Source organism: Thamnophis sirtalis, unplaced genomic scaffold, assembly GCF_051295495.1.
Source record: "Thamnophis sirtalis isolate CommonGarterSnake01/CBP01778 unplaced genomic scaffold, rThaSir2_p1.2 scaffold_12, whole genome shotgun sequence".
Taxonomy (NCBI): Eukaryota; Metazoa; Chordata; class Lepidosauria; order Squamata; family Natricidae; genus Thamnophis; species Thamnophis sirtalis.
Window position 1 is genome coordinate 42641174 of NW_028261392.1, and position 72089 is coordinate 42713262.

The window sequence follows — 72089 nt, forward strand, 5'->3', positions numbered from 1 at the left end:
ATTTTGTGATCTGATGTTTCCCTGGGGAGTTACACCAAAGTATATCTTAGAATTTGCAGAAAAACTCAATTGAACCAGAACGTGTTACTTTTGAACCAAAGCTCAGATTCGAAAAACATACACATATTAGTAGTGTCCTGAGTCGGGAATTCTAAAAACCCAACCCATTTTGTGATCTGATGTTTCCCTGGGGAGTTACACCAAAGTATATCTTAGAATTTGCAGAAAAACTCAATTGAACCAGAACGTGTTACTTTTGAACCAAAGCTCAGATTCGAAAAACAAACACATATTAGTAGTGTCCTGAGTCGGGAATTCTAAAAAACCAACCCATTTTGTGATCTGATGTTTCCCTGGGGAGTTACACCCAAGTATATCTTAGAATTTGCAGAAAAACTCAATTCAACCAGAATGTGTTAGTTTTCAACCAAAGCTCAGATTCGAAAAACAAACGTATATTAGTAGTGTCCTGAGTCAGGAATGCTAAAAAACCAACCCATTTTGTGATCTGATGTTTCCCTGGGGAGTTACACCCAAGTATATCTTAGAATTTGCAGAAAAACTCAAATGAACCAGAACGTGTAACTTTTGAACCAAAGCTCAGATTTGAAAAACAAACGTATATTAGTAGTGTCCTGAGTCGGGAATTCTAAAAAACCAACCCATTTTGTGATCTGATGTTTCCCTGGGGAGTTACACCAAAGTATATCTTAGAATTTGCAGAAAAACTCAATTCAACCAGAATGTGTTAGTTTTCAACCAAAGCTCAGATTCGAAAAACAAACATATATTAGTAGTGTCCTGAGTCAGGAATGCTAAAAAACCAACCCATTTTGTGATCTGATGTTTCCCTGGGGAGTTACACCCAAGTATATCTTAGAATTTGCAGAAAAACTCAATTGAACCAGAAAGTGTTACTTTTGAACCAAAGCTCAGATTTGAAAAACATACACATATTAGTAGTGTCCTGAGTCGGGAATTCTAAAAACCCAACCCATTTTGTGATCTGATGTTTCCCTGGGGAGTTACACCAAAGTATATCTTAGAATTTGCAGAAAAACTCAATTCAACCAGAATGTGTTAGTTTTCAACCAAAGCTCAGATTCATAAAACAAAGGTATATTAGTAGTGTCCTGAGTCGGGAATTCTAAAAAACCAACCCATTTTGTGATCTGATGTTTCCCTGGGGAGTTACACCAAAGTATATCTTAGAATTTGCAGAAAAACTCAATTGAACCAGAACGTGTTACTTTTGAACCAAAGCTCAGATTCGAAAAACAAACACATATTAGTAGTGTCCTGAGTCGGGAATTCTAAAAACTCAACCCATTTTGTGATCTGATGTTTCCCTGGGGAGTTACACCAAAGTATATCTTAGAATTTGCAGAAAAACTCAATTCAACCAGAATGTGTTAGTTTTCAACCAAAGCTCAGATTCGAAAAACATAGACATATTAGTAGTGTCCTGAGTCGGGAATGCTAAAAAACCAACCCATTTTGTGACCTGATGTTTCCCTGGGGAGTTACACCAAAGTATATCTTAGAATTTGCAGAAAAACTCAATTGAACCAGAACGTGTTACTTTTGAACCAAAGCTCAGATTCGAAAAACAAACACACATTAATAGTGTCCGGAGTCGGGAATTCTAAAAAACCAACACATTTTGTGATCTGATGTTTCCCTGGGGAGTTACACCAAAGTATATCTTAGAATTTGCAGAAAAACTCAATTCAACCAGAATGTGTTAGTTTTCAACCAAAGCTCAGATTCGAAAAACAAACGTATATTAGTAGTGTCCTGAGTCAGGAATGCTAAAAAACCAACCCATTTTGTGATCTGATGTTTCCCTGGGGAGTTACACCCAAGTATATCTTAGAATTTGCAGAAAAACTCAATTGAACCAGAACGTGTTACTTTTGAACCAAAGCTCAGATTCGAAAAACATACACATATTAGTAGTGTCCTGAGTCGGGAATTCTAAAAACCCAACCCATTTTGTGATCTGATGTTTCCCTGGGGAGTTACATCAAAGTATATCTTAGAATTTGCAGAAAAACTCAATTCAACCAGAATGTGTTAGTTTTCAACCAAAGCTCAGATTCGAAAAACAAACATATATTAGTAGTGTCCTGAGTCAGGAATGCTAAAAAACCAACCCATTTTGTGATCTGATGTTTCCCTGGGGAGTTACACCCAAGTATATCTTAGAATTTGCAGAAAAACTCAATTGAACCAGAACGTGTTACTTTTGAACCAAAGCTCAGATTCGAAAAACATACACATATTAGTAGTGTCCTGAGTCGGGAATTCTAAAAACCCAACCCATTTTGTGATCTGATGTTTCCCTGGGGAGTTACACCAAAGTATATCTTAGAATTTGCAGAAAAACTCAATTCAACCAGAATGTGTTAGTTTTCAACCAAAGCTCAGATTCATAAAACAAAGGTATATTAGTAGTGTCCTGAGTCGGGAATTCTAAAAAACCAACCCATTTTGTGATCTGATGTTTCCCTGGGGAGTTACACCAAAGTATATCTTAGAATTTGCAGAAAAACTCAATTGAACCAGAACGTGTTACTTTTGAACCAAAGCTCAGATTCGAAAACCAAACACATATTAGTAGTGTCCTGAGTCGGGAATTCTAAAAACCCAACCCATTTTGTGATCTGATGTTTCCCTGGGGAGTTACACCAAAGTATATCTTAGAATTTGCAGAAAAACTCAATTCAACCAGAATCTGTTAGTTTTCAACCAAAGCTCAGATTCATAAAACAAAGGTATATTAGTAGTGTCCTGAGTCGGGAATTCTAAAAAACCAACCCATTTTGTGATCTGATGTTTCCCTGGGGAGTTACACCAAAGTATATCTTAGAATTTGCACAAAAACTCAATTGAACCAGAACGTGTTACTTTTGAACCAAAGCTCAGATTCGAAAAACAAACACATATTAGTAGTGTCCTGAGTCGGGAATTCTAAAAAACCAACCCATTTTGTGATCTGATGTTTCCCTGGGGAGTTACACCAAAGTATATCTTAGAATTTGCAGAAAAACTCAATTCAACCAGAAACTGTTAGTTTTCAACCAAAGCTCAGATTCATAAAACAAAGGTATATTAGTAGTGTCCTGAGTCGGGAATTCTAAAAAACCAACCCATTTTGTGATCTGATGTTTCCCTGGGGAGTTACACCAAAGTATATCTTAGAATTTGCAGAAAAACTCAATTGAACCAGAATGTGTTAGTTTTCAACCAAAGCTCAGATTTGAAAAACAAACGTATATTAGTAGTGTCCTGAGTCAGGAATGCTAAAAAACCAACCCATTTTGTGATCTGATGTTTCCCTGGGGAGTTACACCAAAGTATATCTTAGAATTTGCAGAAAAACTCAATTGAACCAGAACGTGTTACTTTTGAACCAAAGCTCAGATTCGAAAAACAAACACATATTAGTAGTGTCCTGAGTCGGGAATTCTAAAAAACCAACCCATTTTGTGATCTGATGTTTCCCTGGGGAGTTACACCCAAGTATATCTTAGAATTTGCAGAAAAACTCAATTCAACCAGAATGTGTTAGTTTTCAACCAAAGCTCAGATTCGAAAAACATAGACATATTAGTAGTGTCCTGAGTCGGGAATGCTAAAAAACCAACCCATTTTGTGACCTGATGTTTCCCTGGGGAGTTACACCAAAGTATATCTTAGAATTTGCAGAAAAACTCAATTGAACCAGAACGTGTTACTTTTGAACCAAAGCTCAGATTCGAAAAACAAACACACATTAATAGTGTCCGGAGTCGGGAATTCTAAAAAACCAACACATTTTGTGATCTGATGTTTCCCTGGGGAGTTACACCAAAGTATATCTTAGAATTTGCAGAAAAACTCAATTCAACCAGAATGTGTTAGTTTTCAACCAAAGCTCAGATTCGAAAAACAAACGTATATTAGTAGTGTCCTGAGTCAGGAATGCTAAAAAACCAACCCATTTTGTGATCTGATGTTTCCCTGGGGAGTTACACCCAAGTATATCTTAGAATTTGCAGAAAAACTCAATTGAACCAGAACGTGTTACTTTTGAACCAAAGCTCAGATTCGAAAAACATACACATATTAGTAGTGTCCTGAGTCGGGAATTCTAAAAACCCAACCCATTTTGTGATCTGATGTTTCCCTGGGGAGTTACATCAAAGTATATCTTAGAATTTGCAGAAAAACTCAATTCAACCAGAATGTGTTAGTTTTCAACCAAAGCTCAGATTCGAAAAACAAACATATATTAGTAGTGTCCTGAGTCAGGAATGCTAAAAAACCAACCCATTTTGTGATCTGATGTTTCCCTGGGGAGTTACACCCAAGTATATCTTAGAATTTGCAGAAAAACTCAATTGAACCAGAACGTGTTACTTTTGAACCAAAGCTCAGATTCGAAAAACATACACATATTAGTAGTGTCCTGAGTCGGGAATTCTAAAAACCCAACCCATTTTGTGATCTGATGTTTCCCTGGGGAGTTACACCAAAGTATATCTTAGAATTTGCAGAAAAACTCAATTCAACCAGAATGTGTTAGTTTTCAACCAAAGCTCAGATTCATAAAACAAAGGTATATTAGTAGTGTCCTGAGTCGGGAATTCTAAAAAACCAACCCATTTTGTGATCTGATGTTTCCCTGGGGAGTTACACCAAAGTATATCTTAGAATTTGCAGAAAAACTCAATTGAACCAGAACGTGTTACTTTTGAACCAAAGCTCAGATTCGAAAACCAAACACATATTAGTAGTGTCCTGAGTCGGGAATTCTAAAAACCCAACCCATTTTGTGATCTGATGTTTCCCTGGGGAGTTACACCAAAGTATATCTTAGAATTTGCAGAAAAACTCAATTCAACCAGAATCTGTTAGTTTTCAACCAAAGCTCAGATTCATAAAACAAAGGTATATTAGTAGTGTCCTGAGTCGGGAATTCTAAAAAACCAACCCATTTTGTGATCTGATGTTTCCCTGGGGAGTTACACCAAAGTATATCTTAGAATTTGCACAAAAACTCAATTGAACCAGAACGTGTTACTTTTGAACCAAAGCTCAGATTCGAAAAACAAACACATATTAGTAGTGTCCTGAGTCGGGAATTCTAAAAAACCAACCCATTTTGTGATCTGATGTTTCCCTGGGGAGTTACACCAAAGTATATCTTAGAATTTGCAGAAAAACTCAATTCAACCAGAAACTGTTAGTTTTCAACCAAAGCTCAGATTCATAAAACAAAGGTATATTAGTAGTGTCCTGAGTCGGGAATTCTAAAAAACCAACCCATTTTGTGATCTGATGTTTCCCTGGGGAGTTACACCAAAGTATATCTTAGAATTTGCAGAAAAACTCAATTGAACCAGAATGTGTTAGTTTTCAACCAAAGCTCAGATTTGAAAAACAAACGTATATTAGTAGTGTCCTGAGTCAGGAATGCTAAAAAACCAACCCATTTTGTGATCTGATGTTTCCCTGGGGAGTTACACCAAAGTATATCTTAGAATTTGCAGAAAAACTCAATTGAACCAGAACGTGTTACTTTTGAACCAAAGCTCAGATTCGAAAAACAAACACATATTAGTAGTGTCCTGAGTCGGGAATTCTAAAAAACCAACCCATTTTGTGATCTGATGTTTCCCTGGGGAGTTACACCCAAGTATATCTTAGAATTTGCAGAAAAACTCAATTCAACCAGAATCTGTTAGTTTTCAACCAAAGCTCAGATTCATAAAACAAAGGTATATTAGTAGTGTCCTGAGTCGGGAATTCTAAAAAACCAACCCATTTTGTGATCTGATGTTTCCCTGGGGAGTTACACCAAAGTATATCTTAGAATTTGCAGAAAAACTCAATTGAACCAGAACGTGTTACTTTTGAACCAAAGCTCAGATTCGAAAAACAAACACATATTAGTAGTGTCCTGAGTCGGGAATTCTAAAAAACCATCCCATTTTGTGATCTGATGTTTCCCTGGGGAGTTACACCAAAGTATATCTTAGAATTTGCAGAAAAACTCAATTCAACCAGAATGTGTTAGTTTTCAACCAAAGCTCAGATTCGAAAAACAAACACATATTAGTAGTGTCCTGAGTCAGGAATGCTAAAAAACCAACCCATTTTGTGATCTGATGTTTCCCTGGGGAGTTACACCAAAGTATATCTTAGAATTTGCAGAAAAACTCAATTGAACCAGAACGTGTTACTTTTGAACCAAAGCTCAGATTCGAAAAACATAGACATATTAGTAGTGTCCTGAGTCGGGAATTCTAAAAAACCAACCCATTTTGTGACCTCATGTTTCCCTGGGGAGTTACACCCAAGTATATCTTAGAATTTGCAGAAAAACTCAATTGAACCAGAACGTGTTACTTTTGAACCAAAGCTCAGATTCGAAAAACAAACACACATTAGTAGTGTCCGGCGTCGGGAAGTCTAAAAAACCAACACATTTTGTGATCTGATGTTTCCCTGGGGAGTTACACCAAAGTATATCTTAGAATTTGCAGAAAAACTCAATTCAACCAGAATCTGTTAGTTTTCAACCAAAGCTCAGATTCATAAAACAAACGTATATTAGTAGTGTCCTGAGTCAGGAATGCTAAAAAACCAACCCATTTTGTGATCTGATGTTTCCCTGGGGAGTTACACCCAAGTATATCTTAGAATTTGCAGAAAAACGCAAATGAACCAGAACGTGTAACTTTTGAACCAAAGCTCAGATTTGAAAAACAAACGTATATTAGTAGTGTCCTGAGTCGGGAATTCTAAAAAACCAACCCATTTTGTGATCTGATGTTTCCCTGGGGAGTTACACCCAAGTATATCTTAGAATTTGCAGAAAAACTCAATTCAACCAGAATCTGTTAGTTTTCAACCAAAGCTCAGATTCATAAAACAAAGGTATATTAGTAGTGTCATGAGTCGGGAATTCTAAAAAACCAACCCATTTTGTGATCTGATGTTTCCCTGGGGAGTTACACCAAAGTATATCTTAGAATTTGCAGAAAAACTCAATTGAACCAGAACGTGTTACTTTTGAACCAAAGCTCAGATTCGAAAAACAAACACATATTAGTAGTGTCCTGAGTCGGGAATTCTAAAAAACCAACCCATTTTGTGATCTGATGTTTCCCTGGGGAGTTACACCAAAGTATATCTTAGAATTTGCAGAAACACTCAATTCAACCAGAATCTGTTAGTTTTCAACCAAAGCTCAGATTCATAAAACAAACGTATATTAGTAGTGTCCTGAGTCAGGAATGCTAAAAAACCAACCCATTTTGTGATCTGATGTTTCCCTGGGGAGTTACACCCAAGTATATCTTAGAATTTGCAGAAAAACGCAAATGAACCAGAACGTGTAACTTTTGAACCAAAGCTCAGATTTGAAAAACAAACGTATATTAGTAGTGTCCTGAGTCGGGAATTCTAAAAAACCAACCCATTTTGTGATCTGATGTTTCCCTGGGGAGTTACACCCAAGTATATCTTAGAATTTGCAGAAAAACTCAATTCAACCAGAATCTGTTAGTTTTCAACCAAAGCTCAGATTCATAAAACAAAGGTATATTAGTAGTGTCATGAGTCGGGAATTCTAAAAAACCAACCCATTTTGTGATCTGATGTTTCCCTGGGGAGTTACACCAAAGTATATCTTAGAATTTGCACAAAAACTCAATTGAACCAGAACGTGTTACTTTTGAACCAAAGCTCAGATTCGAAAAACAAACACATATTAGTAGTGTCCTGAGTCGGGAATTCTAAAAAACCAACCCATTTTGTGATCTGATGTTTCCCTGGGGAGTTACACCAAAGTATATCTTAGAATTTGCAGAAACACTCAATTCAACCAGAATCTGTTAGTTTTCAACCAAAGCTCAGATTCATAAAACAAACGTATATTAGTAGTGTCCTGAGTCAGGAATGCTAAAAAACCAACCCATTTTGTGATCTGATGTTTCCCTGGGGAGTTACACCCAAGTATATCTTAGAATTTGCAGAAAAACTCAAATGAACCAGAACGTGTAACTTTTGAACCAAAGCTCAGATTTGAAAAACAAACGTATATTAGTAGTGTCCTGAGTCGGGAATTCTAAAAAACCAACCCATTTTGTGATCTGATGTTTCCCTGGGGAGTTACACCAAAGTATATCTTAGAATTTGCAGAAAAACTCAATTCAACCAGAATCTGTTAGTTTTCAACCAAAGCTCAGATTCATAAAACAAAGGTATATTAGTAGTGTCCTGAGTCGGGAATTCTAAAAAACCAACCCATTTTGTGATCTGATGTTTCCCTGGGGAGTTACACCAAAGTATATCTTAGAATTTGCACAAAAACTCAATTGAACCAGAACGTGTTACTTTTGAACCAAAGCTCAGATTCGAAAAACAAACACATATTAGTAGTGTCCTGAGTCGGGAATTCTAAAAAACCAACCCATTTTGTGATCTGATGTTTCCCTGGGGAGTTACACCAAAGTATATCTTAGAATTTGCAGAAAAACTCAATTGAACCAGAATGTGTTAGTTTTCAACCAAAGCTCAGATTTGAAAAACAAACGTATATTAGTAGTGTCCTGAGTCAGGAATGCTAAAAAACCAACCCATTTTGTGATCTGATGTTTCCCTGGGGAGTTACACCAAAGTATATCTTAGAATTTGCAGAAAAACTCAATTGAACCAGAACGTGTTACTTTTGAACCAAAGCTCAGATTCGAAAAACAAACACATATTAGTAGTGTCCTGAGTCGGGAATTCTAAAAAACCAACCCATTTTGTGATCTGATGTTTCCCTGGGGAGTTACACCCAAGTATATCTTAGAATTTGCAGAAAAACTCAATTCAACCAGAATCTGTTAGTTTTCAACCAAAGCTCAGATTCATAAAACAAAGGTATATTAGTAGTGTCCTGAGTCGGGAATTCTAAAAAACCAACCCATTTTGTGATCTGATGTTTCCCTGGGGAGTTACACCAAAGTATATCTTAGAATTTGCAGAAAAAATCAATTGAACCAGAAACTGTTAGTTTTCAACCAAAGCTCAGATTCATAAAACAAAGGTATATTAGTAGTGTCCTGAGTCGGGAATTCTAAAAAACCAACCCATTTTGTGATCTGATGTTTCCCTGGGGAGTTACACCAAAGTATATCTTAGAATTTGCAGAAAAACTCAATTGAACCAGAATGTGTTAGTTTTCAACCAAAGCTCAGATTTGAAAAACAAACGTATATTAGTAGTGTCCTGAGTCAGGAATGCTAAAAAACCAACCCATTTTGTGATCTGATGTTTCCCTGGGGAGTTACACCAAAGTATATCTTAGAATTTGCAGAAAAACTCAATTGAACCAGAACGTGTTACTTTTGAACCAAAGCTCAGATTCGAAAAACAAACACATATTAGTAGTGTCCTGAGTCGGGAATTCTAAAAAACCAACCCATTTTGTGATCTGATGTTTCCCTGGGGAGTTACACCCAAGTATATCTTAGAATTTGCAGAAAAACTCAATTCAACCAGAATGTGTTAGTTTTCAACCAAAGCTCAGATTCGAAAAACATAGACATATTAGTAGTGTCCTGAGTCGGGAATGCTAAAAAACCAACCCATTTTGTGACCTGATGTTTCCCTGGGGAGTTACACCAAAGTATATCTTAGAATTTGCAGAAAAACTCAATTGAACCAGAACGTGTTACTTTTGAACCAAAGCTCAGATTCGAAAAACATACACATATTAGTAGTGTCCTGAGTCGGGAATTCTAAAAACCCAACCCATTTTGTGATCTGATGTTTCCCTGGGGAGTTACATCAAAGTATATCTTAGAATTTGCAGAAAAACTCAATTCAACCAGAATGTGTTAGTTTTCAACCAAAGCTCAGATTCGAAAAACAAACGTATATTAGTAGTGTCCTGAGTCAGGAATGCTAAAAAACCAACCCATTTTGTGATCTGATGTTTCCCTGGGGAGTTACACCCAAGTATATCTTAGAATTTGCAGAAAAACTCAATTGAACCAGAACGTGTTACTTTTGAACCAAAGCTCAGATTCGAAAAACATACACATATTAGTAGTGTCCTGAGTCGGGAATTCTAAAAACCCAACCCATTTTGTGATCTGATGTTTCCCTGGGGAGTTACATCAAAGTATATCTTAGAATTTGCAGAAAAACTCAATTCAACCAGAATGTGTTAGTTTTCAACCAAAGCTCAGATTCGAAAAACAAACATATATTAGTAGTGTCCTGAGTCAGGAATGCTAAAAAACCAACCCATTTTGTGATCTGATGTTTCCCTGGGGAGTTACACCCAAGTATATCTTAGAATTTGCAGAAAAACTCAATTGAACCAGAACGTGTTACTTTTGAACCAAAGCTCAGATTCGAAAAACATACACATATTAGTAGTGTCCTGAGTCGGGAATTCTAAAAACCCAACCCATTTTGTGATCTGATGTTTCCCTGGGGAGTTACACCAAAGTATATCTTAGAATTTGCAGAAAAACTCAATTGAACCAGAACGTGTTACTTTTGAACCAAAGCTCAGATTCGAAAACCAAACACATATTAGTAGTGTCCTGAGTCGGGAATTCTAAAAACCCAACCCATTTTGTGATCTGATGTTTCCCTGGGGAGTTACACCAAAGTATATCTTAGAATTTGCAGAAAAACTCAATTCAACCAGAATCTGTTAGTTTTCAACCAAAGCTCAGATTCATAAAACAAAGGTATATTAGTAGTGTCCTGAGTCGGGAATTCTAAAAAACCAACCCATTTTTTGATCTGATGTTTCCCTGGGGAGTTACACCAAAGTATATCTTAGAATTTGCACAAAAACTCAATTGAACCAGAACGTGTTACTTTTGAACCAAAGCTCAGATTCGAAAAACAAACACATATTAGTAGTGTCCTGAGTCGGGAATTCTAAAAAACCAACCCATTTTGTGATCTGATGTTTCCCTGGGGAGTTACACCAAAGTATATCTTAGAATTTGCAGAAAAACTCAATTCAACCAGAAACTGTTAGTTTTCAACCAAAGCTCAGATTCATAAAACAAAGGTATATTAGTAGTGTCCTGAGTCGGGAATTCTAAAAAACCAACCCATTTTGTGATCTGATGTTTCCCTGGGGAGTTACACCAAAGTATATCTTAGAATTTGCAGAAAAACTCAATTGAACCAGAATGTGTTAGTTTTCAACCAAAGCTCAGATTTGAAAAACAAACGTATATTAGTAGTGTCCTGAGTCAGGAATGCTAAAAAACCAACCCATTTTGTGATCTGATGTTTCCCTGGGGAGTTACACCAAAGTATATCTTAGAATTTGCAGAAAAACTCAATTGAACCAGAACGTGTTACTTTTGAACCAAAGCTCAGATTCGAAAAACAAACACATATTAGTAGTGTCCTGAGTCGGGAATTCTAAAAAACCAACCCATTTTGTGATCTGATGTTTCCCTGGGGAGTTACACCCAAGTATATCTTAGAATTTGCAGAAAAACTCAATTCAACCAGAATCTGTTAGTTTTCAACCAAAGCTCAGATGCATAAAACAAAGGTATATTAGTAGTGTCCTGAGTCGGGAATTCTAAAAAACCAACCCATTTTGTGATCTGATGTTTCCCTGGGGAGTTACACCAAAGTATATCTTAGAATTTGCAGAAAAACTCAATTGAACCAGAACGTGTTACTTTTGAACCAAAGCTCAGATTCGAAAAACAAACACATATTAGTAGTGTCCTGAGTCGGGAATTCTAAAAAACCATCCCATTTTGTGATCTGATGTTTCCCTGGGGAGTTACACCAAAGTATATCTTAGAATTTGCAGAAAAACTCAATTCAACCAGAATGTGTTAGTTTTCAACCAAAGCTCAGATTCGAAAAACAAACACATATTAGTAGTGTCCTGAGTCAGGAATGCTAAAAAACCAACCCATTTTGTGATCTGATGTTTCCCTGGGGAGTTACACCAAAGTATATCTTAGAATTTGCAGAAAAACTCAATTGAACCAGAACGTGTTACTTTTGAACCAAAGCTCAGATTCGAAAAACATAGACATATTAGTGGTGTCCTGAGTCGGGAATTCTAAAAAACCAACCCATTTTGTGACCTCATGTTTCCCTGGGGAGTTACACCCAAGTATATCTTAGAATTTGCAGAAAAACTCAATTGAACCAGAACGTGTTACTTTTGAACCAAAGCTCAGATTCGAAAAACAAACACACATTAGTAGTGTCCGGCGTCGGGAAGTCTAAAAAACCAACACATTTTGTGATCTGATGTTTCCCTGGGGAGTTACACCAAAGTATATCTTAGAATTTGCAGAAAAACTCAATTCAACCAGAATCTGTTAGTTTTCAACCAAAGCTCAGATTCATAAAACAAACGTATATTAGTAGTGTCCTGAGTCAGGAATGCTAAAAAACCAACCCATTTTGTGATCTGATGTTTCCCTGGGGAGTTACACCCAAGTATATCTTAGAATTTGCAGAAAAACGCAAATGAACCAGAACGTGTAACTTTTGAACCAAAGCTCAGATTTGAAAAACAAACGTATATTAGTAGTGTCCTGAGTCGGGAATTCTAAAAAACCAACCCATTTTGTGATCTGATGTTTCCCTGGGGAGTTACACCCAAGTATATCTTAGAATTTGCAGAAAAACTCAATTCAACCAGAATCTGTTAGTTTTCAACCAAAGCTCAGATTCATAAAACAAAGGTATATTAGTAGTGTCATGAGTCGGGAATTCTAAAAAACCAACCCATTTTGTGATCTGATGTTTCCCTGGGGAGTTACACCAAAGTATATCTTAGAATTTGCACAAAAACTCAATTGAACCAGAACGTGTTACTTTTGAACCAAAGCTCAGATTCGAAAAACAAACACATATTAGTAGTGTCCTGAGTCGGGAATTCTAAAAAACCAACCCATTTTGTGATCTGATGTTTCCCTGGGGAGTTACACCAAAGTATATCTTAGAATTTGCAGAAACACTCAATTCAACCAGAATCTGTTAGTTTTCAACCAAAGCTCAGATTCATAAAACAAACGTATATTAGTAGTGTCCTGAGTCAGGAATGCTAAAAAACCAACCCATTTTGTGATCTGATGTTTCCCTGGGGAGTTACACCCAAGTATATCTTAGAATTTGCAGAAAAACGCAAATGAACCAGAACGTGTAACTTTTGAACCAAAGCTCAGATTTGAAAAACAAACGTATATTAGTAGTGTCCTGAGTCGGGAATTCTAAAAAACCAACCCATTTTGTGATCTGATGTTTCCCTGGGGAGTTACACCCAAGTATATCTTAGAATTTGCAGAAAAACTCAATTCAACCAGAATCTGTTAGTTTTCAACCAAAGCTCAGATTCATAAAACAAAGGTATATTAGTAGTGTCATGAGTCGGGAATTCTAAAAAACCAACCCATTTTGTGATCTGATGTTTCCCTGGGGAGTTACACCAAAGTATATCTTAGAATTTGCACAAAAACTCAATTGAACCAGAACGTGTTACTTTTGAACCAAAGCTCAGATTCGAAAAACAAACACATATTAGTAGTGTCCTGAGTCGGGAATTCTAAAAAACCAACCCATTTTGTGATCTGATGTTTCCCTGGGGAGTTACACCAAAGTATATCTTAGAATTTGCAGAAACACTCAATTCAACCAGAATCTGTTAGTTTTCAACCAAAGCTCAGATTCATAAAACAAACGTATATTAGTAGTGTCCTGAGTCAGGAATGCTAAAAAACCAACCCATTTTGTGATCTGATGTTTCCCTGGGGAGTTACACCCAAGTATATCTTAGAATTTGCAGAAAAACTCAAATGAACCAGAACGTGTAACTTTTGAACCAAAGCTCAGATTTGAAAAACAAACGTATATTAGTAGTGTCCTGAGTCGGGAATTCTAAAAAACCAACCCATTTTGTGATCTGATGTTTCCCTGGGGAGTTACACCAAAGTATATCTTAGAATTTGCAGAAAAACTCAATTCAACCAGAATCTGTTAGTTTTCAACCAAAGCTCAGATTCATAAAACAAAGGTATATTAGTAGTGTCCTGAGTCGGGAATTCTAAAAAACCAACCCATTTTGTGATCTGATGTTTCCCTGGGGAGTTACACCAAAGTATATCTTAGAATTTGCACAAAAACTCAATTGAACCAGAACGTGTTACTTTTGAACCAAAGCTCAGATTCGAAAAACAAACACATATTAGTAGTGTCCTGAGTCGGGAATTCTAAAAAACCAACCCATTTTGTGATCTGATGTTTCCCTGGGGAGTTACACCAAAGTATATCTTAGAATTTGCAGAAAAACTCAATTGAACCAGAATGTGTTAGTTTTCAACCAAAGCTCAGATTTGAAAAACAAACGTATATTAGTAGTGTCCTGAGTCAGGAATGCTAAAAAACCAACCCATTTTGTGATCTGATGTTTCCCTGGGGAGTTACACCAAAGTATATCTTAGAATTTGCAGAAAAACTCAATTGAACCAGAACGTGTTACTTTTGAACCAAAGCTCAGATTCGAAAAACAAACACATATTAGTAGTGTCCTGAGTCGGGAATTCTAAAAAACCAACCCATTTTGTGATCTGATGTTTCCCTGGGGAGTTACACCCAAGTATATCTTAGAATTTGCAGAAAAACTCAATTCAACCAGAATCTGTTAGTTTTCAACCAAAGCTCAGATTCATAAAACAAAGGTATATTAGTAGTGTCCTGAGTCGGGAATTCTAAAAAACCAACCCATTTTGTGATCTGATGTTTCCCTGGGGAGTTACACCAAAGTATATCTTAGAATTTGCAGAAAAAATCAATTGAACCAGAACGTGTTACTTTTGAACCAAAGCTCAGATTCGAAAAACAAACACATATTAGTAGTGTCCTGAGTCGGGAATTCTAAAAAACCAACCCATTTTGTGATCTGATGTTTCCCTGGGGAGTTACACCAAAGTATATCTTAGAATTTGCAGAAAAACTCAATTCAACCAGAATGTGTTAGTTTTCAACCAAAGCTCAGATTCGAAAAACAAACACATATTAGTAGTGTCCTGAGTCAGGAATGCTAAAAAACCAACCCATTTTGTGATCTGATGTTTCCCTGGGGAGTTACACCAAAGTATATCTTAGAATTTGCAGAAAAACTCAATTGAACCAGAACGTGTTACTTTTGAACCAAAGCTCAGATTCGAAAAACATAGACATATTAGTAGTGTCCTGAGTCGGGAATTCTAAAAAACCAACCCATTTTGTGACCTGATGTTTCCCTGGGGAGTTACACCCAAGTATATCTTAGAATTTGCAGAAAAACTCAATTGAACCAGAACGTGTTACTTTTGAACCAAAGCTCAGATTCGAAAAACAAACACACATTAGTAGTGTCCGGAGTCGGGAATTCTAAAAAACCAACACATTTTGTGATCTGATGTTTCCCTGGGGAGTTACACCAAAGTATATCTTAGAATTTGCAGAAAAACTCAATTCAACCAGAATCTGTTAGTTTTCAACCAAAGCTCAGATTCATAAAACAAACGTATATTAGTAGTGTCCTGAGTCAGGAATGCTAAAAAACCAACCCATTTTGTGATCTGATGTTTCCCTGGGGAGTTACACCCAAGTATATCTTAGAATTTGCAGAAAAACTCAAATGAACCAGAACGTGTAACTTTTGAACCAAAGCTCAGATTTGAAAAACAAACGTATATTAGTAGTGTCCTGAGTCGGGAATTCTAAAAAACCAACCCATTTTGTGATCTGATGTTTCCCTGGGGAGTTACACCAAAGTATATCTTAGAATTTGCAGAAAAACTCAATTCAACCAGAATGTGTTAGTTTTCAACCAAAGCTCAGATTCGAAAAACAAACATATATTAGTAGTGTCCTGAGTCAGGAATGCTAAAAAACCAACCCATTTTGTGATCTGATGTTTCCCTGGGGAGTTACACCCAAGTATATCTTAGAATTTGCAGAAAAACTCAATTGAACCAGAACGTGTTACTTTTGAACCAAAGCTCAGATTCGAAAAACAAACACATATTAGTAGTGTCCTGAGTCGGGAATTCTAAAAAACCAACCCATTTTGTGATCTGATGTTTCCCTGGGGAGTTACACCAAAGTATATCTTAGAATTTGCAGAAAAACTCAATTGAACCAGAACGTGTTACTTTTGAACCAAAGCTCAGATTCGAAAAACAAACACACATTAATAGTGTCCGGAGTCGGGAATTCTAAAAAACCAACACATTTTGTGATCTGATGTTTCCCTGGGGAGTTACACCAAAGTATATCTTAGAATTTGCAGAAAAACTCAATTCAACCAGAATGTGTTAGTTTTCAACCAAAGCTCAGATTCGAAAAACAAACGTATATTAGTAGTGTCCTGAGTCAGGAATGCTAAAAAACCAACCCATTTTGTGATCTGATGTTTCCCTGGGGAGTTACACCCAAGTATATCTTAGAATTTGCAGAAAAACTCAAATGAACCAGAACGTGTAACTTTTGAACCAAAGCTCAGATTTGAAAAACAAACGTATATTAGTAGTGTCCTGAGTCGGGAATTCTAAAAAACCAACCCATTTTGTGATCTGATGTTTCCCTGGGGAGTTACACCAAAGTATATCTTAGAATTTGCAGAAACACTCAATTCAACCAGAATGTGTTAGTTTTCAACCAAAGCTCAGATTCGAAAAACAAACATATATTAGTAGTGTCCTGAGTCAGGAATGCTAAAAAACCAACCCATTTTGTGATCTGATGTTTCCCTGGGGAGTTACACCCAAGTATATCTTAGAATTTGCAGAAAAACTCAATTGAACCAGAACGTGTTACTTTTGAACCAAAGCTCAGATTCGAAAAACATACACATATTAGTAGTGTCCTGAGTCGGGAATTCTAAAAACCCAACCCATTTTGTGATCTGATGTTTCCCTGGGGAGTTACATCAAAGTATATCTTAGAATTTGCAGAAAAACTCAATTCAACCAGAATGTGTTAGTTTTCAACCAAAGCTCAGATTCGAAAAACAAACATATATTAGTAGTGTCCTGAGTCAGGAATGCTAAAAAACCAACCCATTTTGTGATCTGATGTTTCCCTGGGGAGTTACACCCAAGTATATCTTAGAATTTGCAGAAAAACTCAATTGAACCAGAACGTGTTACTTTTGAACCAAAGCTCAGATTCGAAAAACATACACATATTAGTAGTGTCCTGAGTCGGGAATTCTAAAAACCCAACCCATTTTGTTATCTGATGTTTCCCTGGGGAGTTACACCAAAGTATATCTTAGAATTTGCAGAAAAACTCAATTCAACCAGAATGTGTTAGTTTTCAACCAAAGCTCAGATTCATAAAACAAAGGTATATTAGTAGTGTCCTGAGTCGGGAATTCTAAAAAACCAACCCATTTTGTGATCTGATGTTTCCCTGGGGAGTTACACCAAAGTATATCTTAGAATTTGCAGAAAAACTCAATTGAACCAGAACGTGTTACTTTTGAACCAAAGCTCAGATTCGAAAACCAAACACATATTAGTAGTGTCCTGAGTCGGGAATTCTAAAAACCCAACCCATTTTGTGATCTGATGTTTCCCTGGGGAGTTACACCAAAGTATATCTTAGAATTTGCAGAAAAACTCAATTCAACCAGAATCTGTTAGTTTTCAACCAAAGCTCAGATTCATAAAACAAAGGTATATTAGTAGTGTCCTGAGTCGGGAATTCTAAAAAACCAACCCATTTTGTGATCTGATGTTTCCCTGGGGAGTTACACCAAAGTATATCTTAGAATTTGCACAAAAACTCAATTGAACCAGAACGTGTTACTTTTGAACCAAAGCTCAGATTCGAAAAACAAACACATATTAGTAGTGTCCTGAGTCGGGAATTCTAAAAAACCAACCCATTTTGTGATCTGATGTTTCCCTGGGGAGTTACACCAAAGTATATCTTAGAATTTGCAGAAAAACTCAATTCAACCAGAAACTGTTAGTTTTCAACCAAAGCTCAGATTCATAAAACAAAGGTATATTAGTAGTGTCCTGAGTCGGGAATTCTAAAAAACCAACCCATTTTGTGATCTGATGTTTCCCTGGGGAGTTACACCAAAGTATATCTTAGAATTTGCACAAAAACTCAATTGAACCAGAACGTGTTACTTTTGAACCAAAGCTCAGATTTGAAAAACAAACGTATATTAGTAGTGTCCTGAGTCGGGAATTCTAAAAAACCAACCCATTTTGTGATCTGATGTTTCCCTGGGGAGTTACACCAAAGTATATCTTAGAATTTGCAGAAAAACTCAATTGAACCAGAACGTGTTACTTTTGAACCAAAGCTCAGATTCGAAAAACAAACACATATTAGTAGTGTCCTGAGTCGGGAATTCTAAAAAACCATCCCATTTTGTGATCTGATGTTTCCCTGGGGAGTTACACCAAAGTATATCTTAGAATTTGCAGAAAAACTCAATTCAACCAGAATGTGTTAGTTTTCAACCAAAGCTCAGATTCGAAAAACAAACACATATTAGTAGTGTCCTGAGTCAGGAATGCTAAAAAACCAACCCATTTTGTGATCTGATGTTTCCCTGGGGAGTTACACCAAAGTATATCTTAGAATTTGCAGAAAAACTCAATTGAACCAGAACGTGTTACTTTTGAACCAAAGCTCAGATTCGAAAAACATAGACATATTAGTAGTGTCCTGAGTCGGGAATTCTAAAAAACCAACCCATTTTGTGACCTGATGTTTCCCTGGGGAGTTACACCCAAGTATATCTTAGAATTTGCAGAAAAACTCAATTGAACCAGAACGTGTTACTTTTGAACCAAAGCTCAGATTCGAAAAACAAACACACATTAGTAGTGTCCGGCGTCGGGAATTCTAAAAAACCAACACATTTTGTGATCTGATGTTTCCCTGGGGAGTTACACCAAAGTATATCTTAGAATTTGCAGAAAAACTCAATTCAACCAGAATCTGTTAGTTTTCAACCAAAGCTCAGATTCATAAAACAAACGTATATTAGTAGTGTCCTGAGTCAGGAATGCTAAAAAACCAACCCATTTTGTGATCTGATGTTTCCCTGGGGAGTTACACCCAAGTATATCTTAGAATTTGCAGAAAAACTCAAATGAACCAGAACGTGTAACTTTTGAACCAAAGCTCAGATTCATAAAACAAAGGTATATTAGTAGTGTCCTGAGTCGGGAATTCTAAAAAACCAACCCATTTTGTGATCTGATGTTTCCCTGGGGAGTTACACCAAAGTATATCTTAGAATTTGCACAAAAACTCAATTGAACCAGAACGTGTTACTTTTGAACCAAAGCTCAGATTCGAAAAACAAACACATATTAGTAGTGTCCTGAGTCGGGAATTCTAAAAAACCAACCCATTTTGTGATCTGATGTTTCCCTGGGGAGTTACACCAAAGTATATCTTAGAATTTGCAGAAAAACTCAATTCAACCAGAAACTGTTAGTTTTCAACCAAAGCTCAGATTCATAAAACAAAGGTATATTAGTAGTGTCCTGAGTCGGGAATTCTAAAAAACCAACCCATTTTGTGATCTGATGTTTCCCTGGGGAGTTACACCAAAGTATATCTTAGAATTTGCAGAAAAACTCAATTGAACCAGAACGTGTTACTTTTGAACCAAAGCTCAGATTTGAAAAACAAACGTATATTAGTAGTGTCCTGAGTCGGGAATTCTAAAAAACCAACCCATTTTGTGATCTGATGTTTCCCTGGGGAGTTACACCAAAGTATATCTTAGAATTTGCAGAAAAACTCAATTGAACCAGAACGTGTTACTTTTGAACCAAAGCTCAGATTCGAAAAACGAACACATATTAGTAGTGTCCTGAGTCGGGAATTCTAAAAAACCAACCCATTTTGTGATCTGATGTTTCCCTGGGGAGTTACACCAAAGTATATCTTAGAATTTGCAGAAAAACTCAATTCAACCAGAATCTGTTAGTTTTCAACCAAAGCTCAGATTCATAAAACAAAGGTATATTAGTAGTGTCCTGAGTCGGGAATTCTAAAAAACCAACCCATTTTGTGATCTGATGTTTCCCTGGGGAGTTACACCAAAGTATATCTTAGAATTTGCAGAAAAACTCAATTGAACCAGAACGTGTTACTTTTGAACCAAAGCTCAGATTCGAAAAACAAACACACATTAGTAGTGTCCGGCGTCGGGAATTCTAAAAAACCAACACATTTTGTGATCTGATGTTTCCCTGGGGAGTTACACCAAAGTATATCTTAGAATTTGCAGAAAAACTCAATTCAACCAGAATCTGTTAGTTTTCAACCAAAGCTCAGATTCATAAAACAAACGTATATTAGTAGTGTCCTGAGTCAGGAATGCTAAAAAACCAACCCATTTTGTGATCTGATGTTTCCCTGGGGAGTTACACCCAAGTATATCTTAGAATTTGCAGAAAAACTCAAATGAACCAGAACGTGTAACTTTTGAACCAAAGCTCAGATTTGAAAAACAAACGTATATTAGTAGTGTCCTGAGTCGGGAATTCTAAAAACCCAACCCATTTTGTGATCTGATGTTTCCCTGGGGAGTTACACCCAAGTATATCTTAGAATTTGCAGAAAAACTCAATTCAACCAGAATCTGTTAGTTTTCAACCAAAGCTCAGATTCATAAAACAAAGGTATATTAGTAGTGTCCTGAGTCGGGAATTCTAAAAAACCAACCCATTTTGTGATCTGATGTTTCCCTGGGGAGTTACACCAAAGTATATCTTAGAATTTGCACAAAAACTCAATTGAACCAGAACGTGTTACTTTTGAACCAAAGCTCAGATTCGAAAAACAAACACATATTAGTAGTGTCCTGAGTCGGGAATTCTAAAAAACCAACCCATTTTGTGATCTGATGTTTCCCTGGGGAGTTACACCAAAGTATATCTTAGAATTTGCAGAAAAACTCAATTCAACCAGAAACTGTTAGTTTTCAACCAAAGCTCAGATTCATAAAACAAAGGTATATTAGTAGTGTCCTGAGTCGGGAATTCTAAAAAACCAACCCATTTTGTGATCTGATGTTTCCCTGGGGAGTTACACCAAAGTATATCTTAGAATTTGCAGAAAAACTCAATTGAACCAGAACGTGTTACTTTTGAACCAAAGCTCAGATTCGAAAAACAAACACATATTAGTAGTGTCCTGAGTCGGGAATTCTAAAAAACCAACCCATTTTGTGATCTGATGTTTCCCTGGGGAGTTACACCAAAGTATATCTTAGAATTTGCAGAAAAACTCAATTCAACCAGAATCTGTTAGTTTTCAACCAAAGCTCAGATTCATAAAACAAAGGTATATTAGTAGTGTCCTGAGTCGGGAATTCTAAAAAACCAACCCATTTTGTGATCTGATGTTTCCCTGGGGAGTTACACCAAAGTATATCTTAGAATTTGCAGAAAAACTCAATTGAACCAGAACGTGTTACTTTTGAACCAAAGCTCAGATTCGAAAAACAAACACATATTAGTAGTGTCCTGAGTGGGAATTCTAAAAAACCATCCCATTTTGTGATCTGATGTTTCCCTGGGGAGTTACACCAAAGTATATCTTAGAATTTGCAGAAAAACTCAATTCAACCAGAATGTGTTAGTTTTCAACCAAAGCTCAGATTCGAAAAACAAACACATATTAGTAGTGTCCTGAGTCAGGAATGCTAAAAAACCAACCCATTTTGTGATCTGATGTTTCCCTGGGGAGTTACACCAAAGTATATCTTAGAATTTGCAGAAAAACTCAATTGAACCAGAACGTGTTACTTTTGAACCAAAGCTCAGATTCGAAAAACATAGACATATTAGTAGTGTCCTGAGTCGGGAATTCTAAAAAACCAACCCATTTTGTGACCTGATGTTTCCCTGGGGAGTTACACCCAAGTATATCTTAGAATTTGCAGAAAAACTCAATTGAACCAGAACGTGTTACTTTTGAACCAAAGCTCAGATTCGAAAAACAAACACACATTAGTAGTGTCCGGCGTCGGGAATTCTAAAAAACCAACACATTTTGTGATCTGATGTTTCCCTGGGGAGTTACACCAAAGTATATCTTAGAATTTGCAGAAAAACTCAATTCAACCAGAAACTGTTAGTTTTCAACCAAAGCTCAGATTCATAAAACAAAGGTATATTAGTAGTGTCCTGAGTCGGGAATTCTAAAAAACCAACCCATTTTGTGATCTGATGTTTCCCTGGGGAGTTACACCAAAGTATATCTTAGAATTTGCAGAAAAACTCAATTGAACCAGAACGTGTTACTTTTGAACCAAAGCTCAGATTTGAAAAACAAACGTATATTAGTAGTGTCCTGAGTCGGGAATTCTAAAAAACCAACCCATTTTGTGATCTGATGTTTCCCTGGGGAGTTACACCAAAGTATATCTTAGAATTTGCAGAAAAACTCAATTGAACCAGAACGTGTTACTTTTGAACCAAAGCTCAGATTCGAAAAACAAACACATATTAGTAGTGTCCTGAGTCGGGAATTCTAAAAAACCATCCCATTTTGTGATCTGATGTTTCCCTGGGGAGTTACACCAAAGTATATCTTAGAATTTGCAGAAAAACTCAATTCAACCAGAATGTGTTAGTTTTCAACCAAAGCTCAGATTCGAAAAACAAACACATATTAGTAGTGTCCTGAGTCAGGAATGCTAAAAAACCAACCCATTTTGTGATCTGATGTTTCCCTGGGGAGTTACACCAAAGTATATCTTAGAATTTGCAGAAAAACTCAATTGAACCAGAACGTGTTACTTTTGAACCAAAGCTCAGATTCGAAAAACATAGACATATTAGTAGTGTCCTGAGTCGGGAATTCTAAAAAACCAACCCATTTTGTGACCTGATGTTTCCCTGGGGAGTTACACCCAAGTATATCTTAGAATTTGCAGAAAAACTCAATTGAACCAGAACGTGTTACTTTTGAACCAAAGCTCAGATTCGAAAAACAAACACACATTAGTAGTGTCCGGCGTCGGGAATTCTAAAAAACCAACACATTTTGTGATCTGATGTTTCCCTGGGGAGTTACACCAAAGTATATCTTAGAATTTGCAGAAAAACTCAATTCAACCAGAAACTGTTAGTTTTCAACCAAAGCTCAGATTCATAAAACAAAGGTATATTAGTAGTGTCCTGAGTCGGGAATTCTAAAAAACCAACCCATTTTGTGATCTGATGTTTCCCTGGGGAGTTACACCAAAGTATATCTTAGAATTTGCAGAAAAACTCAATTGAACCAGAACGTGTTACTTTTGAACCAAAGCTCAGATTTGAAAAACAAACGTATATTAGTAGTGTCCTGAGTCGGGAATTCTAAAAAACCAACCCATTTTGTGATCTGATGTTTCCCTGGGGAGTTACACCAAAGTATATCTTAGAATTTGCAGAAAAACTCAATTGAACCAGAACGTGTTACTTTTGAACCAAAGCTCAGATTCGAAAAACAAACACATATTAGTAGTGTCCTGAGTCGGGAATTCTAAAAAACCAACCCATTTTGTGATCTGATGTTTCCCTGGGGAGTTACACCAAAGTATATCTTAGAATTTGCAGAAAAACTCAATTCAACCAGAATCTGTTAGTTTTCAACCAAAGCTCAGATTCATAAAACAAAGGTATATTAGTAGTGTCCTGAGTCGGGAATTCTAAAAAACCAACCCATTTTGTGATCTGATGTTTCCCTGGGGAGTTACACCAAAGTATATCTTAGAATTTGCAGAAAAACTCAATTGAACCAGAACGTGTTACTTTTGAACCAAAGCTCAGATTCGAAAAACAAACACATATTAGTAGTGTCCTGAGTCGGGAATTCTAAAAAACCATCCCATTTTGTGATCTGATGTTTCCCTGGGGAGTTACACCAAAGTATATCTTAGAATTTGCAGAAAAACTCAATTCAACCAGAATGTGTTAGTTTTCAACCAAAGCTCAGATTCGAAAAACAAACACATATTAGTAGTGTCCTGAGTCAGGAATGCTAAAAAACCAACCCATTTTGTGATCTGATGTTTCCCTGGGGAGTTACACCAAAGTATATCTTAGAATTTGCAGAAAAACTCAATTGAACCAGAACGTGTTACTTTTGAACCAAAGCTCAGATTCGAAAAACATAGACATATTAGTAGTGTCCTGAGTCGGGAATTCTAAAAAACCAACCCATTTTGTGATCTGATGTTTCCCTGGGGAGTTACACCCAAGTATATCTTAGAATTTGCAGAAAAACTCAATTCAACCAGAATCTGTTAGTTTTCAACCAAAGCTCAGATTCATAAAACAAACGTATATTAGTAGTGTCCTGAGTCAGGAATGCTAAAAAACCAACCCATTTTGTGATCTGATGTTTCCCTGGGGAGTTACACCCAAGTATATCTTAGAATTTGCAGAAAAACTCAAATGAACCAGAACGTGTAACTTTTGAACCAAAGCTCAGATTTGAAAAACAAACGTATATTAGTAGTGTCCTGAGTCGGGAATTCTAAAAAACCAACCCATTTTGTGATCTGATGTTTCCCTGGGGAGTTACACCCAAGTATATCTTAGAATTTGCAGAAAAACTCAATTCAACCAGAATCTGTTAGTTTTCAACCAAAGCTCAGATTCATAAAACAAAGGTATATTAGTAGTGTCCTGAGTCGGGAATTCTAAAAAACCAACCCATTTTGTGATCTGATGTTTCCCTGGGGAGTTACACCAAAGTATATCTAAGAATTTGCACAAAAACTCAATTGAACCAGAACGTGTTACTTTTGAACCAAAGCTCAGATTCGAAAAACAAACACATATTAGTAGTGTCCTGAGTCGGGAATTCTAAAAAACCAACCCATTTTGTGATCTGATGTTTCCCTGGGGAGTTACACCAAAGTATATCTTAGAATTTGCAGAAAAACTCAATTGAACCAGAATGTGTTAGTTTTCAACCAAAGCTCAGATTTGAAAAACAAACGTATATTAGTAGTGTCCTGAGTCAGGAATGCTAAAAAACCAACCCATTTTGTGATCTGATGTTTCCCTGGGGAGTTACACCAAAGTATATCTTAGAATTTGCAGAAAAACTCAATTGAACCAGAACGTGTTACTTTTGAACCAAAGCTCAGATTCGAAAAACAAACACATATTAGTAGTGTCCTGAGTCGGGAATTCTAAAAAACCAACCCATTTTGTGATCTGATGTTTCCCTGGGGAGTTACACCCAAGTATATCTTAGAATTTGCAGAAAAACTCAATTCAACCAGAATCTGTTAGTTTTCAACCAAAGCTCAGATTCATAAAACAAAGGTATATTAGTAGTGTCCTGAGTCGGGAATTCTAAAAAACCAACCCATTTTGTGATCTGATGTTTCCCTGGGGAGTTACACCAAAGTATATCTTAGAATTTGCAGAAAAACTCAATTGAACCAGAACGTGTTACTTTTGAACCAAAGCTCAGATTCGAAAAACAAACACATATTAGTAGTGTCCTGAGTCGGGAATTCTAAAAAACCAACCCATTTTGTGATCTGATGTTTCCCTGGGGAGTTACACCAAAGTATATCTTAGAATTTGCAGAAAAACTCAATTCAACCAGAATGTGTTAGTTTTCAACCAAAGCTCAGATTCGAAAAACAAACACATATTAGTAGTGTCCTGAGTCAGGAATGCTAAAAAACCAACCCATTTTGTGATCTGATGTTTCCCTGGGGAGTTACACCAAAGTATATCTTAGAATTTGCAGAAAAACTCAATTGAACCAGAACGTGTTACTTTTGAACCAAAGCTCAGATTCGAAAAACATAGACATATTAGTAGTGTCCTGAGTCGGGAATTCTAAAAAACCAACCCATTTTGTGACCTGATGTTTCCCTGGGGAGTTACACCCAAGTATATCTTAGAATTTGCAGAAAAACTCAATTGAACCAGAACGTGTTACTTTTGAACCAAAGCTCAGATTCGAAAAACAAACACACATTAGTAGTGTCCGGAGTCGGGAATTCTAAAAAACCAACACATTTTGTGATCTGATGTTTCCCTGGGGAGTTACACCAAAGTATATCTTAGAATTTGCAGAAAAACTCAATTCAACCAGAATCTGTTAGTTTTCAACCAAAGCTCAGATTCATAAAACAAACGTATATTAGTAGTGTCCTGAGTCAGGAATGCTAAAAAACCAACCCATTTTGTGATCTGATGTTTCCCTGGGGAGTTACACCCAAGTATATCTTAGAATTTGCAGAAAAACTCAAATGAACCAGAACGTGTAACTTTTGAACCAAAGCTCAGATTTGAAAAACAAACGTATATTAGTAGTGTCCTGAGTCGGGAATTCTAAAAAACCAACCCATTTTGTGATCTGATGTTTCCCTGGGGAGTTACACCCAAGTATATCTTAGAATTTGCAGAAAAACTCAATTCAACCAGAATCTGTTAGTTTTCAACCAAAGCTCAGATTCATAAAACAAAGGTATATTAGTAGTGTCCTGAGTCGGGAATTCTAAAAAACCAACCCATTTTGTGATCTGATGTTTCCCTGGGGAGTTACACCCAAGTATATCTTAGAATTTGCAGAAAAACTCAATTGAACCAGAACGTGTTACTTTTGAACCAAAGCTCAGATTCGAAAAACATACACATATTAGTAGTGTCCTGAGTCGGGAATTCTAAAAACCCAACCCATTTTGTGATCTGATGTTTCCCTGGGGAGTTACATCAAAGTATATCTTAGAATTTGCAGAAAAACTCAATTCAACCAGAATGTGTTAGTTTTCAACCAAAGCTCAGATTCGAAAACCAAACACATATTAGTAGTGTCCTGAGTCGGGAATTCTAAAAACCCAACCCATTTTGTGATCTGATGTTTCCCTGGGGAGTTACACCAAAGTATATCTTAGAATTTGCAGAAAAACTCAATTCAACCAGAATCTGTTAGTTTTCAACCAAAGCTCAGATTCATAAAACAAAGGTATATTAGTAGTGTCCTGAGTCGGGAATTCTAAAAAACCAACCCATTTTGTGATCTGATGTTTCCCTGGGGAGTTACACCAAAGTATATCTTAGAATTTGCACAAAAACTCAATTGAACCAGAACGTGTTACTTTTGAACCAAAGCTCAGATTCGAAAAACAAACACATATTAGTAGTGTCCTGAGTCAGGAATGCTAAAAAACCAACCCATTTTGTGATCTGATGTTTCCCTGGGGAGTTACACCCAAGTATATCTTAGAATTTGCAGAAAAACTCAAATGAACCAGAACGTGTTACTTTTGAACCAAAGCTCAGATTTGAAAAACAAACGTATATTAGTAGTGTCCTGAGTCGGGAATTCTAAAAAACCAACCCATTTTGTGATCTGATGTTTCCCTGGGGAGTTACACCCAAGTATATCTTAGAATTTGCAGAAAAACTCAATTGAACCAGAACGTGTTACTTTTGAACCAAAGCTCAGATTCGAAAAACAAACACACATTAGTAGTGTCCGGAGTCGGGAATTCTAAAAAACCAACACATTTTGTGATCTGATGTTTCCCTGGGGAGTTACACCAAAGTATATCTTAGAATTTGCAGAAAAACTCAATTCAACCAGAATCTGTTAGTTTTCAACCAAAGCTCAGATTCATAAAACAAACGTATATTAGTAGTGTCCTGAGTCAGGAATGCTAAAAAACCAACCCATTTTGTGATCTGATGTTTCCCTGGGGAGTTACACCCAAGTATATCTTAGAATTTGCAGAAAAACTCAAATGAACCAGAACGTGTAACTTTTGAACCAAAGCTCAGATTTGAAAAACAAACGTATATTAGTAGTGTCCTGAGTCGGGAATTCTAAAAAACCAACCCATTTTGTGATCTGATGTTTCCCTGGGGAGTTACACCCAAGTATATCTTAGAATTTGCAGAAAAACTCAATTCAACCAGAATCTGTTAGTTTTCAACCAAAGCTCAGATTCATAAAACAAAGGTATATTAGTAGTGTCCTGAGTCGGGAATTCTAAAAAACCAACCCATTTTGTGATCTGATGTTTCCCTGGGGAGTTACACCCAAGTATATCTTAGAATTTGCAGAAAAACTCAATTGAACCAGAACGTGTTACTTTTGAACCAAAGCTCAGATTCGAAAAACATACACATATTAGTAGTGTCCTGAGTCGGGAATTCTAAAAACCCAACCCATTTTGTGATCTGATGTTTCCCTGGGGAGTTACATCAAAGTATATCTTAGAATTTGCAGAAAAACTCAATTCAACCAGAATGTGTTAGTTTTCAACCAAAGCTCAGATTCGAAAAACAAACGTATATTAGTAGTGTCCTGAGTCAGGAATGCTAAAAAACCAACCCATTTTGTGATCTGATGTTTCCCTGGGGAGTTACACCCAAGTATATCTTAGAATTTGCAGAAAAACTCAATTGAACCAGAACGTGTTACTTTTGAACCAAAGCTCAGATTCGAAAAACATACACATATTAGTAGTGTCCTGAGTCGGGAATTCTAAAAAACCAACCCATTTTGTGATCTGATGTTTCCCTGGGGAGTTACACCAAAGTATATCTTAGAATTTGCAGAAAAACTCAATTGAACCAGAACGTGTTACTTTTGAACCAAAGCTCAGATTCGAAAACCAAACACATATTAGTAGTGTCCTGAGTCGGGAATTCTAAAAACCCAACCCATTTTGTGATCTGATGTTTCCCTGGGGAGTTACACCAAAGTATATCTTAGAATTTGCAGAAAAACTCAATTCAACCAGAATCTGTTAGTTTTCAACCAAAGCTCAGATTCATAAAACAAAGGTATATTAGTAGTGTCCTGAGTCGGGAATTCTAAAAAACCAACCCATTTTGTGATCTGATGTTTCCCTGGGGAGTTACACCAAAGTATATCTTAGAATTTGCACAAAAACTCAATTGAACCAGAACGTGTTACTTTTGAACCAAAGCTCAGATTCGAAAAACAAACACATATTAGTAGTGTCCTGAGTCAGGAATGCTAAAAAACCAACCCATTTTGTGATCTGATGTTTCCCTGGGGAGTTACACCCAAGTATATCTTAGAATTTGCAGAAAAACTCAAATGAACCAGAACGTGTTACTTTTGAACCAAAGCTCAGATTTGAAAAACAAACGTATATTAGTAGTGTCCTGAGTCGGGAATTCTAAAAAACCAACCCATTTTGTGATCTGATGTTTCCCTGGGGAGTTACACCCAAGTATATCTTAGAATTTGCAGAAAAACTCAATTGAACCAGAACGTGTTACTTTTGAACCAAAGCTCAGATTCGAAAAACATACACATATTAGTAGTGTCCTGAGTCGGGAATTCTAAAAACCCAACCCATTTTGTGATCTGATGTTTCCCTGGGGAGTTACATCAAAGTATATCTTAGAATTTGCAGAAAAACTCAATTCAACCAGAATGTGTTAGTTTTCAACCAAAGCTCAGATTCGAAAACCAAACACATATTAGTAGTGTCCTGAGTCGGGAATTCTAAAAACCCAACCCATTTTGTGATCTGATGTTTCCCTGGGGAGTTACACCAAAGTATATCTTAGAATTTGCAGAAAAACTCAATTCAACCAGAATCTGTTAGTTTTCAACCAAAGCTCAGATTCATAAAACAAAGGTATATTAGTAGTGTCCTGAGTCGGGAATTCTAAAAAACCAACCCATTTTGTGATCTGATGTTTCCCTGGGGAGTTACACCAAAGTATATCTTAGAATTTGCACAAAAACTCAATTGAACCAGAACGTGTTACTTTTGAACCAAAGCTCAGATTCGAAAAACAAACACATATTAGTAGTGTCCTGAGTCAGGAATGCTAAAAAACCAACCCATTTTGTGATCTGATGTTTCCCTGGGGAGTTACACCCAAGTATATCTTAGAATTTGCAGAAAAACTCAAATGAACCAGAACGTGTTACTTTTGAACCAAAGCTCAGATTTGAAAAACAAACGTATATTAGTAGTGTCCTGAGTCGGGAATTCTAAAAAACCAACCCATTTTGTGATCTGATGTTTCCCTGGGGAGTTACACCCAAGTATATCTTAGAATTTGCAGAAAAACTCAATTGAACCAGAACGTGTTACTTTTGAACCAAAGCTCAGATTCGAAAAACAAACACACATTAGTAGTGTCCGGAGTCGGGAATTCTAAAAAACCAACACATTTTGTGATCTGATGTTTCCCTGGGGAGTTACACCAAAGTATATCTTAGAATTTGCAGAAAAACTCAATTCAACCAGAATCTGTTAGTTTTCAACCAAAGCTCAGATTCATAAAACAAACGTATATTAGTAGTGTCCTGAGTCAGGAATGCTAAAAAACCAACCCATTTTGTGATCTGATGTTTCCCTGGGGAGTTACACCCAAGTATATCTTAGAATTTGCAGAAAAACTCAAATGAACCAGAACGTGTAACTTTTGAACCAAAGCTCAGATTTGAAAAACAAACGTATATTAGTAGTGTCCTGAGTCGGGAATTCTAAAAAACCAACCCATTTTGTGATCTGATGTTTCCCTGGGGAGTTACACCCAAGTATATCTTAGAATTTGCAGAAAAACTCAATTCAACCAGAATCTGTTAGTTTTCAACCAAAGCTCAGATTCATAAAACAAAGGTATATTAGTAGTGTCCTGAGTCGGGAATTCTAAAAAACCAACCCATTTTGTGATCTGATGTTTCCCTGGGGAGTTACACCCAAGTATATCTTAGAATTTGCAGAAAAACTCAATTGAACCAGAACGTGTTACTTTTGAACCAAAGCTCAGATTCGAAAAACATACACATATTAGTAGTGTCCTGAGTCGGGAATTCTAAAAACCCAACCCATTTTGTGATCTGATGTTTCCCTGGGGAGTTACATCAAAGTATATCTTAGAATTTGCAGAAAAACTCAATTCAACCAGAATGTGTTAGTTTTCAACCAAAGCTCAGATTCGAAAAACAAACGTATATTAGTAGTGTCCTGAGTCAGGAATGCTAAAAAACCAACCCATTTTGTGATCTGATGTTTCCCTGGGGAGTTACACCCAAGTATATCTTAGAATTTGCAGAAAAACTCAATTGAACCAGAACGTGTTACTTTTGAACCAAAGCTCAGATTCGAAAAACATACACATATTAGTAGTGTCCTGAGTCGGGAATTCTAAAAAACCAACCCATTTTGTGATCTGATGTTTCCCTGGGGAGTTACACCAAAGTATATCTTAGAATTTGCAGAAAAACTCAATTGAACCAGAACGTGTTACTTTTGAACCAAAGCTCAGATTCGAAAACCAAACACATATTAGTAGTGTCCTGAGTCGGGAATTCTAAAAACCCAACCCATTTTGTGATCTGATGTTTCCCTGGGGAGTTACACCAAAGTATATCTTAGAATTTGCAGAAAAACTCAATTCAACCAGAATCTGTTAGTTTTCAACCAAAGCTCAGATTCATAAAACAAAGGTATATTAGTAGTGTCCTGAGTCGGGAATTCTAAAAAACCAACCCATTTTGTGATCTGATGTTTCCCTGGGGAGTTACACCAAAGTATATCTTAGAATTTGCACAAAAACTCAATTGAACCAGAACGTGTTACTTTTGAACCAAAGCTCAGATTCGAAAAACAAACACATATTAGTAGTGTCCTGAGTCAGGAATGCTAAAAAACCAACCCATTTTGTGATCTGATGTTTCCCTGGGGAGTTACACCCAAGTATATCTTAGAATTTGCAGAAAAACTCAAATGAACCAGAACGTGTTACTTTTGAACCAAAGCTCAGATTTGAAAAACAAACGTATATTAGTAGTGTCCTGAGTCGGGAATTCTAAAAAACCAACCCATTTTGTGATCTGATGTTTCCCTGGGGAGTTACACCCAAGTATATCTTAGAATTTGCAGAAAAACTCAATTGAACCAGAACGTGTTACTTTTGAACCAAAGCTCAGATTCGAAAAACATACACATATTAGTAGTGTCCTGAGTCGGGAATTCTAAAAACCCAACCCAATTTGTGATCTGATGTTTCCCTGGGGAGTTACACCAAAGTATATCTTAGAATTTGCAGAAAAACTCAATTCAACCAGAATGTGTTAGTTTTCAACCAAAGCTCAGATTCATAAAACAAAGGTATATTAGTAGTGTCCTGAGTCGGGAATTCTAAAAAACCAACCCATTTTGTGATCTGATGTTTCCCTGGGGAGTTACACCAAAGTATATCTTAGAATTTGCAGAAAAACTCAATTGAACCAGAACGTGTTACTTTTGAACCAAAGCTCAGATTCGAAAACCAAACACATAGTAGTAGTGTCCTGAGTCGGGAATTCTAAAAACCCAACCCATTTTGTGATCTGATGTTTCCCTGGGGAGTTACACCAAAGTATATCTTAGAATTTGCAGAAAAACTCAATTCAACCAGAATCTGTTAGTTTTCAACCAAAGCTCAGATTCATAAAACAAAGGTATATTAGTAGTGTCCTGAGTCGGGAATTCTAAAAAACCAACCCATTTTGTGATCTGATGTTTCCCTGGGGAGTTACACCAAAGTATATCTTAGAATTTGCACAAAAACTCAATTGAACCAGAACGTGTTACTTTTGAACCAAAGCTCAGATTCGAAAAACAAACACATATTAGTAGTGTCCTGAGACGGGAATTCTAAAAAACCAACCCATTTTGTGATCTGATGTTTCCCTGGGGAGTTACACCAAAGTATATCTTAGAATTTGCAGAAAAACTCAATTGAACCAGAATGTGTTAGTTTTCAACCAAAGCTCAGATTTGAAAAACAAACGTATATTAGTAGTGTCCTGAGTCAGGAATGCTAAAAAACCAACCCATTTTGTGATCTGATGTTTCCCTGGGGAGTTACACCAAAGTATATCTTAGAATTTGCAGAAAAACTCGATTGAACCAGAACGTGTTACTTTTGAACCAAAGCTCAGATTCGAAAAACAAACACATATTAGTAGTGTCCTGAGTCGGGAATTCTAAAAAACCAACCCATTTTGTGATCTGATGTTTCCCTGGGGAGTTACACCCAAGTATATCTTAGAATTTGCAGAAAAACTCAATTCAACCAGAATCTGTTAGTTTTCAACCAAAGCTCAGATTCGAAAAACATACACATATTAGTAGTGTCCTGAGTCGGGAATTCTAAAAAACCAACCCAATTTGTGATCTGATGTTTCCCTGGGGAGTTACACCAAAGTATATCTTAGAATTTGCAGAAAAACTCAATTCAACCAGAATGTGTTAGTTTTCAACCAAAGCTCAGATTCATAAAACAAAGGTATATTAGTAGTGTCCTGAGTCGGGAATTCTAAAAAACCAACCCATTTTGTGATCTGATGTTTCCCTGGGGAGTTACACCAAAGTATATCTTAGAATTTGCACAAAAACTCAATTGAACCAGAACGTGTTACTTTTGAACCAAAGCTCAGATTCGAAAAACAAACACATATTAGTAGTGTCCTGAGTCAGGAATGCTAAAAAACCAACCCATTTTGTGATCTGATGTTTCCCTGGGGAGTTACACCCAAGTATATCTTAGAATTTGCAGAAAAACTCAAATGAACCAGAACGTGTTACTTTTGAACCAAAGCTCAGATTTGAAAAACAAACGTATATTAGTAGTGTCCTGAGTCGGGAATTCTAAAAAACCAACCCATTTTGTGATCTGATGTTTCCCTGGGGAGTTACACCCAAGTATATCTTAGAATTTGCAGAAAAACTCAATTGAACCAGAACGTGTTACTTTTGAACCAAAGCTCAGATTCGAAAAACATACACATATTAGTAGTGTCCTGAGTCGGGAATTCTAAAAACCCAACCCAATTTGTGATCTGATGTTTCCCTGGGGAGTTACACCAAAGTATATCTTAGAATTTGCAGAAAAACTCAATTCAACCAGAATGTGTTAGTTTTCAACCAAAGCTCAGATTCATAAAACAAAGGTATATTAGTAGTGTCCTGAGTCGGGAATTCTAAAAAACCAACCCATTTTGTGATCTGATGTTTCCCTGGGGAGTTACACCAAAGTATATCTTAGAATTTGCAGAAAAACTCAATTGAACCAGAACGTGTTACTTTTGAACCAAAGCTCAGATTCGAAAACCAAACACATAGTAGTAGTGTCCTGAGTCGGGAATTCTAAAAACCCAACCCATTTTGTGATCTGATGTTTCCCTGGGGAGTTACACCAAAGTATATCTTAGAATTTGCAGAAAAACTCAATTCAACCAGAATCTGTTAGTTTTCAACCAAAGCTCAGATTCATAAAACAAAGGTATATTAGTAGTGTCCTGAGTCGGGAATTCTAAAAAACCAACCCATTTTGTGATCTGATGTTTCCCTGGGGAGTTACACCAAAGTATATCTTAGAATTTGCACAAAAACTCAATTGAACCAGAACGTGTTACTTTTGAACCAAAGCTCAGATTCGAAAAACAAACACATATTAGTAGTGTCCTGAGACGGGAATTCTAAAAAACCAACCCATTTTGTGATCTGATGTTTCCCTGGGGAGTTACACCAAAGTATATCTTAGAATTTGCAGAAAAACTCAATTGAACCAGAATGTGTTAGTTTTCAACCAAAGCTCAGATTTGAAAAACAAACGTATATTAGTAGTGTCCTGAGTCAGGAATGCTAAAAAACCAACCCATTTTGTGATCTGATGTTTCCCTGGGGAGTTACACCAAAGTATATCTTAGAATTTGCAGAAAAACTCGATTGAACCAGAACGTGTTACTTTTGAACCAAAGCTCAGATTCGAAAAACAAACACATATTAGTAGTGTCCTGAGTCGGGAATTCTAAAAAACCAACCCATTTTGTGATCTGATGTTTCCCTGGGGAGTTACACCCAAGTATATCTTAGAATTTGCAGAAAAACTCAATTCAACCAGAATCTGTTAGTTTTCAACCAAAGCTCAGATTCGAAAAACATACACATATTAGTAGTGTCCTGAGTCGGGAATTCTAAAAAACCAACCCAATTTGTGATCTGATGTTTCCCTGGGGAGTTACACCAAAGTATATCTTAGAATTTGCAGAAAAACTCAATTCAACCAGAATGTGTTAGTTTTCAACCAAAGCTCAGATTCATAAAACAAAGGTATATTAGTAGTGTCCTGAGTCGGGAATTCTAAAAAACCAACCCATTTTGTGATCTGATGTTTCCCTGGGGAGTTACACCAAAGTATATCTTAGAATTTGCAGAAAAACTCGATTGAACCAGAACGTGTTACTTTTGAACCAAAGCTCAGATTCGAAAAACAAACACATATTAGTAGTGTCCAGAGTCGGGAATTCTAAAAAACCAACCCATTTTGTGATCTGATGTTTCCCTGGGGAGTTACACCAAAGTATATCTTAGAATTTGCAGAAAAACTCAATTCAACCAGAATGTGTTAGTTTTCAACCAAAGCTCAGATTCGAAAAACAAACAGATATTAGTAGTGTCCTGAGTCAGGAATGCTAAAAAACCAACCCATTTTGTGATCTGATGTTTCCCTGGGGAGTTACACCAAAGTATATCTTAGAATTTGCAGAAAAACTCAATTGAACCAGAACGTGTTACTTTTGAACCAAAGCTCAGATTCGAAAAACATAGACATATTAGTAGTGTCCTGAGTCGGGAATTCTAAAAAACCAACCCATTTTGTGACCTGATGTTTCCCTGGGGAGTTACACCCAAGTATATCTTAGAATTTGCAGAAAAACTCAATTGAACCAGAACGTGTTACTTTTGAACCAAAGCTCAGATTCGAAAAACAAACACACATTAGTAGTGTCCGGAGTCGGGAATTCTAAAAAACCAACACATTTTGTGATCTGATGTTTCCCTGGGGAGTTACACCCAAGTATATCTTAGAATTTGCAGAAAAACTCAATTCAACCAGAATCTGTTAGTTTTCAACCAAAGCTCAGATTCGAAAAACAAACGTATATTAGTAGTGTCCTGAGTCAGGAATGCTAAAAAACCAACCCATTTTGTGATCTGATGTTTCCCTGGGGAGTTACACCCAAGTATATCTTAGAATTTGCAGAAAAACTCAATTGAACCAGAACGTGTTACTTTTGAACCAAAGCTCAGATTCGAAAAACATACACATATTAGTAGTGTCCTGAGTCGGGAATTCTAAAAAACCAACCCATTTTGTGATCTGATGTTTCCCTGGGGAGTTACACCAAAGTATATCTTAGAATTTGCAGAAAAACTCAATTGAACCAGAACGTGTTACTTTTGAACCAAAGCTCAGATTCGAAAACCAAACACATATTAGTAGTGTCCTGAGTCGGGAATTCTAAAAACCCAACCCATTTTGTGATCTGATGTTTCCCTGGGGAGTTACATCAAAGTATATCTTAGAATTTGCAGAAAAACTCAATTCAACCAGAATGTGTTAGTTTTCAACCAAAGCTCAGATTCGAAAAACAAACGTATATTAGTAGTGTCCTGAGTCAGGAATGCTAAAAAACCAACCCATTTTGTGATCTGATGTTTCCCTGGGGAGTTACACCCAAGTATATCTTAGAATTTGCAGAAAAACTCAATTGAACCAGAACGTGTTACTTTTGAACCAAAGCTCAGATTCGAAAAACATACACATATTAGTAGTGTCCTGAGTCGGGAATTCTAAAAAACCAACCCATTTTGTGATCTGATGTTTCCCTGGGGAGTTACACCAAAGTATATCTTAGAATTTGCAGAAAAACTCAATTGAACCAGAACGTGTTACTTTTGAACCAAAGCTCAGATTCGAAAACCAAACACATATTAGTAGTGTCCTGAGTCGGGAATTCTAAAAACCCAACCCATTTTGTGATCTGATGTTTCCCTGGGGAGTTACACCAAAGTATATCTTAGAATTTGCAGAAAAACTCAATTCAACCAGAATCTGTTAGTTTTCAACCAAAGCTCAGATTCATAAAACAAAGGTATATTAGTAGTGTCCTGAGTCGGGAATTCTAAAAAACCAACCCATTTTGTGATCTGATGTTTCCCTGGGGAGTTACACCAAAGTATATCTTAGAATTTGCACAAAAACTCAATTGAACCAGAACGTGTTACTTTTGAACCAAAGCTCAGATTCGAAAAACAAACACATATTAGTAGTGTCCTGAGTCAGGAATGCTAAAAAACCAACCCATTTTGTGATCTGATGTTTCCCTGGGGAGTTACACCCAAGTATATCTTAGAATTTGCAGAAAAACTCAAATGAACCAGAACGTGTAACTTTTGAACCAAAGCTCAGATTTGAAAAAGAAACGTATATTAGTAGTGTCCTGAGTCGGGAATTCTAAAAAACCAACCCATTTTGTGATCTGATGTTTCCCTGGGGAGTTACACCCAAGTATATCTTAGAATTTGCAGAAAAACTCAATTGAACCAGAACGTGTTACTTTTGAACCAAAGCTCAGATTCGAAAAACATACACATATTAGTAGTGTCCTGAGTCGGGAATTCTAAAAACCCAACCCAATTTGTGATCTGATGTTTCCCTGGGGAGTTACACCAAAGTATATCTTAGAATTTGCAGAAAAACTCAATTCAACCAGAATGTGTTAGTTTTCAACCAAAGCTCAGATTCATAAAACAAAGGTATATTAGTAGTGTCCTGAGTCGGGAATTCTAAAAAACCAACCCATTTTGTGATCTGATGTTTCCCTGGGGAGTTACACCAAAGTATATCTTAGAATTTGCAGAAAAACTCAATTGAACCAGAACGTGTTACTTTTGAACCAAAGCTCAGATTCGAAAACCAAACACATATTAGTAGTGTCCTGAGTCGGGAATTCTAAAAACCCAACCCATTTTGTGATCTGATGTTTCCCTGGGGAGTTACACCAAAGTATATCTTAGAATTTGCAGAAAAACTCAATTCAACCAGAATCTGTTAGTTTTCAACCAAAGCTCAGATTCATAAAACAAAGGTATATTAGTAGTGTCCTGAGTCGGGAATTCTAAAAAACCAACCCATTTTGTGATCTGATGTTTCCCTGGGGAGTTACACCAAAGTATATCTTAGAATTTGCACAAAAACTCAATTGAACCAGAACGTGTTACTTTTGAACCAAAGCTCAGATTCGAAAAACAAACACATATTAGTAGTGTCCTGAGTCGGGAATTCTAAAAAACCAACCCATTTTGTGATCTGATGTTTCCCTGGGGAGTTACACCAAAGTATATCTTAGAATTTGCAGAAAAACTCAATTGAACCAGAACGTGTTACTTTTGAACCAAAGCTCAGATTCGAAAAACAAACACATATTAGTAGTGTCCTGAGTCAGGAATGCTAAAAAACCAACCCATTTTGTGATCTGATGTTTCCCTGGGGAGTTACACCCAAGTATATCTTAGAATTTGCAGAAAAACTCAAATGAACCAGAACGTGTAACTTTTGAACCAAAGCTCAGATTTGAAAAAGAAACGTATATTAGTAGTGTCCTGAGTCGGGAATTCTAAAAAACCAACCCATTTTGTGATCTGATGTTTCCCTGGGGAGTTACACCCAAGTATATCTTAGAATTTGCAGAAAAACTCAATTGAACCAGAACGTGTTACTTTTGAACCAAAGCTCAGATTCGAAAAACATACACATATTAGTAGTGTCCTGAGTCGGGAATTCTAAAAACCCAACCCAATTTGTGATCTGATGTTTCCCTGGGGAGTTACACCAAAGTATATCTTAGAATTTGCAGAAAAACTCAATTCAACCAGAATGTGTTAGTTTTCAACCAAAGCTCAGATTCATAAAACAAAGGTATATTAGTAGTGTCCTGAGTCGGGAATTCTAAAAAACCAACCCATTTTGTGATCTGATGTTTCCCTGGGGAGTTACACCAAAGTATATCTTAGAATTTGCAGAAAAACTCAATTGAACCAGAACGTGTTACTTTTGAACCAAAGCTCAGATTCGAAAACCAAACACATATTAGTAGTGTCCTGAGTCGGGAATTCTAAAAACCCAACCCATTTTGTGATCTGATGTTTCCCTGGGGAGTTACACCAAAGTATATCTTAGAATTTGCAGAAAAACTCAATTCAACCAGAATCTGTTAGTTTTCAACCAAAGCTCAGATTCATAAAACAAAGGTATATTAGTAGTGTCCTGAGTCGGGAATTCTAAAAAACCAACCCATTTTGTGATCTGATGTTTCCCTGGGGAGTTACACCAAAGTATATCTTAGAATTTGCACAAAAACTCAATTGAACCAGAACGTGTTACTTTTGAACCAAAGCTCAGATTCGAAAAACAAACACATATTAGTAGTGTCCTGAGTCGGGAATTCTAAAAAACCAACCCATTTTGTGATCTGATGTTTCCCTGGGGAGTTACACCAAAGTATATCTTAGAATTTGCAGAAAAACTCAATTGAACCAGAACGTGTTACTTTTGAACCAAAGCTCAGATTCGAAAAACAAACACATATTAGTAGTGTCCTGAGTCAGGAATGCTAAAAAACCAACCCATTTTGTGATCTGATGTTTCCCTGGGGAGTTACACCCAAGTATATCTTAGAATTTGCAGAAAAACTCAAATGAACCAGAACGTGTAACTTTTGAACCAAAGCTCAGATTTGAAAAAGAAACGTATATTAGTAGTGTCCTGAGTCGGGAATTCTAAAAAACCAACCCATTTTGTGATCTGATGTTTCCCTGGGGAGTTACACCCAAGTATATCTTAGAATTTGCAGAAAAACTCAATTGAACCAGAACGTGTTACTTTTGAACCAAAGCTCAGATTCGAAAAACATACACATATTAGTAGTGTCCTGAGTCGGGAATTCTAAAAACCCAACCCAATTTGTGATCTGATGTTTCCCTGGGGAGTTACACCAAAGTATATCTTAGAATTTGCAGAAAAACTCAATTCAACCAGAATGTGTTAGTTTTCAACCAAAGCTCAGATTCATAAAACAAAGGTATATTAGTAGTGTCCTGAGTCGGGAATTCTAAAAAACCAACCCATTTTGTGATCTGATGTTTCCCTGGGGAGTTACACCAAAGTATATCTTAGAATTTGCAGAAAAACTCAATTGAACCAGAACGTGTTACTTTTGAACCAAAGCTCAGATTCGAAAACCAAACACATATTAGTAGTGTCCTGAGTCGGGAATTCTAAAAACCCAACCCATTTTGTGATCTGATGTTTCCCTGGGGAGTTACACCAAAGTATATCTTAGAATTTGCAGAAAAACTCAATTCAACCAGAATCTGTTAGTTTTCAACCAAAGCTCAGATTCATAAAACAAAGGTATATTAGTAGTGTCCTGAGTCGGGAATTCTAAAAAACCAACCCATTTTGTGATCTGATGTTTCCCTGGGGAGTTACACCAAAGTATATCTTAGAATTTGCACAAAAACTCAATTGAACCAGAACGTGTTACTTTTGAACCAAAGCTCAGATTCGAAAAACAAACACATATTAGTAGTGTCCTGAGTCGGGAATTCTAAAAAACCAACCCATTTTGTGATCTGATGTTTCCCTGGGGAGTTACACCAAAGTATATCTTAGAATTTGCAGAAAAACTCAATTCAACCAGAATGTGTTAGTTTTCAACCAAAGCTCAGATTCATAAAACAAAGGTATATTAGTAGTGTCCTGAGTCGGGAATTCTAAAAAACCAACCCATTTTGTGATCTGATGTTTCCCTGGGGAGTTACACCAAAGTATATCTTAGAATTTGCAGAAAAACTCAATTGAACCAGAACGTGTTACTTTTGAACCAAAGCTCAGATTCGAAAACCAAACACATATTAGTAGTGTCCTGAGTCGGGAATTCTAAAAACCCAACCCATTTTGTGATCTGATGTTTCCCTGGGGAGTTACACCAAAGTATATCTTAGAATTTGCAGAAAAACTCAATTCAACCAGAATCTGTTAGTTTTCAACCAAAGCTCAGATTCATAAAACAAAGGTATATTAATAGTGTCCTGAGTCGGGAATTCTAAAAAACCAACCCATTTTGTGATCTGATGTTTCCCTGGGGAGTTACACCAAAGTATATCTTAGAATTTGCAGAAAAACTCAATTGAACCAGAACGTGTTACTTTTGAACCAAAGCTCAGATTCGAAAAACATAGACATATTAGTAGTGTCCTGAGTCGGGAATTCTAAAAAACCAACCCATTTTGTGACCTGATGTTTCCCTGGGGAGTTACACCCAAGTATATCTTAGAATTTGCAGAAAAACTCAATTGAACCAGAACGTGTTACTTTTGAACCAAAGCTCAGATTCGAAAAACAAACACACATTAGTAGTGTCCGGCGTCGGGAATTCTAAAAAACCAACACATTTTGTGATCTGATGTTTCCCTGGGGAGTTACACCAAAGTATATCTTAGAATTTGCAGAAAAACTCAATTCAACCAGAATCTGTTAGTTTTCAACCAAAGCTCAGATTCATAAAACAAACGTATATTAGTAGTGTCCTGAGTCAGGAATGCTAAAAAACCAACCCATTTTGTGATCTGATGTTTCCCTGGGGAGTTACACCCAAGTATATCTTAGAATTTGCAGAAAAACTCAAATGAACCAGAACGTGTAACTTTTGAACCAAAGCTCAGATTTGAAAAACAAACGTATATTAGTAGTGTCCTGAGTCGGGAATTCTAAAAAACCAACCCATTTTGTGATCTGATGTTTCCCTGGGGAGTTACACCCAAGTATATCTTAGAATTTGCAGAAAAACTCAATTCAACCAGAATCTGTTAGTTTTCAACCAAAGCTCAGATTCATAAAACAAAGGTATATTAGTAGTGTCCTGAGTCGGGAATTCTAAAAAACCAACCCATTTTGTGATCTGATGTTTCCCTGGGGAGTTACACCAAAGTATATCTTAGAATTTGCAGAAAAACTCAATTGAACCAGAACGTGTTACTTTTGAACCAAAGCTCAGATTCGAAAAACAAACACATATTAGTAGTGTCCTGAGTCGGGAATTCTAAAAAACCAACCCATTTTGTGATCTGATGTTTCCCTGGGGAGTTACACCAAAGTATATCTTAGAATTTGCAGAAACACTCAATTCAACCAGAATCTGTTAGTTTTCAACCAAAGCTCAGATTCATAAAACAAACGTATATTAGTAGTGTCCTGAGTCAGGAATGCTAAAAAACCAACCCATTTTGTGATCTGATGTTTCCCTGGGGAGTTACACCAAAGTATATCTTAGAATTTGCACAAAAACTCAATTGAACCAGAACGTGTTACTTTTGAACCAAAGCTCAGATTCGAAAAACAAACACATATTAGTAGTGTCCTGAGTCAGGAATGCTAAAAAACCAACCCATTTTGTGATCTGATGTTTCCCTGGGGAGTTACACCCAAGTATATCTTAGAATTTGCAGAAAAACTCAAATGAACCAGAACGTGTTACTTTTGAACCAAAGCTCAGATTTGAAAAACAAACGTATATTAGTAGTGTCCTGAGTCGGGAATTCTAAAAAACCAACCCATTTTGTGATCTGATGTTTCCCTGGGGAGTTACACCCAAGTATATCTTAGAATTTGCAGAAAAACTCAATTGAACCAGAACGTGTTACTTTTGAACCAAAGCTCAGATTCGAAAAACATACACATATTAGTAGTGTCCTGAGTCGGGAATTCTAAAAACCCAACCCAATTTGTGATCTGATGTTTCCCTGGGGAGTTACACCAAAGTATATCTTAGAATTTGCAGAAAAACTCAATTCAACCAGAATGTGTTAGTTTTCAACCAAAGCTCAGATTCATAAAACAAAGGTATATTAGTAGTGTCCTGAGTCGGGAATTCTAAAAAACCAACCCATTTTGTGATCTGATGTTTCCCTGGGGAGTTACACCAAAGTATATCTTAGAATTTGCAGAAAAACTCAATTGAACCAGAACGTGTTACTTTTGAACCAAAGCTCAGATTCGAAAAACATAGACATATTAGTAGTGTCCTGAGTCGGGAATTCTAAAAAACCAACCCATTTTGTGACCTGATGTTTCCCTGGGGAGTTACACCCAAGTATATCTTAGAATTTGCAGAAAAACTCAATTGAACCAGAACGTGTTACTTTTGAACCAAAGCTCAGATTCGAAAAACAAACACACATTAGTAGTGTCCGGAGTCGGGAATTCTAAAAAACCAACACATTTTGTGATCTGATGTTTCCCTGGGGAGTTACACCAAAGTATATCTTAGAATTTGCAGAAAAACTCAATTCAACCAGAATCTGTTAGTTTTCAACCAAAGCTCAGATTCATAAAACAAACGTATATTAGTAGTGTCCTGAGTCAGGAATGCTAAAAAACAAACCCATTTTGTGATCTGATGTTTCCCTGGGGAGTTACACCCAAGTATATCTTAGAATTTGCAGAAAAACTCAAATGAACCAGAACGTGTAACTTTTGAACCAAAGCTCAGATTTGAAAAACAAACGTATATTAGTAGTGTCCTGAGTCGGGAATTCTAAAAAACCAACCCATTTTGTGATCTGATGTTTCCCTGGGGAGTTACACCCAAGTATATCTTAGAATTTGCAGAAAAACTCAATTCAACCAGAATCTGTTAGTTTTCAACCAAAGCTCAGATTCATAAAACAAAGGTATATTAGTAGTGTCCTGAGTCGGGAATTCTAAAAAACCAACCCATTTTGTGATCTGATGTTTCCCTGGGGAGTTACACCAAAGTATATCTTAGAATTTGCAGAAAAACTCAATTGAACCAGAACGTGTTACTTTTGAACCAAAGCTCAGATTCGAAAAACAAACACATATTAGTAGTGTCCTGAGTCGGGAATTCTAAAAAACCAACCCATTTTGTGATCTGATGTTTCCCTGGGGAGTTACACCAAAGTATATCTTAGAATTTGCAGAAACACTCAATTCAACCAGAATCTGTTAGTTTTCAACCAAAGCTCAGATTCATAAAACAAACGTATATTAGTAGTGTCCTGAGTCAGGAATGCTAAAAAACCAACCCATTTTGTGATCTGATGTTTCCCTGGGGAGTTACACCAAAGTATATCTTAGAATTTGCACAAAAACTCAATTGAACCAGAACGTGTTACTTTTGAACCAAAGCTCAGATTCGAAAAACAAACACATATTAGTAGTGTCCTGAGTCAGGAATGCTAAAAAACCAACCCATTTTGTGATCTGATGTTTCCCTGGGGAGTTACACCCAAGTATATCTTAGAATTTGCAGAAAAACTCAAATGAACCAGAACGTGTTACTTTTGAACCAAAGCTCAGATTTGAAAAACAAACGTATATTAGTAGTGTCCTGAGTCGGGAATTCTAAAAAACCAACCCATTTTGTGATCTGATGTTTCCCTGGGGAGTTACACCCAAGTATATCTTAGAATTTGCAGAAAAACTCAATTGAACCAGAACGTGTTACTTTTGAACCAAAGCTCAGATTCGAAAAACATACACATATTAGTAGTGTCCTGAGTCGGGAATTCTAAAAACCCAACCCAATTTGTGATCTGATGTTTCCCTGGGGAGTTACACCAAAGTATATCTTAGAATTTGCAGAAAAACTCAATTCAACCAGAATGTGTTAGTTTTCAACCAAAGCTCAGATTCATAAAACAAAGGTATATTAGTAGTGTCCTGAGTCGGGAATTCTAAAAAACCAACCCATTTTGTGATCTGATGTTTCCCTGGGGAGTTACACCAAAGTATATCTTAGAATTTGCAGAAAAACTCAATTGAACCAGAACGTGTTACTTTTGAACCAAAGCTCAGATTCGAAAAACATAGACATATTAGTAGTGTCCTGAGTCGGGAATTCTAAAAAACCAACCCATTTTGTGACCTGATGTTTCCCTGGGGAGTTACACCCAAGTATATCTTAGAATTTGCAGAAAAACTCAATTGAACCAGAACGTGTTACTTTTGAACCAAAGCTCAGATTCGAAAAACAAACACACATTAGTAGTGTCCGGAGTCGGGAATTCTAAAAAACCAACACATTTTGTGATCTGATGTTTCCCTGGGGAGTTACACCAAAGTATATCTTAGAATTTGCAGAAAAACTCAATTCAACCAGAATCTGTTAGTTTTCAACCAAAGCTCAGATTCATAAAACAAACGTATATTAGTAGTGTCCTGAGTCAGGAATGCTAAAAAACAAACCCATTTTGTGATCTGATGTTTCCCTGGGGAGTTACACCCAAGTATATCTTAGAATTTGCAGAAAAACTCAAATGAACCAGAACGTGTAACTTTTGAACCAAAGCTCAGATTTGAAAAACAAACGTATATTAGTAGTGTCCTGAGTCGGGAATTCTAAAAAACCAACCCATTTTGTGATCTGATGTTTCCCTGGGGAGTTACACCCAAGTATATCTTAGAATTTGCAGAAAAACTCAATTCAACCAGAATCTGTTAGTTTTCAACCAAAGCTCAGATTCATAAAACAAAGGTATATTAGTAGTGTCCTGAGTCGGGAATTCTAAAAAACCAACCCATTTTGTGATCTGATGTTTCCCTGGGGAGTTACACCCAAGTATATCTTAGAATTTGCAGAAAAACTCAATTGAACCAGAACGTGTTACTTTTGAACCAAAGCTCAGATTCGAAAAACATACACATATTAGTAGTGTCCTGAGTCGGGAATTCTAAAAACCCAACCCATTTTGTGATCTGATGTTTCCCTGGGGAGTTACATCAAAGTATATCTTAGAATTTGCAGAAAAACTCAATTCAACCAGAATGTGTTAGTTTTCAACCAAAGCTCAGATTCGAAAAACAAACGTATATTAGTAGTGTCCTGAGTCAGGAATGCTAAAAAACCAACCCATTTTGTGATCTGATGTTTCCCTGGGGAGTTACACCCAAGTATATCTTAGAATTTGCAGAAAAACTCAATTGAACCAGAACGTGTTACTTTTGAACCAAAGCTCAGATTCGAAAAACATACACATATTAGTAGTGTCCTGAGTCGGGAATTCTAAAAAACCAACCCATTTTGTGATCTGATGTTTCCCTGGGGAGTTACACCCAAGTATATCTTAGAATTTGCAGAAAAACTCAATTGAACCAGAACGTGTTACTTTTGAACCAAAGCTCAGATTCGAAAAACATACACATATTAGTAGTGTCCTGAGTCGGGAATTCTAAAAAACCAACCCATTTTGTGATCTGATGTTTCCCTGGGGAGTTACACCAAAGTATATCTTAGAATTTGCAGAAAAACTCAATTGAACCAGAACGTGTTACTTTTGAACCAAAGCTCAGATTCGAAAACCAAACACATATTAGTAGTGTCCTGAGTCGGGAATTCTAAAAACCCAACCCATTTTGTGATCTGATGTTTCCCTGGGGAGTTACACCAAAGTATATCTTAGAATTTGCAGAAAAACTCAATTCAACCAGAATCTGTTAGTTTTCAACCAAAGCTCAGATTCATAAAACAAAGGTATATTAGTAGTGTCCTGAGTCGGGAATTCTAAAAAACCAACCCATTTTGTGATCTGATGTTTCCCTGGGGAGTTACACCAAAGTATATCTTAGAATTTGCACAAAAACTCAATTGAACCAGAACGTGTTACTTTTGAACCAAAGCTCAGATTCGAAAAACAAACACATATTAGTAGTGTCCTGAGTCAGGAATGCTAAAAAACCAACCCATTTTGTGATCTGATGTTTCCCTGGGGAGTTACACCCAAGTATATCTTAGAATTTGCAGAAAAACTCAAATGAACCAGAACGTGTAACTTTTGAACCAAAGCTCAGATTTGAAAAACAAACGTATATTAGTAGTGTCCTGAGTCGGGAATTCTAAAAAACCAACCCATTTTGTGATCTGATGTTTCCCTGGGGAGTTACACCCAAGTATATCTTAGAATTTGCAGAAAAACTCAATTGAACCAGAACGTGTTACTTTTGAACCAAAGCTCAGATTCGAAAAACATACACATATTAGTAGTGTCCTGAGTCGGGAATTCTAAAAACCCAACCCAATTTGTGATCTGATGTTTCCCTGGGGAGTTACACCAAAGTATATCTTAGAATTTGCAGAAAAACTCAATTCAACCAGAATGTGTTAGTTTTCAACCAAAGCTCAGATTCATAAAACAAAGGTATATTAGTAGTGTCCTGAGTCGGGAATTCTAAAAAACCAACCCATTTTGTGATCTGATGTTTCCCTGGGGAGTTACACCAAAGTATATCTTAGAATTTGCAGAAAAACTCAATTGAACCAGAACGTGTTACTTTTGAACCAAAGCTCAGATTCGAAAACCAAACACATATTAGTAGTGTCCTGAGTCGGGAATTCTAAAAACCCAACCCATTTTGTGATCTGATGTTTCCCTGGGGAGTTACACCAAAGTATATCTTAGAATTTGCAGAAAAACTCAATTCAACCAGAATCTGTTAGTTTTCAACCAAAGCTCAGATTCATAAAACAAAGGTATATTAGTAGTGTCCTGAGTCGGGAATTCTAAAAAACCAACCCATTTTGTGATCTGATGTTTCCCTGGGGAGTTACACCAAAGTATATCTTAGAATTTGCACAAAAACTCAATTGAACCAGAACGTGTTACTTTTGAACCAAAGCTCAGATTCGAAAAACAAACACATATTAGTAGTGTCCTGAGTCGGGAATTCTAAAAAACCAACCCATTTTGTGATCTGATGTTTCCCTGGGGAGTTACACCAAAGTATATCTTAGAATTTGCAGAAAAACTCAATTCAACCAGAATGTGTTAGTTTTCAACCAAAGCTCAGATTCATAAAACAAAGGTATATTAGTAGTGTCCTGAGTCGGGAATTCTAAAAAACCAACCCATTTTGTGATCTGATGTTTCCCTGGGGAGTTACACCAAAGTATATCTTAGAATTTGCAGAAAAACTCAATTGAACCAGAACGTGTTACTTTTGAACCAAAGCTCAGATTCGAAAACCAAACACATATTAGTAGTGTCCTGAGTCGGGAATTCTAAAAACCCAACCCATTTTGTGATCTGATGTTTCCCTGGGGAGTTACACCAAAGTATATCTTAGAATTTGCAGAAAAACTCAATTCAACCAGAATCTGTTAGTTTTCAACCAAAGCTCAGATTCATAAAACAAAGGTATATTAATAGTGTCCTGAGTCGGGAATTCTAAAAAACCAACCCATTTTGTGATCTGATGTTTCCCTGGGGAGTTACACCAAAGTATATCTTAGAATTTGCAGAAAAACTCAATTGAACCAGAACGTGTTACTTTTGAACCAAAGCTCAGATTCGAAAAACATAGACATATTAGTAGTGTCCTGAGTCGGGAATTCTAAAAAACCAACCCATTTTGTGACCTGATGTTTCCCTGGGGAGTTACACCCAAGTATATCTTAGAATTTGCAGAAAAACTCAATTGAACCAGAACGTGTTACTTTTGAACCAAAGCTCAGATTCGAAAAACAAACACACATTAGTAGTGTCCGGCGTCGGGAATTCTAAAAAACCAACACATTTTGTGATCTGATGTTTCCCTGGGGAGTTACACCAAAGTATATCTTAGAATTTGCAGAAAAACTCAATTCAACCAGAATCTGTTAGTTTTCAACCAAAGCTCAGATTCATAAAACAAACGTATATTAGTAGTGTCCTGAGTCAGGAATGCTAAAAAACCAACCCATTTTGTGATCTGATGTTTCCCTGGGGAGTTACACCCAAGTATATCTTAGAATTTGCAGAAAAACTCAAATGAACCAGAACGTGTAACTTTTGAACCAAAGCTCAGATTCGAAAAACATACACATATTAGTAGTGTCCTGAGTCGGGAATTCTAAAAAACCAACCCATTTTGTGATCTGATGTTTCCCTGGGGAGTTACACCCAAGTATATCTTAGAATTTGCAGAAAAACTCAATTGAACCAGAACGTGTTACTTTTGAACCAAAGCTCAGATTCGAAAAACATACACATATTAGTAGTGTCCTGAGTCGGGAATTCTAAAAAACCAACCCATTTTGTGATCTGATGTTTCCCTGGGGAGTTACACCAAAGTATATCTTAGAATTTGCAGAAAAACTCAATTGAACCAGAACGTGTTACTTTTGAACCAAAGCTCAGATTCGAAAACCAAACACATATTAGTAGTGTCCTGAGTCGGGAATTCTAAAAACCCAACCCATTTTGTGATCTGATGTTTCCCTGGGGAGTTACACCAAAGTATATCTTAGAATTTGCAGAAAAACTCAATTCAACCAGAATCTGTTAGTTTTCAACCAAAGCTCAGATTCATAAAACAAAGGTATATTAGTAGTGTCCTGAAGTCGGGAATTCTAAAAAACCAACCCATTTTGTGATCTGATGTTTCCCTGGGGAGTTACACCAAAGTATATCTTAGAATTTGCACAAAAACTCAATTGAACCAGAACGTGTTACTTTTGAACCAAAGCTCAGATTCGAAAAACAAACACATATTAGTAGTGTCCTGAGTCAGGAATGCTAAAAAAACCAACCCATTTTGTGATCTGATGTTTCCCTGGGGAGTTACACCCAAGTATATCTTAGAATTTGCAGAAAACTCAAATGAACCAGAACGTGTAACTTTTGAACCAAAGCTCAGATTTGAAAAACAAACGTATATTAGTAGTGTCCTGAGTCGGGAATTCTAAAAAACCAACCCATTTTGTGATCTGATGTTTCCCTGGGGAGTTACACCCAAGTATATCTTAGAATTTGCAGAAAAACTCAATTGAACCAGAACGTGTTACTTTTGAACCAAAGCTCAGATTCGAAAAACATACACATATTAGTAGTGTCCTGAGTCGGGAATCTAAAAACCCAACCCAATTTGTGATCTGATGTTTCCCTGGGGAGTTACACCAAAGTATATCTTAGAATTTGCAGAAAAACTCAATTCAACCAGAATGTGTTAGTTTTCAACCAAAGCTCAGATTCATAAAACAAAGGTATATTAGTAGTGTCCTGAGTCGGGAATTCTAAAAAACCAACCCATTTTGTGATCTGATGTTTCCCTGGGGAGTTACACCAAAGTATATCTTAGAATTTGCAGAAAAACTCAATTGAACCAGAACGTGTTACTTTTGAACCAAAGCTCAGATTCGAAAACCAAACACATATTAGTAGTGTCCTGAGTCGGGAATTCTAAAAACCCAACCCATTTTGTGATCTGATGTTTCCCTGGGGAGTTACACCAAAGTATATCTTAGAATTTGCAGAAAAACTCAATTCAACCAGAATCTGTTAGTTTTCAACCAAAGCTCAGATTCATAAAACAAAGGTATATTAGTAGTGTCCTGAGTCGGGAATTCTAAAAAACCAACCCATTTTGTGATCTGATGTTTCCCTGGGGAGTTACACCAAAGTATATCTTAGAATTTGCACAAAAACTCAATTGAACCAGAACGTGTTACTTTTGAACCAAAGCTCAGATTCGAAAAACAAACACATATTAGTAGTGTCCTGAGTCGGGAATTCTAAAAAACCAACCCATTTTGTGATCTGATGTTTCCCTGGGGAGTTACACCAAAGTATATCTTAGAATTTGCAGAAAAACTCAATTCAACCAGAATGTGTTAGTTTTCAACCAAAGCTCAGATTCATAAAACAAAGGTATATTAGTAGTGTCCTGAGTCGGGAATTCTAAAAAACCAACCCATTTTGTGATCTGATGTTTCCCTGGGGAGTTACACCAAAGTATATCTTAGAATTTGCAGAAAAACTCAATTGAACCAGAACGTGTTACTTTTGAACCAAAGCTCAGATTCGAAAACCAAACACATATTAGTAGTGTCCTGAGTCGGGAATTCTAAAAACCCAACCCATTTTGTGATCTGATGTTTCCCTGGGGAGTTACACCAAAGTATATCTTAGAATTTGCAGAAAAACTCAATTCAACCAGAATCTGTTAGTTTTCAACCAAAGCTCAGATTCATAAAACAAAGGTATATTAATAGTGTCCTGAGTCGGGAATTCTAAAAAACCAACCCATTTTGTGATCTGATGTTTCCCTGGGGAGTTACACCAAAGTATATCTTAGAATTTGCAGAAAAACTCAATTGAACCAGAACGTGTTACTTTTGAACCAAAGCTCAGATTCGAAAAACATAGACATATTAGTAGTGTCCTGAGTCGGGAATTCTAAAAAACCAACCCATTTTGTGACCTGATGTTTCCCTGGGGAGTTACACCCAAGTATATCTTAGAATTTGCAGAAAAACTCAATTGAACCAGAACGTGTTACTTTTGAACCAAAGCTCAGATTCGAAAAACAAACACACATTAGTAGTGTCCGGCGTCGGGAATTCTAAAAAACCAACACATTTTGTGATCTGATGTTTCCCTGGGGAGTTACACCAAAGTATATCTTAGAATTTGCAGAAAAACTCAATTCAACCAGAATCTGTTAGTTTTCAACCAAAGCTCAGATTCATAAAACAAACGTATATTAGTAGTGTCCTGAGTCAGGAATGCTAAAAAACCAACCCATTTTGTGATCTGATGTTTCCCTGGGGAGTTACACCCAAGTATATCTTAGAATTTGCAGAAAAACTCAAATGAACCAGAACGTGTAACTTTTGAACCAAAGCTCAGATTTGAAAAACAAACGTATATTAGTAGTGTCCTGAGTCGGGAATTCTAAAAAACCAACCCATTTTGTGATCTGATGTTTCCCTGGGGAGTTACACCCAAGTATATCTTAGAATTTGCAGAAAAACTCAATTCAACCAGAATCTGTTAGTTTTCAACCAAAGCTCAGATTCATAAAACAAAGGTATATTAGTAGTGTCCTGAGTCGGGAATTCTAAAAAACCAACCCATTTTGTGATCTGATGTTTCCCTGGGGAGTTACACCAAAGTATATCTTAGAATTTGCACAAAAACTCAATTGAACCAGAACGTGTTACTTTTGAACCAAAGCTCAGATTCGAAAAACAAACACATATTAGTAGTGTCCTGAGTCGGGAATTCTAAAAAACCAACCCATTTTGTGATCTGATGTTTCCCTGGGGAGTTACACCAAAGTATATCTTAGAATTTGCAGAAACACTCAATTCAACCAGAATCTGTTAGTTTTCAACCAAAGCTCAGATTCATAAAACAAACGTATATTAGTAGTGTCCTGAGTCAGGAATGCTAAAAAACCAACCCATTTTGTGATCTGATGTTTCCCTGGGGAGTTACACCAAAGTATATCTTAGAATTTGCACAAAAACTCAATTGAACCAGAACGTGTTACTTTTGAACCAAAGCTCAGATTCGAAAAACAAACACATATTAGTAGTGTCCTGAGTCAGGAATGCTAAAAAACCAACCCATTTTGTGATCTGATGTTTCCCTGGGGAGTTACACCCAAGTATATCTTAGAATTTGCAGAAAAACTCAAATGAACCAGAACGTCTTACTTTTGAACCAAAGCTCAGATTTGAAAAACAAACGTATATTAGTAGTGTCCTGAGTCGGGAATTCTAAAAAACCAACCCATTTTGTGATCTGATGTTTCCCTGGGGAGTTACACCCAAGTATATCTTAGAATTTGCAGAAAAACTCAATTGAACCAGAACGTGTTACTTTTGAACCAAAGCTCAGATTCGAAAAACATACACATATTAGTAGTGTCCTGAGTCGGGAATTCTAAAAACCCAACCCAATTTGTGATCTGATGTTTCCCTGGGGAGTTACACCAAAGTATATCTTAGAATTTGCAGAAAAACTCAATTCAACCAGAATGTGTTAGTTTTCAACCAAAGCTCAGATTCATAAAACAAAGGTATATTAGTAGTGTCCTGAGTCGGGAATTCTAAAAAACCAACCCATTTTGTGATCTGATGTTTCCCTGGGGAGTTACACCAAAGTATATCTTAGAATTTGCAGAAAAACTCAATTGAACCAGAACGTGTTACTTTTGAACCAAAGCTCAGATTCGAAAAACAAACACACATTAGTAGTGTCCGGCGTCGGGAATTCTAAAAAACCAACACATTTTGTGATCTGATGTTTCCCTGGGGAGTTACACCAAAGTATATCTTAGAATTTGCAGAAAAACTCAATTCAACCAGAATCTGTTAGTTTTCAACCAAAGCTCAGATTCATAAAACAAACGTATATTAGTAGTGTCCTGAGTCAGGAATGCTAAAAAACCAACCCATTTTGTGATCTGATGTTTCCCTGGGGAGTTACACCCAAGTATATCTTAGAATTTGCAGAAAAACTCAAATGAACCAGAACGTGTAACTTTTGAACCAAAGCTCAGATTTGAAAAACAAACGTATATTAGTAGTGTCCTGAGTCGGGAATTCTAAAAAACCAACCCATTTTGTGATCTGATGTTTCCCTGGGGAGTTACACCCAAGTATATCTTAGAATTTGCAGAAAAACTCAATTCAACCAGAATCTGTTAGTTTTCAACCAAAGCTCAGATTCATAAAACAAAGGTATATTAGTAGTGTCCTGAGTCGGGAATTCTAAAAAACCAACCCATTTTGTGATCTGATGTTTCCCTGGGGAGTTACACCAAAGTATATCTTAGAATTTGCAGAAAAACTCAATTGAACCAGAACGTGTTACTTTTGAACCAAAGCTCAGATTCGAAAAACATACACATATTAGTAGTGTCCTGAGTCGGGAATTCTAAAAACCCAACCCAATTTGTGATCTGATGTTTCCCTGGGGAGTTACACCAAAGTATATCTTAGAATTTGCAGAAAAACTCAATTCAACCAGAATGTGTTAGTTTTCAACCAAAGCTCAGATTCATAAAACAAAGGTATATTAGTAGTGTCCTGAGTCGGGAATTCTAAAAAACCAACCCATTTTGTGATCTGATGTTTCCCTGGGGAGTTACACCAAAGTATATCTTAGAATTTGCAGAAAAACTCAATTGAACCAGAACGTGTTACTTTTGAACCAAAGCTCAGATTCGAAAAACAAACACACATTAGTAGTGTCCGGCGTCGGGAATTCTAAAAAACCAACACATTTTGTGATCTGATGTTTCCCTGGGGAGTTACACCAAAGTATATCTTAGAATTTGCAGAAAAACTCAATTCAACCAGAATCTGTTAGTTTTCAACCAAAGCTCAGATTCATAAAACAAACGTATATTAGTAGTGTCCTGAGTCAGGAATGCTAAAAAACCAACCCATTTTGTGATCTGATGTTTCCCTGGGGAGTTACACCCAAGTATATCTTAGAATTTGCAGAAAAACTCAAATGAACCAGAACGTGTAACTTTTGAACCAAAGCTCAGATTTGAAAAACAAACGTATATTAGTAGTGTCCTGAGTCGGGAATTCTAAAAAACCAACCCATTTTGTGATCTGATGTTTCCCTGGGGAGTTACACCCAAGTATATCTTAGAATTTGCAGAAAAACTCAATTGAACCAGAACGTGTTACTTTTGAACCAAAGCTCAGATTCGAAAAACATACACATATTAGTAGTGTCCTGAGTCGGGAATTCTAAAAACCCAACCCAATTTGTGATCTGATGTTTCCCTGGGGAGTTACACCAAAGTATATCTTAGAATTTGCAGAAAAACTCAATTCAACCAGAATGTGTTAGTTTTCAACCAAAGCTCAGATTCATAAAACAAAGGTATATTAGTAGTGTCCTGAGTCGGGAATTCTAAAAAACCAACCCATTTTGTGATCTGATGTTTCCCTGGGGAGTTACACCAAAGTATATCTTAGAATTTGCAGAAAAACTCAATTGAACCAGAACGTGTTACTTTTGAACCAAAGCTCAGATTCGAAAAACAAACACACATTAGTAGTGTCCGGCGTCGGGAATTCTAAAAAACCAACACATTTTGTGATCTGATGTTTCCCTGGGGAGTTACACCAAAGTATATCTTAGAATTTGCAGAAAAACTCAATTCAACCAGAATCTGTTAGTTTTCAACCAAAGCTCAGATTCATAAAACAAACGTATATTAGTAGTGTCCTGAGTCAGGAATGCTAAAAAACCAACCCATTTTGTGATCTGATGTTTCCCTGGGGAGTTACACCCAAGTATATCTTAGAATTTGCAGAAAAACTCAAATGAACCAGAACGTGTTACTTTTGAACCAAAGCTCAGATTTGAAAAACAAACGTATATTAGTAGTGTCCTGAGTCGGGAATTCTAAAAAACCAACCCATTTTGTGATCTGATGTTTCCCTGGGGAGTTACACCCAAGTATATCTTAGAATTTGCAGAAAAACTCAATTCAACCAGAATCTGTTAGTTTTCAACCAAAGCTCAGATTCATAAAACAAAGGTATATTAGTAGTGTCCTGAGTCGGGAATTCTAAAAAACCAACCCATTTTGTGATCTGATGTTTCCCTGGGGAGTTACACCAAAGTATATCTTAGAATTTGCACAAAAACTCAATTGAACCAGAACGTGTTACTTTTGAACCAAAGCTCAGATTCGAAAAACAAACACATATTAGTAGTGTCCTGAGTCGGGAATTCTAAAAAACCAACTCATTTTGTGATCTGATGTTTCCCTGGGGAGTTACACCAAAGTATATCTTAGAATTTGCAGAAAAACTCAATTGAACCAGAACGTGTTACTTTTGAACCAAAGCTCAGATTCGAAAAACAAACACACATTAGTAGTGTCCGGCGTCGGGAATTCTAAAAAACCAACACATTTTGTGATCTGATGTTTCCCTGGGGAGTTACACCAAAGTATATCTTAGAATTTGCAGAAAAACTCAATTCAACCAGAATCTGTTAGTTTTCAACCAAAGCTCAGATTCATAAAACAAACGTATATTAGTAGTGTCCTGAGTCAGGAATGCTAAAAAACCAACCCATTTTGTGATCTGATGTTTCCCTGGGGAGTTACACCCAAGTATATCTTAGAATTTGCAGAAAAACTCAAATGAACCAGAACGTGTAACTTTTGAACCAAAGCTCAGATTTGAAAAACAAACGTATATTAGTAGTGTCCTGAGTCGGGAATTCTAAAAAACCAACCCAATTTGTGATCTGATGTTTCCCTGGGGAGTTACACCCAAGTATATCTTAGAATTTGCAGAAAAACTCAATTCAACCAGAATCTGTTAGTTTTCAACCAAAGCTCAGATTCATAAAACAAAGGTATATTAGTAGTGTCCTGAGTCGGGAATTCTAAAAAACCAACCCATTTTGTGATCTGATGTTTCCCTGGGGAGTTACACCAAAGTATATCTTAGAATTTGCACAAAAACTCAATTGAACCAGAACGTGTTACTTTTGAACCAAAGCTCAGATTCGAAAAACAAACACATATTAGTAGTGTCCTGAGTCGGGAATTCTAAAAAACCAACCCATTTTGTGATCTGATGTTTCCCTGGGGAGTTACACCAAAGTATATCTTAGAATTTGCAGAAACACTCAATTCAACCAGAATCTGTTAGTTTTCAACCAAAGCTCAGATTCATAAAACAAACGTATATTAGTAGTGTCCTGAGTCAGGAATGCTAAAAAACCAACCCATTTTGTGATCTGATGTTTCCCTGGGGAGTTACACCAAAGTATATCTTAGAATTTGCACAAAAACTCAATTGAACCAGAACGTGTTACTTTTGAACCAAAGCTCAGATTCGAAAACCAAACACATATTAGTAGTGTCCTGAGTCGGGAATTCTAAAAACCCAACCCATTTTGTGATCTGATGTTTCCCTGGGGAGTTACACCAAAGTATATCTTAGAATTTGCAGAAAAACTCAATTCAACCAGAATCTGTTAGTTTTCAACCAAAGCTCAGATTCATAAAACAAAGGTATATTAATAGTGTCCTGAGTCGGGAATTCTAAAAAACCAACCCATTTTGTGATCTGATGTTTCCCTGGGGAGTTACACCAAAGTATATCTTAGAATTTGCAGAAAAACTCAATTGAACCAGAACGTGTTACTTTTGAACCAAAGCTCAGATTCGAAAAACATAGACATATTAGTAGTGTCCTGAGTCGGGAATTCTAAAAAACCAACCCATTTTGTGACCTGATGTTTCCCTGGGGAGTTACACCCAAGTATATCTTAGAATTTGCAGAAAAACTCAATTGAACCAGAACGTGTTACTTTTGAACCAAAGCTCAGATTCGAAAAACAAACACACATTAGTAGTGTCCGGCGTCGGGAATTCTAAAAAACCAACACATTTTGTGATCTGATGTTTCCCTGGGGAGTTACACCAAAGTATATCTTAGAATTTGCAGAAAAACTCAATTCAACCAGAATCTGTTAGTTTTCAACCAAAGCTCAGATTCATAAAACAAACGTATATTAGTAGTGTCCTGAGTCAGGAATGCTAAAAAACCAACCCATTTTGTGATCTGATGTTTCCCTGGGGAGTTACACCCAAGTATATCTTAGAATTTGCAGAAAAACTCAAATGAACCAGAACGTGTAACTTTTGAACCAAAGCTCAGATTTGAAAAACAAACGTATATTAGTAGTGTCCTGAGTCGGGAATTCTAAAAAACCAACCCATTTTGTGATCTGATGTTTCCCTGGGGAGTTACACCCAAGTATATCTTAGAATTTGCAGAAAAACTCAATTCAACCAGAATCTGTTAGTTTTCAACCAAAGCTCAGATTCATAAAACAAAGGTATATTAGTAGTGTCCTGAGTCGGGAATTCTAAAAAACCAACCCATTTTGTGATCTGATGTTTCCCTGGGGAGTTACACCAAAGTATATCTTAGAATTTGCACAAAAACTCAATTGAACCAGAACGTGTTACTTTTGAACCAAAGCTCAGATTCGAAAAACAAACACATATTAGTAGTGTCCTGAGTCGGGAATTCTAAAAAACCAACCCATTTTGTGATCTGATGTTTCCCTGGGGAGTTACACCAAAGTATATCTTAGAATTTGCAGAAACACTCAATTCAACCAGAATCTGTTAGTTTTCAACCAAAGCTCAGATTCATAAAACAAACGTATATTAGTAGTGTCCTGAGTCAGGAATGCTAAAAAACCAACCCATTTTGTGATCTGATGTTTCCCTGGGGAGTTACACCAAAGTATATCTTAGAATTTGCACAAAAACTCAATTGAACCAGAACGTGTTACTTTTGAACCAAAGCTCAGATTCGAAAAACAAACACATATTAGTAGTGTCCTGAGTCAGGAATGCTAAAAAACCAACCCATTTTGTGATCTGATGTTTCCCTGGGGAGTTACACCCAAGTATATCTTAGAATTTGCAGAAAAACTCAAATGAACCAGAACGTCTTACTTTTGAACCAAAGCTCAGATTTGAAAAACAAACGTATATTAGTAGTGTCCTGAGTCGGGAATTCTAAAAAACCAACCCATTTTGTGATCTGATGTTTCCCTGGGGAGTTACACCCAAGTATATCTTAGAATTTGCAGAAAAACTCAATTGAACCAGAACGTGTTACTTTTGAACCAAAGCTCAGATTCGAAAAACATACACATATTAGTAGTGTCCTGAGTCGGGAATTCTAAAAACCCAACCCAATTTGTGATCTGATGTTTCCCTGGGGAGTTACACCAAAGTATATCTTAGAATTTGCAGAAAAACTCAATTCAACCAGAATGTGTTAGTTTTCAACCAAAGCTCAGATTCATAAAACAAAGGTATATTAGTAGTGTCCTGAGTCGGGAATTCTAAAAAACCAACCCATTTTGTGATCTGATGTTTCCCTGGGGAGTTACACCAAAGTATATCTTAGAATTTGCAGAAAAACTCAATTGAACCAGAACGTGTTACTTTTGAACCAAAGCTCAGATTCGAAAAACATAGACATATTAGTAGTGTCCTGAGTCGGGAATTCTAAAAAACCAACCCATTTTGTGACCTGATGTTTCCCTGGGGAGTTACACCCAAGTATATCTTAGAATTTGCAGAAAAACTCAATTGAACCAGAACGTGTTACTTTTGAACCAAAGCTCAGATTCGAAAAACAAACACACATTAGTAGTGTCCGGAGTCGGGAATTCTAAAAAACCAACACATTTTGTGATCTGATGTTTCCCTGGGGAGTTACACCAAAGTATATCTTAGAATTTGCAGAAAAACTCAATTCAACCAGAATCTGTTAGTTTTCAACCAAAGCTCAGATTCATAAAACAAACGTATATTAGTAGTGTCCTGAGTCAGGAATGCTAAAAAACAAACCCATTTTGTGATCTGATGTTTCCCTGGGGAGTTACACCCAAGTATATCTTAGAATTTGCAGAAAAACTCAAATGAACCAGAACGTGTAACTTTTGAACCAAAGCTCAGATTTGAAAAACAAACGTATATTAGTAGTGTCCTGAGTCGGGAATTCTAAAAAACCAACCCATTTTGTGATCTGATGTTTCCCTGGGGAGTTACACCCAAGTATATCTTAGAATTTGCAGAAAAACTCAATTCAACCAGAATCTGTTAGTTTTCAACCAAAGCTCAGATTCATAAAACAAAGGTATATTAGTAGTGTCCTGAGTCGGGAATTCTAAAAAACCAACCCATTTTGTGATCTGATGTTTCCCTGGGGAGTTACACCCAAGTATATCTTAGAATTTGCAGAAAAACTCAATTGAACCAGAACGTGTTACTTTTGAACCAAAGCTCAGATTCGAAAAACATACACATATTAGTAGTGTCCTGAGTCGGGAATTCTAAAAACCCAACCCATTTTGTGATCTGATGTTTCCCTGGGGAGTTACATCAAAGTATATCTTAGAATTTGCAGAAAAACTCAATTCAACCAGAATGTGTTAGTTTTCAACCAAAGCTCAGATTCGAAAAACAAACGTATATTAGTAGTGTCCTGAGTCAGGAATGCTAAAAAACCAACCCATTTTGTGATCTGATGTTTCCCTGGGGAGTTACACCCAAGTATATCTTAGAATTTGCAGAAAAACTCAATTGAACCAGAACGTGTTACTTTTGAACCAAAGCTCAGATTCGAAAAACATACACATATTAGTAGTGTCCTGAGTCGGGAATTCTAAAAAACCAACCCATTTTGTGATCTGATGTTTCCCTGGGGAGTTACACCAAAGTATATCTTAGAATTTGCAGAAAAACTCAATTGAACCAGAACGTGTTACTTTTGAACCAAAGCTCAGATTCGAAAACCAAACACATATTAGTAGTGTCCTGAGTCGGGAATTCTAAAAACCCAACCCATTTTGTGATCTGATGTTTCCCTGGGGAGTTACACCAAAGTATATCTTAGAATTTGCAGAAAAACTCAATTCAACCAGAATCTGTTAGTTTTCAACCAAAGCTCAGATTCATAAAACAAAGGTATATTAGTAGTGTCCTGAGTCGGGAATTCTAAAAAACCAACCCATTTTGTGATCTGATGTTTCCCTGGGGAGTTACACCAAAGTATATCTTAGAATTTGCACAAAAACTCAATTGAACCAGAACGTGTTACTTTTGAACCAAAGCTCAGATTCGAAAAACAAACACATATTAGTAGTGTCCTGAGTCAGGAATGCTAAAAAACCAACCCATTTTGTGATCTGATGTTTCCCTGGGGAGTTACACCCAAGTATATCTTAGAATTTGCAGAAAAACTCAATTGAACCAGAACGTGTTACTTTTGAACCAAAGCTCAGATTCGAAAAACATACACATATTAGTAGTGTCCTGAGTCGGGAATTCTAAAAACCCAACCCAATTTGTGATCTGATGTTTCCCTGGGGAGTTACACCAAAGTATATCTTAGAATTTGCAGAAAAACTCAATTCAACCAGAATGTGTTAGTTTTCAACCAAAGCTCAGATTCATAAAACAAAGGTATATTAGTAGTGTCCTGAGTCGGGAATTCTAAAAAACCAACCCATTTTGTGATCTGATGTTTCCCTGGGGAGTTACACCAAAGTATATCTTAGAATTTGCAGAAAAACTCAATTGAACCAGAACGTGTTACTTTTGAACCAAAGCTCAGATTCGAAAACCAAACACATATTAGTAGTGTCCTGAGTCGGGAATTCTAAAAACCCAACCCATTTTGTGATCTGATGTTTCCCTGGGGAGTTACACCAAAGTATATCTTAGAATTTGCAGAAAAACTCAATTCAACCAGAATCTGTTAGTTTTCAACCAAAGCTCAGATTCATAAAACAAAGGTATATTAGTAGTGTCCTGAGTCGGGAATTCTAAAAAACCAACCCATTTTGTGATCTGATGTTTCCCTGGGGAGTTACACCAAAGTATATCTTAGAATTTGCACAAAAACTCAATTGAACCAGAACGTGTTACTTTTGAACCAAAGCTCAGATTCGAAAAACAAACACATATTAGTAGTGTCCTGAGTCGGGAATTCTAAAAAACCAACCCATTTTGTGATCTGATGTTTCCCTGGGGAGTTACACCAAAGTATATCTTAGAATTTGCAGAAAAACTCAATTGAACCAGAATGTGTTAGTTTTCAACCAAAGCTCAGATTTGAAAAACAAACGTATATTAGTAGTGTCCTGAGTCAGGAATGCTAAAAAACCAACCCATTTTGTGATCTGATGTTTCCCTGGGGAGTTACACCAAAGTATATCTTAGAATTTGCAGAAAAACTCGATTGAACCAGAACGTGTTACTTTTGAACCAAAGCTCAGATTCGAAAAACAAACACATATTAGTAGTGTCCTGAGTCGGGAATTCTAAAAAACCAACCCATTTTGTGATCTGATGTTTCCCTGGGGAGTTACACCCAAGTATATCTTAGAATTTGCAGAAAAACTCAATTCAACCAGAATCTGTTAGTTTTCAACCAAAGCTCAGATTCGAAAAACATACACATATTAGTAGTGTCCTGAGTCGGGAATTCTAAAAAACCAACCCAATTTGTGATCTGATGTTTCCCTGGGGAGTTACACCAAAGTATATCTTAGAATTTGCAGAAAAACTCAAATGAACCAGAACGTGTAACTTTTGAACCAAAGCTCAGATTTGAAAAACAAACGTATATTAGTAGTGTACTGAGTCGGGAATTCTAAAAAACCAACCCAATTTGTGATCTGATGTTTCCCTGGGGAGTTACACCCAAGTATATCTTAGAATTTGCAGAAAAACTCAATTCAACCAGAATCTGTTAGTTTTCAACCAAAGCTCAGATTCATAAAACAAAGGTATATTAGTAGTGTCCTGAGTCGGGAATTCTAAAAAACCAACCCATTTTGTGATCTGATGTTTCCCTGGGGAGTTACACCAAAGTATATCTTAGAATTTGCACAAAAACTCAATTGAACCAGAACGTGTTACTTTTGAACCAAAGCTCAGATTCGAAAAACAAACACATATTAGTAGTGTCCTGAGTCGGGAATTCTAAAAAACCAACCCATTTTGTGATCTGATGTTTCCCTGGGGAGTTACACCAAAGTATATCTTAGAATTTGCAGAAACACTCAATTCAACCAGAATCTGTTAGTTTTCAACCAAAGCTCAGATTCATAAAACAAACGTATATTAGTAGTGTCCTGAGTCAGGAATGCTAAAAAACCAACCCATTTTGTGATCTGATGTTTCCCTGGGGAGTTACACCAAAGTATATCTTAGAATTTGCACAAAAACTCAATTGAACCAGAACGTGTTACTTTTGAACCAAAGCTCAGATTCGAAAACCAAACACATATTAGTAGTGTCCTGAGTCGGGAATTCTAAAAACCCAACCCATTTTGTGATCTGATGTTTCCCTGGGGAGTTACACCAAAGTATATCTTAGAATTTGCAGAAAAACTCAATTCAACCAGAATCTGTTAGTTTTCAACCAAAGCTCAGATTCATAAAACAAAGGTATATTAATAGTGTCCTGAGTCGGGAATTCTAAAAAACCAACCCATTTTGTGATCTGATGTTTCCCTGGGGAGTTACACCAAAGTATATCTTAGAATTTGCAGAAAAACTCAATTGAACCAGAACGTGTTACTTTTGAACCAAAGCTCAGATTCGAAAAACATAGACATATTAGTAGTGTCCTGAGTCGGGAATTCTAAAAAACCAACCCATTTTGTGACCTGATGTTTCCCTGGGGAGTTACACCCAAGTATATCTTAGAATTTGCAGAAAAACTCAATTGAACCAGAACGTGTTACTTTTGAACCAAAGCTCAGATTCGAAAAACAAACACACATTAGTAGTGTCCGGCGTCGGGAATTCTAAAAAACCAACACATTTTGTGATCTGATGTTTCCCTGGGGAGTTACACCAAAGTATATCTTAGAATTTGCAGAAAAACTCAATTCAACCAGAATCTGTTAGTTTTCAACCAAAGCTCAGATTCATAAAACAAACGTATATTAGTAGTGTCCTGAGTCAGGAATGCTAAAAAACCAACCCATTTTGTGATCTGATGTTTCCCTGGGGAGTTACACCCAAGTATATCTTAGAATTTGCAGAAAAACTCAAATGAACCAGAACGTGTAACTTTTGAACCAAAGCTCAGATTTGAAAAACAAACGTATATTAGTAGTGTCCTGAGTCGGGAATTCTAAAAAACCAACCCATTTTGTGATCTGATGTTTCCCTGGGGAGTTACACCCAAGTATATCTTAGAATTTGCAGAAAAACTCAATTCAACCAGAATCTGTTAGTTTTCAACCAAAGCTCAGATTCATAAAACAAAGGTATATTAGTAGTGTCCTGAGTCGGGAATTCTAAAAAACCAACCCATTTTGTGATCTGATGTTTCCCTGGGGAGTTACACCAAAGTATATCTTAGAATTTGCACAAAAACTCAATTGAACCAGAACGTGTTACTTTTGAACCAAAGCTCAGATTCGAAAAACAAACACATATTAGTAGTGTCCTGAGTCGGGAATTCTAAAAAACCAACCCATTTTGTGATCTGATGTTTCCCTGGGGAGTTACACCAAAGTATATCTTAGAATTTGCAGAAACACTCAATTCAACCAGAATCTGTTAGTTTTCAACCAAAGCTCAGATTCATAAAACAAACGTATATTAGTAGTGTCCTGAGTCAGGAATGCTAAAAAACCAACCCATTTTGTGATCTGATGTTTCCCTGGGGAGTTACACCAAAGTATATCTTAGAATTTGCACAAAAACTCAATTGAACCAGAACGTGTTACTTTTGAACCAAAGCTCAGATTCGAAAAACAAACACATATTAGTAGTGTCCTGAGTCAGGAATGCTAAAAAACCAACCCATTTTGTGATCTGATGTTTCCCTGGGGAGTTACACCCAAGTATATCTTAGAATTTGCAGAAAAACTCAAATGAACCAGAACGTCTTACTTTTGAACCAAAGCTCAGATTTGAAAAACAAACGTATATTAGTAGTGTCCTGAGTCGGGAATTCTAAAAAACCAACCCATTTTGTGATCTGATGTTTCCCTGGGGAGTTACACCCAAGTATATCTTAGAATTTGCAGAAAAACTCAATTGAACCAGAACGTGTTACTTTTGAACCAAAGCTCAGATTCGAAAAACATACACATATTAGTAGTGTCCTGAGTCGGGAATTCTAAAAACCCAACCCAATTTGTGATCTGATGTTTCCCTGGGGAGTTACACCAAAGTATATCTTAGAATTTGCAGAAAAACTCAATTCAACCAGAATGTGTTAGTTTTCAACCAAAGCTCAGATTCATAAAACAAAGGTATATTAGTAGTGTCCTGAGTCGGGAATTCTAAAAAACCAACCCATTTTGTGATCTGATGTTTCCCTGGGGAGTTACACCAAAGTATATCTTAGAATTTGCAGAAAAACTCAATTGAACCAGAACGTGTTACTTTTGAACCAAAGCTCAGATTCGAAAAACATAGACATATTAGTAGTGTCCTGAGTCGGGAATTCTAAAAAACCAACCCATTTTGTGACCTGATGTTTCCCTGGGGAGTTACACCCAAGTATATCTTAGAATTTGCAGAAAAACTCAATTGAACCAGAACGTGTTACTTTTGAACCAAAGCTCAGATTCGAAAAACAAACACACATTAGTAGTGTCCGGAGTCGGGAATTCTAAAAAACCAACACATTTTGTGATCTGATGTTTCCCTGGGGAGTTACACCAAAGTATATCTTAGAATTTGCAGAAAAACTCAATTCAACCAGAATCTGTTAGTTTTCAACCAAAGCTCAGATTCATAAAACAAACGTATATTAGTAGTGTCCTGAGTCAGGAATGCTAAAAAACAAACCCATTTTGTGATCTGATGTTTCCCTGGGGAGTTACACCCAAGTATATCTTAGAATTTGCAGAAAAACTCAAATGAACCAGAACGTGTAACTTTTGAACCAAAGCTCAGATTTGAAAAACAAACGTATATTAGTAGTGTCCTGAGTCGGGAATTCTAAAAAACCAACCCATTTTGTGATCTGATGTTTCCCTGGGGAGTTACACCCAAGTATATCTTAGAATTTGCAGAAAAACTCAATTCAACCAGAATCTGTTAGTTTTCAACCAAAGCTCAGATTCATAAAACAAAGGTATATTAGTAGTGTCCTGAGTCGGGAATTCTAAAAAACCAACCCATTTTGTGATCTGATGTTTCCCTGGGGAGTTACACCCAAGTATATCTTAGAATTTGCAGAAAAACTCAATTGAACCAGAACGTGTTACTTTTGAACCAAAGCTCAGATTCGAAAAACATACACATATTAGTAGTGTCCTGAGTCGGGAATTCTAAAAACCCAACCCATTTTGTGATCTGATGTTTCCCTGGGGAGTTACATCAAAGTATATCTTAGAATTTGCAGAAAAACTCAATTCAACCAGAATGTGTTAGTTTTCAACCAAAGCTCAGATTCGAAAAACAAACGTATATTAGTAGTGTCCTGAGTCAGGAATGCTAAAAAACCAACCCATTTTGTGATCTGATGTTTCCCTGGGGAGTTACACCCAAGTATATCTTAGAATTTGCAGAAAAACTCAATTGAACCAGAACGTGTTACTTTTGAACCAAAGCTCAGATTCGAAAAACATACACATATTAGTAGTGTCCTGAGTCGGGAATTCTAAAAAACCAACCCATTTTGTGATCTGATGTTTCCCTGGGGAGTTACACCAAAGTATATCTTAGAATTTGCAGAAAAACTCAATTGAACCAGAACGTGTTACTTTTGAACCAAAGCTCAGATTCGAAAACCAAACACATATTAGTAGTGTCCTGAGTCGGGAATTCTAAAAACCCAACCCATTTTGTGATCTGATGTTTCCCTGGGGAGTTACACCAAAGTATATCTTAGAATTTGCAGAAAAACTCAATTCAACCAGAATCTGTTAGTTTTCAACCAAAGCTCAGATTCATAAAACAAAGGTATATTAGTAGTGTCCTGAGTCGGGAATTCTAAAAAACCAACCCATTTTGTGATCTGATGTTTCCCTGGGGAGTTACACCAAAGTATATCTTAGAATTTGCACAAAAACTCAATTGAACCAGAACGTGTTACTTTTGAACCAAAGCTCAGATTCGAAAAACAAACACATATTAGTAGTGTCCTGAGTCAGGAATGCTAAAAAACCAACCCATTTTGTGATCTGATGTTTCCCTGGGGAGTTACACCCAAGTATATCTTAGAATTTGCAGAAAAACTCAATTGAACCAGAACGTGTTACTTTTGAACCAAAGCTCAGATTCGAAAAACATACACATATTAGTAGTGTCCTGAGTCGGGAATTCTAAAAACCCAACCCAATTTGTGATCTGATGTTTCCCTGGGGAGTTACACCAAAGTATATCTTAGAATTTGCAGAAAAACTCAATTCAACCAGAATGTGTTAGTTTTCAACCAAAGCTCAGATTCATAAAACAAAGGTATATTAGTAGTGTCCTGAGTCGGGAATTCTAAAAAACCAACCCATTTTGTGATCTGATGTTTCCCTGGGGAGTTACACCAAAGTATATCTTAGAATTTGCAGAAAAACTCAATTGAACCAGAACGTGTTACTTTTGAACCAAAGCTCAGATTCGAAAACCAAACACATATTAGTAGTGTCCTGAGTCGGGAATTCTAAAAACCCAACCCATTTTGTGATCTGATGTTTCCCTGGGGAGTTACACCAAAGTATATCTTAGAATTTGCAGAAAAACTCAATTCAACCAGAATCTGTTAGTTTTCAACCAAAGCTCAGATTCATAAAACAAAGGTATATTAGTAGTGTCCTGAGTCGGGAATTCTAAAAAACCAACCCATTTTGTGATCTGATGTTTCCCTGGGGAGTTACACCAAAGTATATCTTAGAATTTGCACAAAAACTCAATTGAACCAGAACGTGTTACTTTTGAACCAAAGCTCAGATTCGAAAAACAAACACATATTAGTAGTGTCCTGAGTCGGGAATTCTAAAAAACCAACCCATTTTGTGATCTGATGTTTCCCTGGGGAGTTACACCAAAGTATATCTTAGAATTTGCAGAAAAACTCAATTGAACCAGAATGTGTTAGTTTTCAACCAAAGCTCAGATTTGAAAAACAAACGTATATTAGTAGTGTCCTGAGTCAGGAATGCTAAAAAACCAACCCATTTTGTGATCTGATGTTTCCCTGGGGAGTTACACCAAAGTATATCTTAGAATTTGCAGAAAAACTCGATTGAACCAGAACGTGTTACTTTTGAACCAAAGCTCAGATTCGAAAAACAAACACATATTAGTAGTGTCCTGAGTCGGGAATTCTAAAAAACCAACCCATTTTGTGATCTGATGTTTCCCTGGGGAGTTACACCCAAGTATATCTTAGAATTTGCAGAAAAACTCAATTCAACCAGAATCTGTTAGTTTTCAACCAAAGCTCAGATTCGAAAAACATACACATATTAGTAGTGTCCTGAGTCGGGAATTCTAAAAAACCAACCCAATTTGTGATCTGATGTTTCCCTGGGGAGTTACACCAAAGTATATCTTAGAATTTGCAGAAAAACTCAATTCAACCAGAACGTGTTACTTTTGAACCAAAGCTCAGATTCGAAAACCAAACACATATTAGTAGTGTCCTGAGTCGGGAATTCTAAAAACCCAACCCATTTTGTGATCTGATGTTTCCCTGGGGAGTTACACCAAAGTATATCTTAGAATTTGCAGAAAAACTCAATTCAACCAGAATCTGTTAGTTTTCAACCAAAGCTCAGATTCATAAAACAAAGGTATATTAGTAGTGTCCTGAGTCGGGAATTCTAAAAAACCAACCCATTTTGTGATCTGATGTTTCCCTGGGGAGTTACACCAAAGTATATCTTAGAATTTGCACAAAAACTCAATTGAACCAGAATGTGTTAGTTTTCAACCAAAGCTCAGATTTGAAAAACAAACGTATATTAGTAGTGTCCTGAGTCAGGAATGCTAAAAAACCAACCCATTTTGTGATCTGATGTTTCCCTGGGGAGTTACACCAAAGTATATCTTAGAATTTGCAGAAAAACTCGATTGAACCAGAACGTGTTACTTTTGAACCAAAGCTCAGATTCGAAAAACAAACACATATTAGTAGTGTCCTGAGTCGGGAATTCTAAAAAACCAACCCATTTTGTGATCTGATGTTTCCCTGGGGAGTTACACCAAAGTATATCTTAGAATTTGCAGAAAAACTCAATTCAACCAGAATCTGTTAGTTTTCAACCAAAGCTCAGATTCATAAAACAAAGGTATATTAGTAGTGTCCTGAGTCGGGAATTCTAAAAAACCAACCCATTTTGTGATCTGATGTTTCCCTGGGGAGTTACACCAAAGTATATCTTAGAATTTGCAGAAAAACTCAATTCAACCAGAATGTGTTAGTTTTCAACCAAAGCTCAGATTCGAAAAACAAACACATATTAGTAGTGTCCTGAGTCAGGAATGCTAAAAAACCAACCCATTTTGTGATCTGATGTTTCCCTGGGGAGTTACACCAAAGTATATCTTAGAATTTGCAGAAAAACTCAATTGAACCAGAACGTGTTACTTTTGAACCAAAGCTCAGATTCGAAAAACATAGACATATTAGTAGTGTCCTGAGTCGGGAATTCTAAAAAACCAACCCATTTTGTGACCTGATGTTTCCCTGGGGAGTTACACCCAAGTATATCTTAGAATTTGCAGAAAAACTCAATTGAACCAGAACGTGTTACTTTTGAACCAAAGCTCAGATTCGAAAAACAAACACACATTAGTAGTGTCCGGAGTCGGGAATTCTAAAAAACCAACACATTTTGTGATCTGATGTTTCCCTGGGGAGTTACACCCAAGTATATCTTAGAATTTGCAGAAAAACTCAATTCAACCAGAATCTGTTAGTTTTCAACCAAAGCTCAGATTCATAAAACAAAGGTATATTAGTAGTGTCCTGAGTCGGGAATTCTAAAAAACCAACCCATTTTGTGATCTGATGTTTCCCTGGGGAGTTACACCCAAGTATATCTTAGAATTTGCAGAAAAACTCAATTGAACCAGAACGTGTTACTTTTGAACCAAAGCTCAGATTCGAAAAACATACACATATTAGTAGTGTCCTGAGTCGGGAATTCTAAAAACCCAACCCATTTTGTGATCTGATGTTTCCCTGGGGAGTTACATCAAAGTATATCTTAGAATTTGCAGAAAAACTCAATTCAACCAGAATGTGTTAGTTTTCAACCAAAGCTCAGATTCGAAAAACAAACGTATATTAGTAGTGTCCTGAGTCAGGAATGCTAAAAAACCAACCCATTTTGTGATCTGATGTTTCCCTGGGGAGTTACACCCAAGTATATCTTAGAATTTGCAGAAAAACTCAATTGAACCAGAACGTGTTACTTTTGAACCAAAGCTCAGATTCGAAAAACATACACATATTAGTAGTGTCCTGAGTCGGGAATTCTAAAAAACCAACCCATTTTGTGATCTGATGTTTCCCTGGGGAGTTACACCAAAGTATATCTTAGAATTTGCAGAAAAACTCAATTGAACCAGAACGTGTTACTTTTGAACCAAAGCTCAGATTCGAAAACCAAACACATATTAGTAGTGTCCTGAGTCGGGAATTCTAAAAACCCAACCCATTTTGTGATCTGATGTTTCCCTGGGGAGTTACATCAAAGTATATCTTAGAATTTGCAGAAAAACTCAATTCAACCAGAATGTGTTAGTTTTCAACCAAAGCTCAGATTCGAAAAACAAACGTATATTAGTAGTGTCCTGAGTCAGGAATGCTAAAAAACCAACCCATTTTGTGATCTGATGTTTCCCTGGGGAGTTACACCCAAGTATATCTTAGAATTTGCAGAAAAACTCAATTGAACCAGAACGTGTTACTTTTGAACCAAAGCTCAGATTCGAAAAACATACACATATTAGTAGTGTCCTGAGTCGGGAATTCTAAAAAACCAACCCATTTTGTGATCTGATGTTTCCCTGGGGAGTTACACCAAAGTATATCTTAGAATTTGCAGAAAAACTCAATTGAACCAGAACGTGTTACTTTTGAACCAAAGCTCAGATTCGAAAACCAAACACATATTAGTAGTGTCCTGAGTCGGGAATTCTAAAAACCCAACCCATTTTGTGATCTGATGTTTCCCTGGGGAGTTACACCAAAGTATATCTTAGAATTTGCAGAAAAACTCAATTCAACCAGAATCTGTTAGTTTTCAACCAAAGCTCAGATTCATAAAACAAAGGTATATTAGTAGTGTCCTGAGTCGGGAATTCTAAAAAACCAACCCATTTTGTGATCTGATGTTTCCCTGGGGAGTTACACCAAAGTATATCTTAGAATTTGCACAAAAACTCAATTGAACCAGAACGTGTTACTTTTGAACCAAAGCTCAGATTCGAAAACCAAACACATATTAGTAGTGTCCTGAGTCGGGAATTCTAAAAACCCAACCCATTTTGTGATCTGATGTTTCCCTGGGGAGTTACACCAAAGTATATCTTAGAATTTGCAGAAAAACTCAATTCAACCAGAATCTGTTAGTTTTCAACCAAAGCTCAGATTCATAAAACAAAGGTATATTAGTAGTGTCCTGAGTCGGGAATTCTAAAAAACCAACCCATTTTGTGATCTGATGTTTCCCTGGGGAGTTACACCAAAGTATATCTTAGAATTTGCACAAAAACTCAATTGAACCAGAATGTGTTAGTTTTCAACCAAAGCTCAGATTTGAAAAACAAACGTATATTAGTAGTGTCCTGAGTCAGGAATGCTAAAAAACCAACCCATTTTGTGATCTGATGTTTCCCTGGGGAGTTACACCAAAGTATATCTTAGAATTTGCAGAAAAACTCAAATGAACCAGAACGTGTTACTTTTGAACCAAAGCTCAGATTCGAAAAACAAACACATATTAGTAGTGTCCTGAGTCGGGAATTCTAAAAAACCAACCCATTTTGTGATCTGATGTTTCCCTGGGGAGTTACACCCAAGTATATCTTAGAATTTGCAGAAAAACTCAATTCAACCAGAATCTGTTAGTTTTCAACCAAAGCTCAGATTCATAAAACAAAGGTATATTAGTAGTGTCCTGAGTCGGGAATTCTAAAAAACCAACCCATTTTGTGATCTGATGTTTCCCTGGGGAGTTACACCAAAGTATATCTTAGAATTTGCAGAAAAACTCAATTGAACCAGAACGTGTTACTTTTGAACCAAAGCTCAGATTCGAAAAACAAACACATATTAGTAGTGTCCAGAGTCGGGAATTCTAAAAAACCAACCCATTTTGTGATCTGATGTTTCCCTGGGGAGTTACACCAAAGTATATCTTAGAATTTGCAGAAAAACTCAATTCAACCAGAATGTGTTAGTTTTCAACCAAAGCTCAGATTCGAAAAACAAACACATATTAGTAGTGTCCTGAGTCAGGAATGCTAAAAAACCAACCCATTTTGTGATCTGATGTTTCCCTGGGGAGTTACACCAAAGTATATCTTAGAATTTGCAGAAAAACTCAATTGAACCAGAACGTGTTACTTTTGAACCAAAGCTCAGATTCGAAAAACATAGACATATTAGTAGTGTCCTGAGTCGGGAATTCTAAAAAACCAACCCATTTTGTGACCTGATGTTTCCCTGGGGAGTTACACCCAAGTATATCTTAGAATTTGCAGAAAAACTCAATTGAACCAGAACGTGTTACTTTTGAACCAAAGCTCAGATTCGAAAAACAAACACACATTAGTAGTGTCCGGAGTCGGGAATTCTAAAAAACCAACACATTTTGTGATCTGATGTTTCCCTGGGGAGTTACACCCAAGTATATC